Genomic DNA, 72089 nt, shown 5'->3' with positions numbered 1-72089 from the left:
CCTGTCTCTTAGCTTCGAAAAGGTGGGCCTTGCACCTTCATCCGACAATCGTAACGCCTTTGGTACCATTACCGCAAAATGACGTTAAAACTGTTTTTCTGGTTTTGAGCTTAACTTTCATTTTCGAACTTTTCCCTTGCTTGACTTGTACTAGTACTACTTGGAGCTTGCTGAATGACTATTGGATGAACTTGTTGTTGTGTATGTACCTTTGGAACTGGCTGAGGAAATAATGAAGCCATGATGGCTGGAAAAGTAAGCAAATTTAGGGGAAGTGCTGTCCGAACTTTGAAAGGACTTGTTTGCATTGAGTTTGTGATCTAAGACTTGGATTTGAGCAAGGCAATGTTATATGATGGATGATTTCTGAGCCAAGGAGGTGAGTGACCCTAAACTATTTCCAAAGTACTTGTGAAATGTTTCTTGCATTATTTATTCGATTGCATATCATGCGTGCTTGCATGTGGATTCATGACATGATTTGGCTTCAATGAGTTCTGGGAAAGTCTTGTGCTGGACACCAACGTCTCTACCTTGTTTACGGTTCATGTTCATGTTTATGTGGAGCTCAAAAAGGGGCTCCCTCTCAATGTTAATGTTTAATGATCTATTTGAGCGTTGGGTGTTCTAGTGCAATGATTTCACTAGCTCACGAGAGCAATAAACGTACATTTGATCTCTGAATCATGACATCATCGAAATGATCGAAATGCAACGTTGTGAAATATATTTGTTTAATGATTTTTTCCTGGTTACTCGCTGAGCTTCTAGCTCACCCCAAAAATATTTTATTCCCCTCCACAGGGCTCAAGGCGAAGGAAGGACTTGTTGTGCTTATTCACGTGAATGGATGGCCTATATTTTGTACAATTTGGATTTGGAATCATTTTATGTATAGTTTGGGGAATTGTTTCCGCTTCGCTTATGACATGTAATTATTGGAGAATTTGATGTAACATTTGAGATTTATATTGTAATTCATTTGAGGACTGTAGTGAACGACTGAGTCCTGGCGAGAGCTGGGCAGGCGACCCGCCGAACCCTTTGGTACGCCTTAGGGGGAGGTGGGGCCGTCACAATAATGTCAAATTAATGACTTGTGTTGGTTAAAGATGTGATTTGGTGGAAGATTTCTTGATTTTTGGTAGAGATTGGTGAATTTTATTTTTATTCATGATTTATTTTTTTGCTGTTTATATGTTTAATATTGTGTGGCCATGGATGATGGCTTGGAATGGTTTAGGATGAAGCTTTGATGTGTAAATTATAGCTATTTGCGGAAAATTTCCGCTTTGTACCAAAATTTCCAGATTAGGGTTTCAATTAACCCCTGTTCTGGCCGGTTCTGTTTGGCTAGGTTAGAGGCCGAATCAGCCTTGGGTTAAAACATAAGAGTTGTATAGAATGATGTTTTATAGTTGTATGCAAAATTTCAACCCAATCGGAGCAACGTAGCCTGTGAAAAGACTGAAATACCCCTGCTGCCCAAAATTTTAAGGCTACGCGATTCTTTTAAGTTGAGTTGATCTTGGTAAAAATGATGGGTTTTGGGAGTTGTTTGTAACCCTAGGACTAACTGTTATCCTTTTTGCTCAAAAGTCACATTTTATTCTTTCCTACTAGTAGTTAACCTGGAAAGGCGTACGACATGTAGTCGAGCCTTTTTTATGCATTTTATTTACTGGATTTGTGCCTGTGGGAACCACAATTGTTTACTTTGGTTATTCTAGGGTTTCTTGGTGATTAGAGCCCTACCTTGGTTGAAACTTTTGACGTATCCTTGTTTAACTGGTGAGTGCACCACTCCTTTGAATTATTGCTAAATTGGTTTTCTGTATTTGCAAATTGCTATTTGAATGTCTTTCCTGACTGTTTATCCTGTATGAGACGAGGGTGTACTTTATCATACTCGTTCTCTTGCCTGTACTGAACGAACTGGAATCTATCACTTCTACTTGTTATATACTTGAACTTGTTACTTGCACTAGTTATGATGTCATTTGGAAGTGTATCCAACGACCTTCCTGTTAAACCTGAGCTCAATCTCATGGGGAATTAATTGAATCGAGCCAGCAAGGGCTTGGTCGTGACAATTGACAATCCATGGGTACCTGTTCCTGGGAAATCTATGGGTATTGGAGACTCTGGATTTCCGGTATACTCGAGTATTACCATTCCTGTTCCTGTTTGGCATTCGGGCCCGGTAAGGGGTATGTTTGGTGAATGGGGTTTTGGCGTTAAAGTGGTGTTCTACTAGACTGGTTCTTTTATTTGAACGTTGACGGAGGGTCAACGAGGCTGGATCAAGCATAGCAACGGGGATTTGTCTCCTGAGAGCCACCTGTATCCTTTATATTGTGATGTTCATTCTTTTCTCGTATTTGATGTGAATATATGCCTCCGAAGTGCTTTCTCATGAATTCTACTATTTATACTGTTGGTGCCTCATTGAGCTTTTAGCTCACCCCGTTCCGTTATCCTTGTTTTCCTTACAGGGAACCATCTTTTGGAACTTCAATGTTTTGAGGAATGAGTTGAGCTAGTTAGAAATTCTTTTGTTCTTTTGGTATAGCTCCTCGACAATTTGGAAACCCTAAATGTATCTTAATACAATGTTCCTTTTGGATCTGTAAACATACTAAGATGTATATTTTAAAGTGTTTCCTCATGTTTATGTATCATATGTATTCAGGAATGTATCTACTTTCATGGCAAACAAAGTTTACTTGTACTTGGTTGGATCCTGCATGGCGGTGGCCCTTCCATTTCGTTTTGATTCTTGCAGTTTTATTCCGGTTTTGATGGAGGTATGACTGAGTCCCGGCGAGAGCTGGGTAGGCGGTCTGCCGAACCCTTTGGTTCGCCTTAGGGTGAGGTGGGGCTGTCACAACTATGCACAGCCCTATTGTATGCAAACTCAACATGAGGTAGACACTCCTCCCAAGACTTGATATTTTTCTTTATGATTGCACGTAGGAGTGTGGATAAAGTCCTATTGACTACCTCAGTTTGTCCGTCCGTTTAAGGATGACTAGAGGTAGAGAACAACAGTTTGGTTCCCAACCAACCCCATAAAGATTTCCAAAAATAGCTCAAAAACTTGACATCTCTATCGGATACTATAGTCCTAGGTATGCCATACAAACGAACAACCTCTTTAAAGAATAAGTCAGCAATGTGTAAAGCATCATCTGTCTTATGACACGCAATAAAGTGAGCCATTTTGGAGAACCTATCTACCACAACAAATATAGAGTCATGGCCACGCTTAGAACGAGGTAAACCAAGCACGAAATCCATGGAAATATCAACCCAAGGTTGGTGAGGTATGGGTAAAGAAGTATACAAACCATTTGGGTTGACCCAAGACTTAGCTTTGTGGCACACGCCACATCTTTCAACAATCCTCTCCATGTCCTTGCACATGCGAGGCCAATGGAAGTGTTCCTGCAATACAACTAATGTCTTGGTGACACCAAAGTGTCCAATTAGTCCACCAATATGTGACTCCTGAATAAGTAAGTCACGTATGGACCCTCGGGGAATGCACAACTTGGTAAGATAAAATAAGAACTCATCATGCATAAAGAATTTTTCAAAGTCAGATTTTCCCCAATTCGTATAAGCGTTCGTAAAATCCAAGTCATCCTTATACAACTCCTTCATGAGCTCAAAGCCTAGGAGTTTAGCATCTAAAGCAGTGAGCAAAATGTGTCTACGAGATAAAGCATTAGCCACTACATTAGATTTACCTGTTTTGTATTTGATGACGTATGGAAAAGACTCGATGAAGGCTACCCATCGGGCATGCCGTTTGCTCAGCTTCTGTTGTCTTTTTCGGTGCTTGAGAGACTCATGGTCAGTTTTGATGACGAATTCCCGAGCACGTAGGTAGTGTTGCCATGTCTCCAAAGCACGTACGAGGGCAAACATCTCCTTGTCATAAGTTGAATAGTTGAGGACCGCGCCATTTAGTTTCTCACTAAAGTAGGCGATCGGTCTCCCTCCTTGTATGAGTACGGCTCCTACTCCTATACCTAATGCATCATATTCCATTTCAAAAGTGAGATCAAAGTTAGGTATTGCAAGAAGTGGTGCATGTGTGAGTTTGTGTTTCAACAATTGAAAAGCCTTATCTTGGGTTTCCCCCCAAAAGAACTTCTCGTTCTTCTTTATGACCGCGGTAAGAAGTGCAGCAATGGTGCTAAAATCCTTCACAAAACGACGGTAGAAGCTTGCTAATCCATGAAAGCTGCGCACATCACTTACAAAGGTAGGTGTTGGCCACTCTTGGATGGCCTTAATCTTCTCTTCATCTACATGAATATCCTGCGCACTTACAACATATCCTAGAAACACAATACAATCAGTGCAAAATATGCACTTCTTAATGCTGGCATATAGCCTTTCCCTTCGAAGTACTTCAAAGATGCCTTTGAGGTGCTCTAGGTGTTCCTCCAAGCTTCTAATATAAATCAGATTATCATGAAAGTAAACCTGTGACGGCCCCACCTCCCCCTAAAGCGAACCAGAGGGTTCGGCGGGTCGCCTGCCCAGCTCTCGCCGGGACTCAGTCGTTCACTACAATCCTCAAATGAATTACAATATAAATCTCAAATATACATCACATGGTCCACAACATACATCCAAGTCTCCAATAATTACATGTCATAAGTGAAGCGGAAACGATTCTCAACTATACATAAAATGATTCCAAATCCAAATTATACAAGATATATGCCATCCAGTCACGTGAACAAGTACTACAAGTCCTTCCTTCGCCACGAGCCCTGTGGAGGGGAATAAAATATTTTTGAGGTGAGCTAGAACCTCAGCGAGTAACCATTAAAATCAGTAATCAAATCGGTTTCACAATAGTTTATTTCAATGATGTCATAAATCAAATGATAAGTCCAGAAACAATTACAACATTTACAATACATTAAAATGGAGTATCAATAATTCAAGGAACATTTACAATGGAAAGCGATAGTAACATTCATTAAAAGGATAAGGGCTCACATGGAGCTATTCGTTTGTTCGTTCGTTCCCCTGACATTTCCCCTTATTCCTCCAATCGTTTGAAAATACATTTGTTGTAAGTAGAATCCCTCGTTCATCCTTTTGTTCGTTCATCCCCTTTTCCGGACGTTGACCGGACTCCACCCATCCGACCATTGGCCGGACTCCACCCATCCGGACGTAGCCGGACTACAAGGTAATACTCGAGTATACCAAATTCACCCAGGGTCACCATATCGCCCGACCAAGTCCGCTTCTGGCTCAATTCGATCGGTAACAAAGGGCAGTGGCCAATTCAGCCAAACGGCTTACATTCATGCACAACTAGCATTTCAATAATTAAATCCTTGAAAATTGCACAGTTATTTAGGTCGAGTGCGATAAAGTACACACTCGCCTAGAAAGCTCGTTTTGGAAATCATTCAAAGCACTTAACACGTTATCAATCAATAATACAAGTCATGAAGTCAAGAAAATATAGCAAATAAAGAAACACTCACATGCAAGCACGCATGATATGCAAGAAAACAATTCAAAAGTAACTTTGGAAATAGTTTAAAGGTAAATAATGCAAGAAAACGGTACAAAAGTAACTTTGGAAACAACTCAAAAGTAAATAATGCCGGAAACGGTTCATAAATAACTTCAGAAATAGTTTCAGGTCACTCACCTCCATGGCTCATAAATCATCCATCATATAACATTTCCTTGCTCAAATCCAAGTCTTAGATCACAAACTCAATGCAAACAAGTCCTTCAAAAGTTCGGACAGCACTTCCCCTAAATTTGCTTACTTTCCCAGCCATCATGGCTTCATTATTTCTTCAGCCAGTCCCAAAGGTACACACACAACAACAAGTTCCTCCAATAGCCATTCAGCAAGCTCCAAGTAGTACTAGTACAAGTCAAGCTAGGGAAAAGTTCGGAAATGAAGGTTAAGCTCAAAACCAGAAAAATAGCTTTTGACATCCTTTTGCGGTAATGGCACCAAAGGCACTACGATTTTCGGGTGAAGGTCCAAGTTACACCGTTTCGAAGCTAAGAGATAGGGCTTCAATATTACAGAAGGTCACTCAACCCAGTTTCGAGTGTAACAAGGTCAAAAATGCAAGATACTACACCAGAATCACAAAAACCGATTCACAGAACGCATTCTAGCGGAAACATCATAAATCAGCCTACCTAAGTCCAAATCCAGAAATTCCAAAACCAGCTGAAAGCTAATAAACAGGGATAAATTTCATCAGAAGGCCTCAACAACCAATTCGGAAGCAATTCCAGCCAAAACAACCAATTACAGGCGCAATTCTTACATTTGGGTAAAACCAGAACAACAATAGTAATTTCGACTTTTCTCATTCTACACTACTCCAATTGACCTGAAATTTTGTAGGCACCTCTAAAATGTCATTCCTTACAACTTTCATGTTTGAAGCCAAGGCCAATTCGGCCTCTAGCTAGGAGCAAAAAATTCGGACAAAATGTTCCTTCACAAAACCTAGTTTCCTGAAATTTTTTCCAAAACAGAAATTGATTGCAATTGATCACTTTTCCCACCTCATAGAGTCCTTAAACATCATTTCCAATCATCATAGATGACCACATACTCATATTCATATGAAAACAGAAAAATCCCCAATAATTATAAAACTTCATCACTTCAACCACAAATCAAGAAATAATCCATAATATTGCATCTCATACCACCACCGATCATGAATTGAACATCATTAGAGGAAGGAGAGGGGTCCTTCACAACTCACCTTAGCAATACAAGGGATAGAGCAACTAGTCACCTTAGCTTTCCAAACAACTCCACAAAACACCTCAAGACCACTTAGCAAAGAGATTTTATGGAATGATTTGGAGTTTTATTGGTTGGATTTGAAGATTGAGCAAGAAATAGAAGGAAGAAATTGAGAGCTTTTCTTTCTTTTCCTTTGAGAGAGAGCTGGCTATGAAGCTTTAGAAATAATGATGATTTTTGGCAATTTTTTGATTTATTTGGTAAAGTAGTGAATAGTGTAGTCAAAGTCCAAGACTTAATCTTATGGTGACACTTGTCACCTTTAGGTTTAAAACTTATCTTTTTGTCTCTCCAATACAAATATCTTAACACTTTGTAAAATAATATCACTTAATACAAAATTCCAACAAGTTGTCAAAAATATAATGCATTTACCGCACTAGCGGATCCCACGCCCAAAATACGCTCTTAATTTGTCAAAAACTAACCGATACAAGAAAAATCATTTTAAAACTGTCTTTGCTCATAAACTTTATCTAGGGAATTTTTCTAATCAAGAAAATGTAGAAAAGGCGGGCGATTAAAAAAAAATAAACCCTAGAAAATAAGAAAATTTCCGGGTTCTCAAACTCATTCTTTTCAGGGCGTCACAAACTCCCCTCCTTAAAAGAATGTCGCCCTCGACATTCCATCTTGTACCAATCAAGTCGAGATATCCCGCAAGAATCACTAATATTTCAACCAAACCCACAGTCCGGCATCCTAAACTTCAAGCTTAGGATACACTACAGAGATATGAATCTTAAGCTCTGATACCAACTGTGACGGCCCCACCTCCCCCTAAGGCGAACCAGAGGGTTCGGCGGGTCGCCTGCCCAGCTCTCGCCGGGACTCAGTCGTTCACTACAATCCTCAGATGAATTACAATATAAATCTCAAATATACATCACATGGTCCACAACATACATCCAAGTCTCCAATAATTACATGTCATAAGCGAAGCGGAAACGATTCTCAACTATACATAAAATGATTCCAAATCCAAATTATACAAGATATATGCCATCCAGTCACGTGAACAAGTACTACAAGTCCTTCCTTCGCCACGAGCCCTGTGGAGGGGAATAAAATATTTTTGAGGTGAGCTAGAAGCTCAGCGAGTAACCATTAAAATCAGTAATCAAATCGGTTTCACAATAGTTCATTTCAATGATGTCATAAATCAATGATGTCATAAATCAAATGATAAGTTCAGAAACAATTACAACATTTACAATACATTAAAATGGAGTATCAATAATTCAAGGAACATTTACAATGGAAAGCGATAGTAACATTCATTAAAAGGACACGGGCTCACATGGAGCTATTCGTTTGTTCGTTCGTTCCCCTGACATTTCCCCTTATTCCTCCAATCGTTTGAAAATACATTTTTTGTAAGTAGAATCCCTCGTTCATCCTTTTGTTCGTGCATCCCCTTTTCCGGACGTTGACCGGACTCCACCAATCCGACCATTGGCTGGACTCCACCCATCCGGACGTAGCCGGACTACAAGGTAATACTCGAGTATACCAAATTCACCTAGGGTCACCATATCGCCCGACCAAGTCCGCTTCTGGCTCGAGTCGATCGGTAACAAATGGCAGTGGCCAATTCAGCCAAACGGCTTACATTCATGCGCAACTAGCATTTCAATAATTAAATCCTTGAAAATTGCACAGTTATTTAGGTCGAGTGCGATAAAGTACACACTCGCCTAGAAAGCTCGTTTTGGAAATCATTCAAAGCACTTAACACGTTATCAATCAATAATACAAGTCATGAAGTCAAGAAAATATAGCAAATAAAGAAACACTCACATGCAAGCACGAATGATATGCAAGAAAACAGTTCAAAAGTAACTTTGGAAACAGTTTAAAGGTAAATAATGCAAGAAAACGGTACAAAAGTAACTTTGGAAACAGCTCAAAAGTAAATAATGCAGGAAACGGTTCATAAATAACTTCAGAAATAGTTTGAGGTCACTCACCTCCATGGCTCAGAAATCATCCATCATATAACATTTCCTTGCTCAAATCCAAGTCTTAGATCACAAACTCAATGCAAACAAGTCCTTCAAAAGTTCGGACAGCACTTCCCCTAAATTTGCTTACTTTCCCAGCCATCGTGGCTTCATTATTTCTTCAGCCAGTCCCAAAGGTACACACACAACAACAAGTTCCTCCAATAGCCATTCAGCAAGCTCCAAGTACTACTAGTACAAGTCAAGCTAGGGAAAAGTTCGGAAATGAAGGTTAAGCTCAAAACCAGAAAAATAGCTTTTGACATCCTTTTGCGGTAATGGCACCAAAGGCACTACGATTTTCGGGTGAAGGTACAAGATACACCGTTTCGAAGCTAAGAGATAGGGCTTCAATATTGAAGAAGGTCACTCAACCCAGTTTCGAGTGTAACAAGGTCAAAAATGCAAGATACTACACCAGAATCACAAAAACCGATTCACAGAACGCATTCTAGCGGAAACATCATAAATAAGTCTACCTAAGTCCAAATCCAGAAATTCCAAAACAAGCTGAAAGCAAATAAACAGGGATAAATTTCATCAAAAGGCCTCAACAACCAATTCGGAAGCAATTCCAGCCAAAACAACCAATTACAGGCGCAATTCTTACATTTGGGTAAAACCAGAACAGCAATAGTAATTTCGACTTTTCTCATTCTACACTACTCCAATTGACCTGAAATTTTGTAGGCACCTCTAAAATGTTATTCCCTACAACTTTCATGTTTTAAGACAAGGCCAATTCGGCCTGTAGCTAGGAGCTAAAAATTCGGACAGAATGTTCCTTCACAAAACCTAGTTTTCTGAAATATTTTCCAAAACAGAAATTGATTGCAATTGACCACTTTTCCCACCTCATAGAGTCCTTAAACATCATTTCCAATCATCATAGATGACCACATACTCATATTCATATGAAAACAGAAAAATCCCCAATAATTATAAAACTTCATCACTTCAACCACAAATCAAGAAATAATCCATAATATTGCATCTCATACCACCACCGATCATGAATTGAACATCATTAGAGGAAGGAGAGGGGTCCTTCACAACTCACCTTAGCAATACAAGGGATAGAGCAACTAGTCACCTTAGCTTTCCAAACAACTCCACAAAACACCTCAAGACCACTTAGCAAAGAGATTTTATGGAATGATTTGGAGTTTTATTGGTTGGATTTGAAGATTGAGCAAGAAATAGAAGGAAGAAATTGAGAGCTTTTCTTTCTTTTCCTTTGAGAGAGAGCTGGCTATGAAGCTTTAGAAATAAGGATGATTTTTGGCAATTTTTTGATTTATTTGGTAAAGTAGTGAATAGTGTAGTCAAAGTCCAAGACTTAATCTTATGGTGACACTTGTCACCTTTAGGTTTAAAACTTATCTTTTTGTGTCTCCAATACAAATATCTTAACACTTTCTAAAATAATATCATTTAATACAAAATTCCAACAAGTTGTCAAAAATATAATGCATTTACCGCACTAGCGGGTCCCACGCCCAAAATACGCTCTTAATTTGTCAAAAACTAACCGATACTAGAAAAATCATTTTAAAACTGTCTTTGCTCATAAAATTTATCTGGGGAATTTTTCTAATCAAGAAAATGTAGAAAAGACGGGCGATTAAAAAAAAATAAACCCTAGAAAATAAGAAAATTTCTGGGTTCTCAAACTCATTCTTTTCGGGGCGTCACAAACTCCCCTCCTTAAAAGAATGTCGCCCTCGACATTCCATCTTGTACCAATCAAGTCGAGATATCCCGCAAGAATCACTAATATTTCAACCAAACCCACAGTCCGGCATCCTAAACTTCAAGCCTAGGATACACTACAGAGATCTGAAGCTTAAGCTCTGATACCAACTGTGACGGCCCCACTTCCCCCTAAGGCGAACCAGAGGGTTCGGCGGGTCGCCTGCCCAGCTCTCGCCGGGACTCAGTCGTTCACTACAATCCTCAAATGAATTACAATATAAATCTCAAATATACATCACATGGTCCACAACATACATCCAAGTCTCCAATAATTACATGTCATAAGCGAAGCGGAAACGATTCTCAACTATACATAAAATGATTCCAAATCCAAATTATACAAGATATATGCCATCCAGTCACGTGAACAAGTACTACAAGTCCTTCCTTCGCCACGAGCCCTGTGGAGGGGAATAAAATATTTTTGAGGTGAGGTAGAAGCTCAGCGAGTAACCATTAAAATCAGTAATCAAATCGGTTTCACAATAGTTCATTTCAATGATGTCATAAATCAATGATGTCATAAATCAAATGATAAGTCCAGAAACAATTACAACATTTACAATACATTAAAATGGAGTATCAATAATTCAAGAAACATTTACAATGGAAAGCGATAGTAACATTCATTAAAAGGATACGGGCTCACATGGAGCTATTCGTTTGTTCGTTCGTTCCCCTGACATTTCCCCTTATTCCTCCAATCGTTTGAAAATACATTTTTTGTAAGTAGAATCCCTCGTTCATCCTTTTGTTCGTTCATCCCCTTTTCCGGACGTTGACCGGACTCCACCCATCCGACCATGGGCCGGACTCCACCCATCCGGACGTAGCCGGACTACAAGGTAATACTCGAGTATACCAAATTCACCCAGGGTCACCATATCGCCCGACCAAGTCCGCTTCTGGCTCGAGTCGATCGGTAACAAATGGCAGTGGCCAATTCAGCCAAACGGCTTACATTCATGCGCAACTAGCATTTCAATAATTAAATCCTTGAAAATTGCACAGTTATTTAGGTCGAGTGCGATAAAATACACACTCGCCTAGAAAGCTCGTTTTGGAAATCATTCAAAGCACTTAACACGTTATCAATTAATAATACAAGTCATGAAGTCAAGAAAATATAGCAAATAAAGAAACACTCACATGCAAGCATGCATGATATGCAAGAAAACAGTTCAAAAGTAACTTTGGAAACAGTTTAAAGGTAAATAATGCAAGAAAACGGTACAAAAGTAACTTTGGAAACAGCTCAAAAGTAAATAATGCAGGAAACGGTTCATAAATAACTTCAGAAATAGTTTGAGGTCACTCACCTCCATGGCTCAGAAATCATCCATCGTATAACATTTCCTTGCTCAAATCCAAGTCTTAGATCACAAACTCAATGCAAACAAGTCCTTCAAAAGTTCGGACAGCACTTCCCCTAAATTTGCTTACTTTCCCAGCCATCATGGCTTCATTATTTCTTCAGCCAGTCCCAAAGGTACACACACAACAACAAGTTCCTCCAATAGCCATTCAGCAAGCTCCAAGTACTACTAGTACAAGTCAAGCTAGGGAAAAGTTCGGAAATGAAGGTTAAGCTCAAAACCAGAAAAATAGCTTTTGACATCCTTTTCCGGTAATGGCACCAAAGGCACTACGATTTTCGGGTGAAGGTACAAGATACACCGTTTCGAAGCTAAGAGATAGGGCTTCAATATTACAGAGGGTCACTCAACCCAGTTTCGAGTGTAACAAGGTCAAAAATGCAAGATACTACACCAGAATCACAAAAACCGATTCACAAAACGCATTCTAGCGGAAACATCATAAATCAGTCTACCTAAGTCCAAATCCAGAAATGTCATTTGGGTAAAACCAGAATGGCAATAGTAATTTCGACTTTTCTCATTCTACACTACTCCAATTGACCTGAAATTTTGTAGGCACCTCTAAAATGTCATTCCCTACAACTTTCATGTTTTAAGACAAGGCCAATTCGGCCTCTAGCTAGGAGCTAAAAATTCGGACAGAATGTTCCTTCACAAAACCTAGTTTTCTTAAATATTTTCCAAAACAGAAGTGAATAGTGATGAGAGCTGGCTATGAAGCTTTAGAAATAAGGATGATTTTTGGCAATTTTTTGATTTATTTGGTAAAGTAGTGAATAGTGTAGTCAAAGTCCAAGACTTAATCTTATGGTGACACTTGTCACCTTTAGGTTTAATACTTATCTTTTTGTCTCTCCAATACAAATATCTTAACACTTTGTAAAATAATATCACTTAATACAAAATTCCAACAAGTTGTCAAAAATATAATGCATTTACCGCACTAGCGGGTCCCACGCCCAAAATACGCTCTTAATTTGTCAAAAACGAACCGATACTAGAAAAATCATTTTAAAACTGTCTTTGCTCATAAACTTTATCTGGGAAATTTTTCTAATCAAGAAAATGTAGAAAAGGCGGGCGATTAAAAAAAAATAAACCCTAGAAAATAAGAAAATTTCCGGGTTCTGAAACTCATTCTTTTCGGAGCGTCACAAAACCACTACAAATTTTCCAAGAAAAGGTCTCAAAAACATGGTTCATTAATCGCATGAAGGTACTAGGTGCATTAGTAAGCCAAATGGCATTATTAACCACTCATATAGGCCATGTTTAGTTTTGAAAGCGGTTTTCCACTCATCTCCCTCTTTCATTCTTATTTGGTGGTAACCACTTTTTAAATCAATTTTAGTAAAGATAATGGCACCATGCAATTGATCTAACATATCATCTAACCTAGGGATAGGGTGACGATATTTTACCGGGATTGCATTGACTGCTCGACAGTCGGTGCACATTCTCCACGCTCCATCTTTCTTTGGCACGAGAATCACTGGTACAGCACATGGACTTAGACTTTCTCTAGCCCAACCTTTCCTTAGCAATTCCTCCACTTACCTTTGCAATTCCTTTGTTTCCTCAGGATCCATTATATAGGCCGGTTTGTTAGGCAATGGTGCTCTAGGAATGAGATCAATTTGGTGCTCGATTCCCCTTAGCGGTGGTAGTCCATCAGGTACATCCTCAGGAAATATGTCCTCAAATTCTTGCAAGAGAGGTAAAATAGTAGAAGGCAAGGAGTTAGTGGGTATGGATGAAGTGACCAACTCTTCTTTGCACACAAGCATAAGTAAGAGTTGGTTGGAAGACAAAGCTCGCCTTACATCTTTGGCTTTTGCTAGCAAGCTTAGCTTCTCCTTATTTTCTTCTCTCATAGCCAACCCACTTGTTGCCTTTTTCTTCTCTATGGGTTTGGCCCTACTCTCTCCTCTTTCTTCCTCACTTTTCTCTCGCTTTTTCCTCTCAAGTTCTAGCTCATACTCCTTTTGAAGCCTCATTTGATCTTCATACACTTGTTTTGGGCTGAGTGGTCCAAGCTCGGGTTCAACGCCATCAAATCTTCAACGTGTTCCTCTAGATCTGAAATAACTTCCGCGTCTCGCATCATGAAACATGACTTGTAGACTTACATTCTATTTGAGAAAATTAAAACTAGATTAGATCATTTGCTTGATTAGATAGGGAAACACCCCTCGAATATGGGATATGGACGAGTATGGCTCTCTAGCCTTAGCACGCTTATATTCCCTCTGTTAAAGAGAAAATTAAAGATACGAATTTTAGCCCCCCGCACTTGTTATGATGCATTCCTTTAGGTCATGTATATTTATATAATTATTATTTTCTTTTCTTTTCTTCAAATCTCATATTTTTGCATATTCATGACCTCTTCAAAGAGTCACTCTTGGGCATCACAATTAATGTAATTTGCACCAATTAAGTTTTGAAGAGATATTTTGACCCCCCGATATCCTCCTAGGGTTAGGTTTTGCATCCATATAGTGACATCCAAATGTGATAAATTCTTAGGTTAAAATAAGACAATTTTGACTAAATCACGCAACTAGCTTTAGTTAGGTTGAAAGGGTGCCTTGGATTTTATCCTTGCCTTCCCTTCCTTCAAATGTGACTCCCAACCCCTTTTCTCTTGATTTTCGCAAAATTGGAGTCGTTTAAAAAGGGTTTTTTCTACTTTTTCTTTAAAAATTTATTTTAGGTGACTTGGTACATCTTAACTCTATATCAAGTGGCGACTCCTATTTTTTATTAAAAACCCTTTTTAAACTTTTATTTTTGGGTCAAAATCGTCGCACTTTTTAAGTCCCATTTAGGCCCATTTTCTTTATTTTCTAAAAATCAAAAAATCATTTTTACTCAAAATAAATCAAGAATCCATTTTTATAAAAAATTTTAAATTTTATTTTAAAAATGAGGCGCTACAGGAAGTTGGAAGGAAGTTAAATAGATCAGTCAAAATCATGCATGAGCAGCTTGATAGAATGAGAACGAATCTCTCAAGAGGAGGGGTTCCACTGAATCTAGCCATGCTAATGTGTCAAACCATCAATTTCGTACCCTCAAGGAGTGCCCTACAAGCTTATGAGAGATACAAATGCAATTATGATGACTATATGGAGAACCAAAAGAGGACATGTCGAGCATTTAACAGGATTTCATCCTCAACCAAATCAGCTTGTTCTTTTGAGAGGTCTCATGATCATAACCGAGTTATGGAGCTTAAGAATTCTCGTAGTAGGTCGACATGTAGTGAGCTAAAGGAAGAAAGGTTGCTCAAAAGGGAAAAGTGCAGATTACATCAATTTCTTCCAAGACTAAGCATGCAAGTACATCAACCATAGATGACAAATTTAGTCGAGTATGGGAAACATATCAGCACGTCTTACAACAAAAAGCAAGAGAAAGAGCGAGTTGTGCTTGCTAATGAAAAGTGTGAGGTAAAACTTGAGAGTGCACTTGAAGTAAAAATCGAGGGAAATGTAAAAGAGAAAGAGAGTGAACACTCAAAAGAATTGAGTGAGGGAAAATCCTTGGGTGCTTCGACCATAGTGGAAACAAAAGAGGAAGAGTTAAAGAATTAAGTTGTTCAATTCCTACATCCATTGGAGAGTTAAAAAGCTTTCATGGAGTTGGAGTCTCAAGTGTTAAGTCCTTTTGTTCTCAACAAATGATTAATTTCTCATCGAGAGTTGATGTGCTTGTTAATCGGCCTCTTGATGTTTCAAAGGGAGTAACTCTACTCGAGTCTTGTTCTATAGTTCGTTATCATTCATCTAATGATACTCCATAACTTCCTTTTCGATTTTATGAGATTTTTAAATCTGATTCTCTTGTTTCTTTTGAAGGAATTGTGGTTGATCAAGCGTTACCAACTCTCAAAAATTGTAAAGCTGGCTGATTATGTCCCATGTCTACTCAAGAAGTGCCATTGATACCAAGGCATACTTTGGAGCTTGCTACTATTGGCTTTGAGAGTTTGCTACCAGCTGAATGTTGCAATTTTGCAAGCATAATTCTGCCTCCTAAATCTGGAGTTGAAGTGTTCATTTTGTCAACTTTAACTTGTGCTAGTTTGTGTGCTCAATATGGAGTGAATTTCACTTCATTGTTGCCTCTTATATTGGACGATGTGAACATGTGTGTCAATCAAGATCCGAATGTTGTTCTTACATTACTGATTCATGCTTCGATGGATGTGCAACAAGATTGGTTCATTGTTCCATCTCAAGATGTGCAAGTTGTGCCAAATAGACAATAACTAATGATGAATAATACAACTTTGTAATCCGGGATTTTTCCAAGCTAATTAAGCATCATTACAAAGATCCTTACCTAGTGAATGCTAATGGCAAGTTTGTGAGTAGTTTTATATCTACAAATACTAATTGTGTGATTTATTGTGTAGGGCCAAATTTGACCAGCTATGACAAAAGGTTGAATCGAGAGTCTTTGAGTACTACATGGAATTTTCACAAATTTTACACAAACTGTTTCTTGTCATGGCGAATGTCCTTGTTTAAAAACAACTGAGGCTGACCAAATGACATGTAGCTTGGCTCGTGGTCCTTCATCTATTTCCAACATTGTTGTCCTCTAAGCGCATTGTCGATTTGTGGACAAATCGCTTTCAAGAGGAAAGCAATGATACAAACATGAAAGAATTGGTTTCCTTCCAAATCCATAAAGATTTCGTTTACTTAATCTTCAAAGCTGGTCATGCTCAACAAGCTTTAAATCATGTCCAATCTGTCCAATTCACATTGGTGAAGATATGCGGACCATTGAAGGCTTTCAAGTTGAGGAGCTTCCATGGGTTACTTTGCTCTAGCTTGTTGTCTCAAACGAAGAGTAGTTTCATTAGTAATTTTCTAAGCTATTGAAATCATTTTTTAGGGTTGTTAAGCAAGGATTTATTTGTTATTTCCCCTGCTGTTTTAGTCATTAATTTTTAGCTTAATAATTCGGCTAGCATTGTCTTTGTTTTAGCCGAATTCTAGTCATTAGTTTTAGGTCAATAAGTGAGTCCAAATCACATTAGAGTTTTGAGTCATTCTAAGCTTAAAAATAGCCTATCTTTCCAACGTTTTATGGTTAATCAGAAATTTTCCAAAAATTAACATGAGTTTATCACTTTTCTCTTGTCCAAAAGAGTTTTGAGAGTTTTTTGAGAGTATTCAAATCGAACTTATCAATCAAGAAATCACCCTTGGTTGTGGTGTTCTTTTACAAATAATTTTGGTTTGCTAAGTGTGAGGACTCGCAAATTCCTTGTTTTTTTCCTCAAAAATACCCTTTTATTTGAAAATTAGTATTTATCAAAGGCCACTACCCAAATATTTCACATTAAGTGTAGATAAACCTAGAAAATAGGGTTTTACGCTTCGGTTTCAAGTTTGGAGCGAAATTAGGGTTTTTCCAATTTTCCGCCGGATGAATTTTCGGTACAGAGTAAGAATTAATTTGGGGATTAAAAGTGAATTTTAAGTGAGAAATAATATATGACTAGTGGCAATGATATAAGGTTAGTGAATGGGAAGTAAAAACCCTAGTACGTGAGTTTTTAAGAAAAACGGCGCGAACCGGCGGGTCCCGCGCACTACCGATTGAACGCACTGCTTGACCACCATTTTTCCTTACCAAACAAATTTATTGAACTTGAGCAAAATATCTTCTCTCTTGGCAACAAGCTTGACCGAATGTGAGGCTAGGAAATAACAAGAGAAAGAGAAAAGAAAGAAAGGTGGTGGTGGCGACACTTGTTGCCACCTTAAGGCTTCTTGACCCAAGACAATTATCATCCATTTAAGCACCAAAATTCAGCATTTTACCCCTTATTTCTGCTGCTACTGGCCGAGAGAGAGAAGAGGGAAAACACCAAAGGAAAACATTTCATTTCATCTTCAATCCAACAACTTAGGAAGAAATCAAACAAAATAAACCGATTAAACTTGTTCTTGAGTGACTAGTTAGTGAGTTGTGGTGAGTTTTTGAAGGAGAAAGCTTGGGCTACTCTTAGTGACCTCTAGTCAAGGTAAGAGAGCTTATCTCTCCAAGTTTTACTTTCAATCTTGTGAAATTAAGCTTAGCAACTTGATTTTGTGGTGGAATCATGGATGATTATCATGTTTTAGTAGTTTTCCCCTTTTTATTTCATGAACTAGGGTTTGGGGAAATTCTGCCCAATTTGTTGTATGATGCTTATATGTTGCAATTGAGGTGTTATAAGGTGTTGTGGTAGGGATTAGACCAAGAAATTAAGGAAAGTTGCACTAGAAACTCAAAATTCCAGAATCTGGAAAAGTTTCCCAACTTTCTGTCCGAATTTATATCTGTATGTTAGAGGTCGATTTGGCCTTAGGTCAAAGAAGAAAAGTTGTAGAGAATGGCATTTTATAGGTTCCTACAAAATTTCAGCTCAATCGGAGCAACGTAGGACGTGAAAAGTCCAAAATACCCTTACTATTTTAAGTATTTCCCAAGCAGTCCGTGTGATCCGTTAAGTCCGGTTTATCACGTTTTTCGACTAGGATCCATTCTGATTTAGCTTTTTGCCAAAACATGAAAGTTTTAGTATTCTGAATTAGCTTTCAAATGCCTCTAAGAACACCTGATTCGGACTTGTGTACTCTGACATATATCCATTACAGTGTTCTACGTTTAAACAGCCGACGAATTGGTTTCTGGTTTAGTAATTTGAGAATTTGACTAAGTTACATTAGGAACTGGACTAAGTGACCTTCATGAATGTTGTATCTCTGTGTCTTAGCTTCGAAACGACATAGGTCATATCTCAGGTTACAAAGGTCCGATTAAGGTGTTCTTGAAGGCATTTGAAAGCTAAGTCAGAATACTACAACTTTAATGTTTTGGCAAAAAGCTAACTCAGTACGGATCCTAGTGAATAAACATGATAAACTGGATAAACTGACCAAACGGACTACTGGGAAAAACCTTAAAATAGTGAGGGTATTTTGGTCTTTTCACAGGCTACATTGCTCCGATTGAGCTGAAATTTTGTGGGCAACTATAAAATACCATTCTATACAACTTTTATGTTTTATGCCAAGTCCAATTCGGCCTATAACATGGTCCAACAAAAACGGGCAGAATAGGATGAAAATTTCCAAAAATCTGAAATCTTTTGGTTTCAATGATAGTTTTCTTAATTTCTTGCTACACTTGCTACCAAAACCCCCTATATAACCTTATATACAACATATACTAACTATACAACAAGTTTAGGCAGAAATTAATCAAACTCTAACTTACATATTTCATCCAAAAATCACCACAACAACTTGCATCACTTGTAATCAAACCCAAAACATGGACTATTTAACATCTTAAACAAGAATAAAAGGATCAAAGCCATAGATCAGATTTTATACCTCAAAAAGAAGGCTTGCAAGAGTGATCCTCCACTATTTCTTGAAGTTTTTGGTTCCCTTAGCTTCCCAAGCTTCCAAACTTACAATCAATCGGTTTAGAATTCGATTTTAGCACTTGGTTGGTGTAAATTAAGAAGGAATTTGTTTTCTCTTGCTCTCCCTTTCTCTCTCTCTTGCTTGGCCAAGACCAGAAAAAAATGAAGAAGAAAGATGGCTGAAGTGAAGGATAAAAAGGCAAGAAAAAAAATTAATTAAGGAGCCATGAGGTGGTGACACTTGGTGCCACCAAAGCCATGCAAATTTTTCTCTCTCTCCCTTACATTTTTGGCCACAAATTTCGGTCAAAGGGAAATGAAGGGATATTTTGCTCAAATATCAATGAGCTCATGTGGTAAGAAAGTGGTGGTCCAGTGGTGTGTTCAATCGGTAGTGTGCGGTACACGTCGGTTCACACCGTTTTTCTTTAAAACACCCGTACTAGGTTTTTACTTCCTATTCACTAACCTTATATCATTGCTCCTAATCACATATTATTTCTCACTTAAAAGTCACTTTTAATCACCAAATTTGATCCTTGCTCCGTACCGAAAAATCATTCGGCGAAAATCGCGAAAACCCTAATTTGCTCCAATTTTGAAAATGAAGAGTGAAACCCTACTTTCTTGGTTCATTTGCACTTATTGGAGAATGATTGGGTAGTAGGGCTATAATAAAGGAATAATTTCTAAATAAAAAGGTATTTTTGAGAAAAATATAAGAAATTTGCGAGTCCTCACACTCTCTCCCCCTTAAAAGAATTTCGACCTCGAAATTCATACCTTCCGTCGCCTCGGAGGACCCCAGAACTTGTTGCTGATCTACGACATAAACTTGTGTCGATACTTTTGTTCGATTTCCTCTTTCATGAGGTTGTTTCAATTTGGTTCCTTCCACTTGTTGAGTACTACCCTCTCGTGGTTGTTTCTTCGGGCAATTGCTAAGTTGATGATTGCTACTCCCACAAATCAAACATTTTCCCCTTTTCCGCCAGCAATTATTATCAGTGTGATTTGCCTTTCCACAGTATCCACAGGCCAATCGAGGAGCTATTGTTGGATCTTCTCGAGAAATGTCCTTTGATCCGATCTGACTTCCTTTCATAGACCTTTCATCTAATACTCTTAATGTCCAAGGTGGGCGAGGTGAATGGTTCACTTTTTGCACTTTGGGGAGCATTGTCTTTTCTCTGGATTCCTCAGGTGTGCTGTTGGATGTATCTCTTTTTCGCGTTTGACAGGCTTTTACTTGGGCTTTCACATCCTCAATTCTTTGGGCCTTCTCAAGAGCCTCTGTAAACGTATTAACTTGAACTGCCGCTAATGCCTCCTGGATTTCCAAATTTAGTCCTTGTATAAATCGTCTTATTCTCCGTCGCTCCGTAACCACCAATTCGGAAGCGAATTTAGACAGTCTAGTAAATTTGGTCTCATATTCGGCCACACTTAGGGTTCCCTGACGCAACCCAATAAATTCGTCCTCTCTCCTTTCTTGGACTAAATGTGGGAGATACTTTTCGTTAAATTCCCTTACAAAGTTCGCCCATGTCCATACCGTCTGTTCTCTTTCCCACTTGGCTTTAATTACATTCCACCACGCGCGGGCTGGTCCTTCGAATTGAAATACAGCAAAATTTACTTGTCTTTGCTCCGTGTAATTCAAAGCCGCGAAGATATTAATCATTGCCTCCAACCACTGCTCAGCTATATCCGGATCAGGCCCTCCTTGAAATTTCGGAGGTAGAAACTTTTGGAATCTCTCAAGAGCCTTATCCTCTCCGTTCTCAGGATTTCGGGGTTGATTCACTGTGTAACATCCCGAATATTAGGAGGTTGTTTGTGAAGAAAATATTAAAGTATATTTCTTCGGGTTTGATTTAAAACCTTATTTCGTTTTAAACGACTAGAAACCCTAATGTTTTAATCAAAAAACCCTAGTTTACTTGTGACTAAACGGTTTCTTAAATCTTTCATATTTTACTAGAGATTCTAATGTTAATTATTGAAATTGTAAATTCCTCACGTTTTCTTAAAAAAATTTCCTTTTATTTGAAAATTATTATTTATTAAGGCCCTACTACCCAATTGTTCAACAATAAGTGCAGATGAACCTGGAAATAGGGTTTTACACTTCGGTTTCAAGATTTGAGCAAAATTAGGGTTTTCGCGATTTTTCGCCGGATGAATTTTCGGTACTGACCAAGGATCAATTTGGTGATTAAAAGTGACTTTTAAGTGAAAAATCATATGTGAGTAGTAGCAATGATATAAGGTTAGAGTATGGGAAGAAAAAAAAACAGTAGTACGTGAGTTTTTAAGAAAAACGGCACGAACCGGCGGGTCCCGCGCACTACCGGTTGAACGTACCACTTGACCACCACTTTCTTACCATACAAGCTTATTGACTTTTGAGCAAAATATCTTCTTGTTTGGCAGCTGCTTTGACCGAAAATTTGAGGCTAGAAAATAGCAAGGAAGAAAGAGAAAAATGAAAGGTGGTGGTGGCGACAAGTGTCGCCACCCTAGAGTTTCTTGGCCAAGTGATTAACTAGCCTTCTTAAACCAATTTTCTGCACTTTCCTCTTCATTTTTCCAGCAGCTGGTCGACCAAGAGGGAGAGAGAAAGTGAGAGCAAGAAACAATTCCTTCTTCTTGATTCTAACCAACCAAGTGACAAATTAAATTTCTAAACCGATTAAACTTACCTTTGAGTGATTAGTTAGTGATTGTTGGTGAAATTTTGGAAAGAGAAAGCTTGGGCTACACTTGGTGAACTCTAATCAAGGTAAGAGGATGATATCTCTCTAACTTTCTCTTTCAATCATGGTTAAAGTAAGCTTAGTAGCTTGATTGGTGGTGGATTCATGGATGCTAGCATGTGTAGAAGTTTTTCCCCAATTTATTTGATGAACTAGGGCTGTGGAATTTCTGCCCAACTTGATGTATGATGCTTGTATGTTACAATTAATGTTGTATAAGATGTTTTGGTAGTGTGAGAGGTGAGAAATTGGGGAAAGTTGCACTAGAAACTACAAATTTCAGATTTCTGGAAATTCTAGCTTACATTCTGTCCGAATTTGTATCTGTGTGTTAGAGGCCGAATTGGCTTTGGGTCAAAGAAGGAAAGTTGTAGAGAATGGTATTTTGTAGTTGCCTGTAAAATTTCAGCCCAATCGGAGCAACGTAGGTCATGAAAAGTCCGAAATACCCTTACTGTTTCAAATATTTCCCAGCAGTCCGTTTCATCAGTTAAGTCCAGTTTATCACGTTTTTTGACTAGGAGCCGTACTGATTTAGCTCTGGGCCAAAACATGAAAGTTGTAGTATTCTGACTTAGCTTTTAAATGCCTCTAAGAACACCTGATTCGGACTTTTGTACTCTGAGATATGACCATTACAGGGTAATGCGGTTATATAGCCGACGAATTGGTTTCTGGTTTAGTAATTTGAGGATTTGACTAAGCTACATTAGGAACTGGACTAAGTGACCTTCATGAACATTGCAGCCCTATATCTTAGCTTCGAAACGGCATAGGTTACGCCTCAATCCAATAAGCGTAGCCTCGGATATGTTATTTCCGCATTCGTACGTCAAATCTGTCTTGTGCTAAGTTGAATTTCTGCACTTGTCATTGTTGTGATTCTTGTTATTATGATATTGTGAGCCTATGGAACGGCTCTGGACATGAATTGTTGACATATGTGATGTTGGGTTGTGGTTGAGAAAAATAATGAAGCCTAAATGGCTGGAAAATTAGGTAAACACAAAGGGCATGCTGCCCGAATTTACGCGCGAGAACTATATAAATACACTTGCGACTTGGGTCGAATTGATATGAATAGTGCTTGAACCATCTAGGGTACTTGAGTATTTTTGTTCCGGGGTACATAAGGAAGGACTTGGCCGAACTTGTACCCTTGAGAAAGGAAATAATGATTGCTCGGAGTATGTTTTCCTTATACTTTCGACTTGCATGGCATTTTCAAGTATAAATGTTACAAAGTTTTACCATTTAAAAAGCGAGCAAGTGTTTCACGACTACCATCCGAGTGAATTTCAATTTCTTGATTTTATTGAACGAAACGTCTAAGTTTCGAATCTTAGTCATGTTTCAAAGTTCTCAAACTGAGTTTTATCGCAGATTTGGACTCCGAACCCGGAGTATAACCTGAAAGTGACCAGTAAAGGCACTATATCTTTTGGTGAGTGCTTTCAAATACCGAATTGCACTAGATACTTGAACTTGATACGTGACCAATATGAGTACATGTTATATACGTGAATTGATAGGGCAAGAGTGTACTTTATCGCACTTGCCCTTACGTGATATACTTGTTTATTGTTGCAATTGACTTGATATACTTGATTATGATGCGCGCACTTCCTGGAATTCCAGAAACCCTGTGGCGAGTTACTCTAGTCGAGCCGGCAAGGGCTTGGTCGATTGGGTAACGAACCCTGGGTCTCTTGTATTGTCGAGTGGAGTGATATCTCCTCGACTAATCGGTATACTCGAGTATTACCACCCGTGTTCTTGAGGATTTTGGGCCCAGCTGGGGGTTGAACGGTGGACGGAGAGTCGTTTAAGTGGTGTTCTACTGGATTGGTTACTTACTTGAAAGTTGACGGAGTGTCAACTACTACGGGATCAAGCTTCTGGTAATGTAATGGGAATTTGGCTCCTGAGAGTCATCCGTATCCTTATACTTTGGAGTAATTATTGTTTATTGGATTATTGTTTCTTTTGAAAAATTTTCTACATTCGTTCATTTTAAGATTGCTACTTGACGTGTTATTGCTCACCTTTATGAACTCTTCATGCTTGTTACTTTGCTATACCGAAAACTTGTACTTCTAAATAATGGTCAATTTGCTATTTGGAACCTCACTGGGCTTTTAGCTCATTCCACTCCATTTGTTTTCCTTTCAGGGGTACGAGTGACGCGTGAGACTTGTAAAAGACTAGCGTAGCCTTTTGTTTTGACTTTTGACTTTTGGTCTTGTACTCGCGCTATTCCTCGAATGGAACATGTTGTACTTGGATTGTATACGTATTGAACTAGTTGGGTGTGTTGAGACTTTGTACCTCGATTTCTATTAATGTAAATTATAAGCTTGAATTGGGAATGTTATTTATGGTTCATGGATGTGTGTACGTGATTCGATTAAGATAGTGAGTGAGTCCTGGCGAGAGCTGGGCAGGCGGTCCGCCGAACCCTTTGGTACGCCTTAGGGGGAGGCGGGGTCGTCACAGCATTTGACCCTGTTGATCTACCAGTCGTGCCAGGATATTTGTCATTTGTTGCATCGCTGTTGCCATTTGATCTCCAGCCTCAACCCTCGGTCCCTGTTCTTGCTCGGCCACTGTTTCTCTTTCTTCTCTCGGTTCTTGAGCTTGCCTAGCTCTACGGCCACGACTAGTTCTACGTCCATGACTACGTCTCCCGTCCATATATATGTTTTCCCTCTCTCTTTTCTTTTCTTTTCCCCAAAAAGGTAATTTAGTAAATAAACACAGTAAATTGACTACAGTAATAAATTCTAGCATTCCAAATACACCAATAAACATATACGCACATAACATGCTATATCAAGAAGACGGATAAGCAAATACACAAACACATATCAAGTTGGACAGATAACCATGTACACACATGTATACTAACGTCATGTAGTAACAATATACAGGTAAATCAAAAGGAAAAGGCGAAGTCGTCCCAGTATCAGCCCGTCCAGTCCCTCACATCACTTACTATCCAAACTAGATGTCCCTCACGTCGCTTACTAACGTCTTGTGCTCATTCTAGTCAGACAAAGCCTGTTCATGTTCCCAAAATGCAAGTCTCAAGTACTTAGCAGCACCTCAACTTTGGAGTACTCAGGCACAAGAATCAGAAATAAGATAATCCACATCTCGAGCTGCAGTCCCAAGAGCAAACTATCTACAATCGGAATTCCTACCTGACATACCTATCTATGATCCTCAGATACCATGAGAAAGATTTAAGGCCTATAACATTCGCAATTCATAGCTTCACTTAGTCCCTCATACTTATTCACCACTTAGTCCAGGGTCACTCCGCGCCGAGACCACGCGAAGCAGCTATAGGTTTTATCCCTCATTCGCTTAACTCTCAGGTCAAATTGAATCAAATCAAATCCCACAGTCCGGCATCCTAAACTTCAAGCCTAGGATACACTACAGAGATCTAAAGCCTAAGCTCTGATACCACCTGTGACAGTTCTCAGGGTCACATCACGGGGTACCTATCAGCTTGCCACCCGCACGCGGGCATCCCCTACGGAGAGTTTCGTTTCGTGACTCTTCACGAACGAGAGGCTCGGGGCTTTTCCAGTAAAAGGACGTAGAGTCCCAACCGTCGGCATATGGCATGATACCACCTGTGACGGCCCCACCTCCCCCTAAGGCGAACCAAAGGGTTTGGCGAGTCGCCTGCCCGGCTCTCGCCGGGACTCAGTCGTTCCATAATCAAATCCAGAATAAATCACAGGAATAAATAAGGCAGCAATCCAAACTTAAAGCGGAACTTATATACATTGCTATCTCAAAAGGAAGTACAACCATCAAATGTACAAAGGTTCTCACTTCACCATACAACCAGCCCGTGCCAAGCACTAGGGCGAGAACCATTACAAAAGAAACAAAATACCTAGACCAGGCTAGTCTATGCTCTCATCCTGCTCGCCGTCCCCTGTTAAGGAAAACAAAACTAAAGGGGTGAGCTAAAAGCTCAGTGCGGTTCCGAACAGATAATCAACAATCAATTCAATACATTAAACATGGAGTATTAATAATTCAAGAAACATTTACAATGGAAAGCAATAGTTACATTCATTAAAAGGATACAGGCTCACATGGAGCTATTCGTTCTTTCGTTCGTTCCCCTGACATTTCCCCTTATTCCTCCAATTATTTGAAAATTTCCTTTTTGAGAAATAAAACCCCCGTGCCTTTGTTCGTTCATTCATCCCTTTTCGAATATTGACCGGACTCCACCCATCCGGACGTTGACCGGACTCCACCCATCCGGACGTAGCCGGACTACAAGGTAATACTCGAGTATACCAAATTCACCCAGGGTCACCATATCGCCCGACCGAATCCGCTTCTGGCTCGAGTCGATCGGTAACGAAGGGCAGGGCCCAATTCAGCCAAAAGGCTTACATCATGCGCAACTAATGTTTCCATCATTAAATCATTGAAAATTTCACATTTCATTAAGGTCGAGCGCGATAAAGTACACGCTTACCTAGAAAACTCGTTTTAGAAATCCTTGAAAGCACTTAACACATTATCAAACAACAACAACAAGTCATGAAGTCAGGGAGAATATAACAAACAAGGAACACTCACCTAGTTATGCAAAATAACGTGCAAAATATCCTTCTGGATATTACCCTTAGTCATCAATGAAACCTAAGGTTGAACAAGAGAACATATTACAGTTTATCGAGCAAAACATTTAAGGGAAACAAAGAAACCCGACTAATTAGGAGTAAAACGTGTAAAGATGACTTTCAAGTAAGAAGAGGGTTGTTTGAACTCAAGGATGAAAAATCATGTTTTAAAATGGAAAGCCGGTCATGGTATTGGCCAAACAAAAGTATACAAGTTCAAATAGAAACCTAGCCTTCGAACTAAAATTTGGGCAGCACGCCCTTTGTTTTTACCTAATTTTCCAGCCATTTTGGCTTCATTATTTTTCCTCAGCCACAACCCAAAGTCACACGTATCATAATTCAAGTCAAAAGCCGTTCCATAGGCTCATAATATCATAAGAATAAGAATCAAAGTAATAACAAGTGCTGAAACACAATCTAGCAAAAGACAGATTCGACGTGTGGTTGCGGAAATAACACATCCGAGGCTACGCTTATCGGATTGTGGCGTAACTTATGCCGTTTCGAAGCTAAGACACAGGGATACAATGTTCATGAAGATCACTTAGTCCAGTTTCCAATGTAATCTAGTCAAATCCTCAATTTACAGAACCAAAATCTAACTCGTCGGCTATTAAACCACACTGCACCGGAATGGTCATATCTCAGGTTACAAAGGTCCGATTAAGGTGTTCTTGAAGGCATTTGAAAGCTAAGTCAGAATACTACAACTTTAATGTTTTGGCAAAAAGCTAACTCAGTACGGATCCTAGTGAATAAACATGATAAACTGGATAAACTGACCAAACGAACTACTGGGAAAAACCTTAAAATAGTGAGGGTATTTTGGTCTTTTCACAGGCTACATTGCTCCGATTGAGCTGAAATTTTGTGGGAAACTATAAAATACCATTCTATACAACTTTTATGTTTTATGCCAAGCCCAATTCGGCCTATAACATGGTCCAACAAAAACGGGCAGAATAGGATGAAAATTTCCAAAAATCTGAAATCTTTTGGTTTCAATGATAGTTTTCTTAATTTCTTGCTACACTTGCTACCAAAACCCCCTATATAACCTTATATACAACATATACTAACTATACAACAAGTTTAGGCAGAAATTAATCAAACTCTAACTTACATATTTCATCCAAAAATCACCACAACAACTTGCATCACTTGTAATCAAACCCAAAACATGGACTATTTAACATCTTAAACAAGAATAAAAGGATCAAAGCCATAGATCAGATTTTATACCTCAAAAAGAAGGCTTGCAAGAGTGATCCTCCACTATTTCTTGAAGTTTTTGGTTCCCTTAGCTTCCCAAGCTTCCAAACTTACAATCAATCGGTTTAGAATTCGATTTTAGCACTTGGTTGGTGTAAATCAAGAAGGAATTTGTTTTCTCTTGCTCTCCCTTTCTCTCTCTCTTGCTTGGCCAAGACCAGAAAAAAATGAAGAAGAAAGATGGCTGAAGTGAAGGATAAAAAGGCAAGAAAAAAAAATTAATTAAGGAGCCATGAGGTGGTGACACTTGGTGCCACCAAAGCCATGCAAATTTTTCTCTCTCTCCCTTACATTTTTGGCCACAAATTTCAGTCAAAGGGAAATGAAGGGATATTTTGCTCAAATATCAATGAGCTCATGTGGTAAGAAAGTGGTGGTCTAGTGGTGTGTTCAATCGGTAGTGTGCGGTACACGTCGGTTCACACCGTTTTTCTTTAAAACACCCGTACTAGGTTTTTACTTCCTATTCACTAACCTTATATCATTGCTCCTAATCACATATTATTTCTCACTTAAAAGTCACTTTTAATCACCAAATTTGATCCTTGTTCCGTACCGAAAAATCATCCGGCGAAAATCGCGAAAACCCTAATTTGCTCCAATTTTGAAAATGAAGAGTGAAACCCTACTTTCTAGGTTCATTTGCACTTATTGGAGAATGATTGGGTAGTAGGGCTATAATCAAGGAATAATTTCTAAATAAAAAGGCATTTTTGAGAAAAATATAAGAAATTTGCGAGTCCTCACAGCGTGTTATGTGGGTATATGTTTATTTGAATATTTGGTACCCTCAATAGTTACTTTAGTAACCTTATCGTGTTTATTTACTAAATTACCTTTTGGGGGAAAAGAAAAGAGAGGGAAAACATATATATGGACGGGAGACGTAGCCGTGGACGTAGACGTGGCCGTGGGAATGAACGAGCTCAAGAGCCAAGAGAGGAAAGAGAAACAAAAGCTACACAAGAGCAAGGAATGAGGGTTGAAGCCGAAGACCAAATGGCAACGGTAATGCAACAAATGACAGATATCTTGGCAAGACTGGTGGATCAACAAGGCCAAATGGCCGTGAATCAACCCCAGAACCCTGAAATCGGAGAAGGTAAGGCTCTTGAGAGGTTTCAGAAATTTACTCCTCCGAAATTCCTTGGAGGATCTGATCCGGATATAGCCGAACAATGGTTAGAGGCCATGATTAATATTTTCACCGTCTTGAACTACACCGAGCAAAGACAAGTAAACTTTGCGGTGTTCCAATTTGAAGGATCAGCCCGAGCGTGGTGGAACGTTATTAAAGCAAAATGGGAAAGAGAACAGACCGTATGGACATGGACAAATTTCATAAGGGAATTTAACGAGAAATACCTCCCTCCTTTAGTTCAAGAGAGGAGAGAGGAAGAGTTTATTGGACTACGCCAGGGAACGCTAAGTGTAGCCGAATATGAAACAAAATTTACGAAACTATCCAAGTTTGCTTCTGAATTGGTGGCCACAGAGCGGCGAAGAGTAAGACGGTTTATACAAGGATTAAATTTGGAACTCCAAGAAGCATTAGCGGCAGTACAAGTGAATACGTTTACGGAGGCCCTTGAGAAAGCTCAAAGAATCGAGACTGCAAAGGCACAGATAAAAGCTTCCCAGACCCAGAAAAGGAGTGCATCGAGTAGTGTAGTGGAGGAATTAAGTGAAGCGAGAGTCCCTTCCAAAGTGCAAAAAGTGAACTTTTTGTCCCACCCACCATGGACATTAGGGGCGATAGGTGAAGGATCTACAAAAGAAAGCAAAATCAGATTTGGGAAAAGTTTTCAAGAAAGCCAAAAGATGGCTTCTCACGTGGTCTGTGGGTACTGTGGAAAGGCAAATCATGTCGAAAGCGATTGTTGGAGAAAGGGGCGGAAATGTTTAATCTGCGGAAGTGGCGATCATCAAGTTAGCAACTGTCCGAGGAGACAGTCACGTGAAAGCAATGCTCTGCAACTGGATGGAGCTAAATCACAAGTGAATGAAGGAGGGAAACGAACTAGCAGACCGGCAAAGGTTTATGCTATAGACAACCGACAAGTTCCGGACTCGTCTGAGGCAACTGAAGGTAAAATTTCGAGGACGAAATTTTTTTAAGGGGGAGAGAATGTGAGGACTCGCAAATTCCTTGTATTTTTCCTCAAAAATACCCTTTTATTTGAAAATTAGTATTTATCAAAGGCCACTACCCAAATATTTCACATTAAGTGTAGATAAACCTAGAAAATAGGGTTTTACGGTTCGGTTTCAAGTTTGGAGCGAAATTAGGGTTTTCGCGATTTTCCGCCGGATGAATTTTCGGTACAGAGTAAGAATTAATTTGGGGATTAAAAGTGACTTTTAAGTGAGAAATAATATGTGACTAGTGGCAATGATATAAGGTTAGTGAATGGGAAGTAAAAACCCTAGTACGTGAGTTTTTAAGAAAAACGGCGCGAACCGGCGGGTCCCGCGCACTACCGATTGAACGCACTGCTTGACCACCATTTTTCCTTACCAAACAAATTTATTGAACTTGAGCAAAATATCTTCTCTCTTGGCAACAAGCTTAACCGAATGTGAGGCTAGGAAATAACAAGAGAAAGAGAAAAGAAAGAAAGGTGGTGGTGGCGACACTTGTCGCCACCTTAAGGCTTCTTGACCCAAGACAATTATCATCCATTTAAGCACCAAAATTCAGCATTTTACCCCTTATTTCTGCTGCTGCTGGCCGAGAGAGAGAAGAGGGAAAACACCAAAGGAAAACATTTCATTTCATCTTCAATCCAACAACTTAGGAAGAAATCAAACAAAATAAACCGATTAAACTTGTTCTTGAGTGACTAGTTAGTGAGTTGTGGTGAGTTTTTGAAGGAGAAAGCTTGGGCTACTCTTAGTGACCTCTAGTCAAGGTAAGAGAGCTTATCTCTCCAAGTTTTACTTTCAATCTTGTGAAATTAAGTTTAGCAACTTGATTTTGTGGTGGAATCATGGATGATTATCATGTTTTAGTAGTTTTCCCATTTTTATTTCATGAACTAGGGTTTGGGAAAATTCTGCCCAATTTGTTGTATGATGCTTATATGTTGCAATTGAGGTGTTATAAGGTGTTGTGGTAGGGATTAGACCAAGAAATTAAGGAAAGTTGCACTAGAAACTCAAAATTCCAGAATCTGGAAAATTTTCCCAACTTTCTGTCCGAATTTATATCTGTATGTTAGAGGTCAATTTTGTGAGGACCCGCAAATTTTCTACATTTTTTCCTCAAAAATGCCTTTTATTTGAAAATTATTATTTATTAAAGCTCTACTATCTAATTGTTCAACTATAAGTGCAGATGAACCTAGAAAATAGGGTTTTCCGCTTCGGTTTCATGACTTGAGCAAAATTAGGGTTTTTCGATTTTTCCGCCGGATGAATTTTCGGTACTGGCCGAGGATCAATTTGATGATTAAAAGTGACTTTTAAATGAGAAATAATATGTGAGTAGTAGCCATGAGATAAGGTTAGTAAATGGAAAGTAAAAACCCTAGTACGTGAGTTTTAAGAAAAACGGCGCGAACCGGCGGGTCCCGCGCACTACCGATTGAACCACCACTTGATCACCACTTTCTTGCCATACAAGTTTATCATTAATGGAGCAAAATATCTTCCCCCTCTTAGCCCTCCTATTGGCCGAAAATTAGAGGTTAGAAATGCAACAAGAGAGAGAAAAATTTGTGGTCAAGATTAGTCCAAGTGTTAGCCAAACTTGTGGCTAGAATTAATCCTTAGCTTTCCAACCTTCTTATAACACAAGCTTAGCTTAATTTCCTTCATTAATTCTGCATCTTGGCTGAAATAAGAGAGAGAGAGAGAGAGACAAAGAGAGTTCATCTCATTCTCCTTCATTTCTTCTCCAAATCTTGAAAAGTTTCTTCTATTCGCGCAAATCTACTCCGATTAAGTTGTTATCTAGCACAAAGGCTACCTACCGGTGTAATTTTCTTGAGGAACAAAGGCCTTGAACACTTGTTTCTAGTCTCCTTGGAAAGGTATACATGCTGGAACCTTGACTCTCCGATTAAATTCGCGATTAGTTGCTAAATATGTCACATATGGTTGAATTATTGAGGTATGTGGTGAAATAGAGGCTTGGGTCATGATTTTTCCATTTTATTGGAATATTTTTCAGCTTTCCTATGATTTCTCTAGTGCTTAAAATTTGGGGCTTTGATGTTTAAAGTTTAATATGGGAAGTTAGGATGGTGAAGCAAGCCAAAAACAAAGAAGTTAGCAATTGATTATAAGAATTCCAGATTTCTGGAATTTCATGTTTCACTTCTGTCCGGTTTTGTAGCCTTATCTTAGAGGCCGAATTGGCCTTAGGTCAAAGAAGGAAAGTTGTAGAGAATGGTGTTTTATAGGTGCCTATAAAATTTCAGCTCAATCGGAGCAACGTAGGATGTGAAAAGTCCAAAATACCCTCACTGTTTTAAAAATTTCCCAGCAGTCCGTTTCATCAGTTAAGTCCAGTTTATCACGTTTTTTTGACTAGTATTCATTCTGATTTAGCTTTTTCCCAAAACATGAAAGTTGTAGTATTCTGAATTATCTTTCAAATGCCTCTAAGAAAACCTGATTCGGACTTGTGTACTCTGAGATATGTCCATTACAGTGTAATGCATTTAAACAGCCGACGAATTGATTTCTAGTTTAGTAATTTGAGAATTTGACCAAGTTACATTAGAAACTGGACTAAGTGACCTTCATGAAAATTGTAGCCCTGTGTCTTAGCTTCGAAACGGCATAAGTTGCGTCTTAATCCAATAAGCGTAGCCTCGGATAAGTTATTTCCGCTTTCATACGTCAAATCTGTCTTTTGCTAAATTGAATTTCTGCACTTGTTATTTCTGTATTTCTTATTCTTATGATATTGTGAGCCTATGGAACGGCTCTTGACTTGAATTGCTTATGTGTGATATTGGGTTGTGGTTGAGGAAAAATAATGAAACCAAAATGGCTGGAAAATTAGGTAAACACAAAGGGCATGCTGCCCAAATTTTCGCCCGAAAGCTAAGGTTTATTTGAACTTGTAAAATACTATGACCGTTTTTCCATCTTAAAAACATGATCCTTCTTCAATTGGAAACTCCAAATGTTTACTTACTCTTACCAAATAAAGAGGAGTAGTTTAGGATTTTCTTGAGTATTTTGTCCTCTCTTTTTCATGAATTTTATTAAGACAATTAGTCTATAATATCTACTTGAATATAAGATAAGTTTCAACCACATAAACGATTCCGAAAATGGTATTTCCTAGTCTATCTAGCTGGATTTTGATTTGTCTTTAGTTCAAGTGTTTCCATTAGAAAATTTTATAACCCTTTTGAGTTGGTTTTATGTGTGGTCTATGAAACCCTAGTTATTTTTATCCACGAGTCCAAATGTCCACGTTCCACTTTAAAGTCTTTTTATACGTTCTACTCATCATGCGACGAGTCTCTTTGATTGCACCTAATTGGTTGTGACAAATGAGTGGTAATATTCTTTTCATTTAATCTTAGGTTTTCTCGGTGACTAAAGATAATATCCGGAAGGATATTTTGCACGTTGTTGTGCGTAAATAGGTGAGTGTTCTATATACATTTTGTTCCTATGACTATGTGGATTGTTGGATCTATGTGGTTATTTGTGACTATTTGATTACATGTTACTTGTTTTCTATGATTTTTAAAATGAACTTTTGCTAGGTGAGTGTGTACTTTATCGCACTCGACCTAAATAAATATGAAATTTTCGGTGATTAAATGTTGAAATACTAGTTGCGCATGAATGTAAGCCTTTTGGCTGAACTGGGCCCTTGCCCTTGTTACCGGTCGTCTCGAGCCAGAAGCGGACTCGGTCGAGCGATTAGGAACCTGGGTGAATTTGGTATACTCGAGTATTACCTTGTAGACCGGCCATGTCCGGGTAGGTGGAGTCCGGCCAACGTCCGGATGGGTGGAGTCCGGCCAACGTCCGGAAAGGGATGAATGAACGAACGCAGGCACGAGGGTTTTACTTCTCAAAAAGGAAATTTTCAAATAATTGGAGGAATAAGGGGAAATGTCAGGGGAACGAACGAACGAACAAAGAGCTTCTTGGGAGCCCGTATCCTTTTAATGAATGCATTATCATTGCTTTATATTGGACATGTTTTCTGGATTAATTGTTATTACATGACTACTGTTCCTTGTTTAATTACTTGTTTATATATATAGAACCTCACTGGGCTTTTTAGCTCATACCACGTCAATTGTTTTCCTTAGCAGGGGAAGGCGAGCAAGGACGAGCGTTCGGTATAGTCTAGTTGATCTAGTTCTTTGGCCTTGTAATGGTTTTCGCCCTAGTGCTTGGCACGGGCTGGTTGTATGAGGAATGAGAACCCTTGTATATTCGATGGTTGTACTTGAATGGTAAAAACTTTGAAGACTTCTGGTGTGTAGAAGTTTCTTATCTCTTACTTGAGCATCTATTGTCTATGGATGTATATACATGATTCGAGTTCCATAGTGAGTGAGTCCTGGCGAGAGCTGGGCAGGCGATCCGCCGAACCCTTTGGTACGCCTTAGGGGGAGGTGGGGTCGTCACAGGTGGTATCAGAGCTTAGGCTTCAGATCTTTGTAGTTTATCCTAGGCTGATGTTTAGGATACCAAACTGTGGGACCGGCTTGAAAGTTAAATGATTGCTTATAGCGATGTAATTTAGAGTCACTTCACGTGGTCTCTACAAAGAAGCAAGATAGGGCCAAGTGGTGTTATGGTCCTTACTATGTGATTGAGTAAAGACTTAAGTGCCCTTCTAGAAATGTAAGTTGTGAATCATGAATGTTATAAGTTGTATAACCTTTATCTTACTAATTGGAGGAAATTTGATATGTATGTTGGGTAGGAATCTCGAATGTGGTGATTTACTCTTGGGACCGGCCGGCTCGAGTTGTGAATTATCCTACTTTGGATTCTCGTGCCCGAGTACTTCAGAGTTGAGGCGATGCTAGCTACTAGGTACTTGAGACTTGTATTTTGGAACATGAACAGGCTTTGTCCGACTAAAATGAATATAAGAAATCTACGGACATCTAGTGACTAGGAAGTGACGTGAGAGACCGGACGGGGTTATCTTAGCTGAGTCTGGAAAATATTGTAACCCAAAAGATCCTTGTGGTGAGATTGAAATGATTCTTAGTACGTGATCAACTTTTGAGAACTATTTTTGATCTGATTAGTGCGAGTTGGAATTTCGAGGTCGAAATTCTTTTAAGGGGGAGAGGGTGTGAGGACCCGCAAATTTTCTACATTTTTTCCTCAAAAATGCCTTTTATTTGAAAATTATTATTTATTAAAGCTCTACTATCTAATTTTTCAACTATAAGTGCAGATGAACCTAGAAAATAGGGTTTTCCGCTTCGGTTTCATGACTTGAGCAAAATTAGGGTTTTTCGATTTTTCCGCCGGATGAATTTTCGGTACTGGCCGAGGATCAATTTGATGATTAAAAGTGACTTTTAAATGAGAAATAATATGTGAGTAGTAGCCATGAGATAAGGTTAGTAAATGGAAAGTAAAAACCCTAGTACGTGAGTTTTAAGAAAAACGGCGCGAACCGGCGGGTCCCGCGCACTACCGATTGAACCACCACTTGATCACCACTTTCTTGCCATACAAGTTTATCATTAATGGAGCAAAATATCTTCCCCCTCTTAGCCCTCCTATTGGCCGAAAATTAGAGGTTAGAAATGCAACAAGAGAGAGAAAAATTTGTGGTCAAGATTAGTCCAAGTGTTAGCCAAACTTGTGGCTAGAATTAATCCTTAGCTTTCCAACCTTCTTATGACACAAGCTTAGCTTAATTTCCTTCATTAATTCTGCATCTTGGCTGAAATAAGAGAGAGAGAGAGAGACAAAGAGAGTTCATCTCATTCTCCTTCATTTCTTCTCCAAATCTTGAAAAGTTTCTTCTATTCGCGCAAATCTACTCCGATTAAGTTGTTATCTAGCACAAAGGCTACCTACCGGTGTAATTTTCTTGAGGAACAAAGGCCTTGAACACTTGTTTCTAGTCTCCTTGGAAAGGTATACATGCTGGAACCTTGACTCTCCGATTAAATTCGCGATTAGTTGCTAAATATGTCACATATGGTTGAATTATTGAGGTATGTGGTGAAATAGAGGCTTGGGTCATGATTTTTCCATTTTATTGGAATATTTTTCAGCTTTCCTATGATTTCTCTAGTGCTTAAAATTTGGGGCTTTGATGTTTAAAGTTTAATATGGGAAGTTAGGATGGTGAAGCAAGCCAAAAACAAAGAAGTTAGCAATTGATTATAAGAATTCCAGATTTCTGGAATTTCATGTTTCACTTCTGTCCGGTTTTGTAGCCTTATCTTAGAGGCCGAATTGGCCTTAGGTCAAAGAAGGAAAGTTGTAGAGAATGGTGTTTTATAGGTGCCTATAAAATTTCAGCTCAATCGGAGCAACGTAGGATGTGAAAAGTCCAAAATACCCTCACTGTTTTAAAAATTTCCCAGCAGTCCGTTTCATCAGTTAAGTCCAGTTTATCACGTTTTTTGACTAGTATTAATTCTGATTTAGCTTTTTCCCAAAACATGAAAGTTGTAGTATTCTGAATTATCTTTCAAATGCCTCTAAGAAAACCTGATTCGGACTTGTGTACTCTGAGATATGTCCATTACAGTGTAATGCATTTAAACAGCCGACGAATTGATTTCTAGTTTAGTAATTTGCGAATTTTACCAAGTTACATTCGAAACTGGACTAAGTGATCTTCATGAAAATTGTAGCCCTGTGTCTTAGCTTCGAAACGGCATAAGTTGCGTCTTAATCCGATAAGCGTAGCCTCGGATAAGTTATTTCCGCTTTCATACGTCAAATCTGTCTTTTGCTAAATTGAATTTCTGCACTTGTTATTTCTGTATTTCTTATTCTTATGATATTGTGAGCCTATGGAACGGCTCTTGACTTGAATTGCTTATGTGTGATGTTGGGTTGTGGTTGAGGAAAAATAATGAAACCAAAATGGCTGGAAAATTAGGTAAACACAAAGGGCATGCTGCCCAAATTTTCGCCCGAAAGCTAAGGTTTATTTGAACTTGTAAAATACTATGACCGTTTTTCCATCTTAAAAACATGATCCTTCTTCAATTGGAAACTCCAAATGTTTACTTACTCTTACCAAATAAAGAGGAGTAGTTTAGGATTTTCTTGAGTATTTTGTCCTCTCTTTTTCATGAATTTTATTAAGACAATTAGTCTATAATATCTACTTGAATATAAGATAAGTTTCAACCACATAAACGATTCCGAAAATGGTATTTCCTAGTCTATCTAGCTGGATTTTGATTTGTCTTTAGTTCAAGTGTTTCCATTAGAAAATTTTATAACCCTTTTGAGTTGGTTTTATGTGTGGTCTATGAAACCCTAGTTATTTTTATCCACGAGTCCAAATGTCCACGTTCCACTTTAAAGTCTTTTTATACGTTCTACTCATCATGCGACGAGTCTCTTTGATTGCACCTAATTGGTTGTGACAAATGAGTGGTAATATTCTTTTCATTTAATCTTAGGTTTTCTCGGTGACTAAAGATAATATCCGGAAGGATATTTTGCACGTTGTTGTGCGTAAATAGGTGAGTGTTCTATATACATTTTGTTCCTATGACTATGTGGATTGTTGGATCTATGTGGTTATTTGTGACTATTTGATTACATGTTACTTGTTTTCTATGATTTTTAAAATGAACTTTTGCTAGGTGAGTGTGTACTTTATCGCACTCGACCTAAATAAATATGAAATTTTCGGTGATTAAATGTTGAAATACTAGTTGCGCATGAATGTAAGCCTTTTGGCTGAACTGGGCCCTTGCCCTTGTTACCGGTCGTCTCGAGCCAGAAGCGGACTCGGTCGAGCGATTAGGAACCTGGGTGAATTTGGTATACTCGAGTATTACCTTGTAGACCGGCCATGTCCGGGTAGGTGGAGTCCGGCCAACGTCCGGATGGGTGGAGTCCGGCCAACGTCCGGAAAGGGATGAATGAACGAACGCAGGCACGAGGGTTTTACTTCTCAAAAAGGAAATTTTCAAATAATTGGAGGAATAAGGGGAAATGTCAGGGGAACGAACGAACGAACAAAGAGCTCCTTGGGAGCCCGTATCCTTTTAATGAATGCATTATCATTGCTTTATATTGGACATGTTTTCTGGATTAATTGTTATTACATGACTACTGTTCCTTGTTTAATTACTTGTTTATATATATAGAACCTCACTGGGCTTTTTAGCTCATACCACGTCAATTGTTTTCCTTAGCAGGGGAAGGCGAGCAAGGACGAGCGTTCGGTATAGTCTAGTTGATCTAGTTCTTTGGCCTTGTAATGGTTCTCGCCCTAGTGCTTGGCACGGGCTGGTTGTATGAGGAATGAGAACCCTTGTATATTCGATGGTTGTACTTGAATGGTAAAAACTTTGAAGACTTCTGGTGTGTAGAAGTTTCTTATCTCTTACTTGAGCATCTATTGTCTATGGATGTATATACATGATTCGAGTTCCATAGTGAGTGAGTCCTGGCGAGAGCTGGGCAGGCGATCCGCCGAACCCTTTGGTACGCCTTAGGGGGAGGTGGGGTCGTCACAAATTTGGCCTTAGGTCAAAGAATAAAAGTTGTATATAATGGCATTTTATAGGTGTCTACAAAATTTCAGCTCAATCGGAACAACGTAGGACGTGAAAAGTCCAAAATACCCTTACTGTTTTAAGTATTTCCCAAGCAGTCCGTGTGATCAGTTAAGTCCAGTTTATCACGTTTTTCGACTAGTATGCATTCTGATTTAGCTTTTTGCCAAAACATGAAAGTTGTATTATTCTGAATTAGCTTTCAAATGCCTCTAAGAACACCTGATTCGGACTTGTGTACTCTGACATATGTCCATTACAGCGTTCTGCGTTTAAACAGCCGACGAATTGGTTTCTGGTTTAGTAATTTGAGAATTTGACTAAGTTACATTAGGAACTGGACTAAGTGACCTTCATGAATTTTGTAGCTCTGTGTATTAGCTTCGAAACGGCATAGGTTTTGTCTCAATCCGATAAGCGTAGCTTCGGATATGTTATTTCCGCATTCGTTCGTCAAATCTGTCTTGTGCTAAGTTGAATTTCTACACTTGTGATTGTTGTAATTCTTATTCTTATGATATTGTGAGCCTATGGAACGGCTCTTGACTTGAATTGCTTATGTGTGATGTTGGGTTGTGGTTGAGGAAAAATAATGAAGCCAAAATGGCTGGAAAATTAGGTAAACACAAAGGGCGTGCTGCCCAAATTTTCGCTCGAGGGCTAGGTTTCTATTGGAACTTGTATACTTTTGTTTGGCCAATACCATGACCGGTTTTCCATTTAAAAAAAAAACATGATTTTTCATCCTGGGGTTCAAACAACCCCCTTCTTACTTGAAAGTCATCTTTACACGTTTTACTCCTAATTAGTCGGGTTTCTTTGTTTCCCTTAAATGTTTTGCTCGATAAACTGTAATATGTTCTCTTGTTCAACCTTAGGTTTCATTGGTGACTAAGGGTAATATCCGGAAGGATATTTTGCACGTTATTTTGCATATCTAGGTGAGTGTTCCTTATTTGACTTTATGGCTTGTTGTTATCATTTGCTAATGTGTTAATTGCTTTGAATGATGTCCAAAACGAGCTTCTAGGCGAGTGTGTACTTTATCGCACTCGACCTAAATAACTGTACAATTTTCAAGGATTTATTGATTGAAATGTTACTTGCGCATGAATGTAAGCCTTTTGGGGCTGAACTGGCCATTGCCCCTTGTTACCGGTCGTCTCGAGCCAGAAGCGGACTCGGTCGGGCGATTAGGGACTTGGGTGAACGTTTGGTATACTCGAGTATTACCCTGTAGGTTGGTGGAGACTGGCCAACGGCCAGGACGGGGGTGAATGAATGAATGAATGAACGAACGAACGAACGAACGAGGGTTTATTGATAAACGAAAAATGCATTTTCAAATGATTGGAGGAATAAGGGGAAATGTCAGGAGAACGAATGAACGAATTGCTCCTTGTGAGCCGTATCCTTTTAATGAATGTTACTATTGCTTTCCATTGTAAATGTTTCTTGAATTATTGATACTCCATGTTTAATGTATTGAATTGATTGTTTGGTTGTTTGATTATCTGTTTGGAACCTCACTGAGCTTTTAGCTCACCCCTTTAGTTTTGTTTTCCTTAACAGGGGACGGCGAGCAGGATGAGAGCATAGACTGGCCTAGTCTAGGTCTTTTGTTTCTTTTGTAATGGTTCTCGCCCTAGTGCTTGGCACTGGCTAGCTGTATGGTGAAGTGAGAACCTTTGTACATTTGATGGTTGTACTTCCTTTTGAGATAGCAATGTATATAAGTTCCACTTTAAGTTTGGATTGCTACCCTATTTATTCTTGTGATTTGTTCTGGATTTGATTAAAGAACGACTGAGTCCCGGCGAGAGCTGGGCAGGCGACCCGCCGAACCCTCTGGTACACCTAAGGGGGAGGTGGGGTCGTTACACTAAGTTATTAAGTTTTGTGTTAAGAAATTTTCTTAGTTCATAGCTTCGTGACTTAGAAGGGTCAAAAATTTTTGCAATTTATGAAGAACCGGTTCCCTTCCAAAGCCATAAAGATTTCATTTACTTAATCTTCAAAGTTGGTCATGCTCAACAAGCTTTAAATCGTGTCCAATTTGTCCAATTCACATTGGTGAAGATATGCGGACCATTGAAGGCTTTCAAGTTGAAGAGCTTCCATGGGTTACTTTGCTCCAGCTTGTTGTCTCAAATGGAGAGTAGTTTCATTTGTAATTTTCTTAGCTATTGAAATCAGTTGTTTAGGGCTGTTAAGCAAGGGTTTATTTGTTATTTACCTTGCTGTTTGAGTTGTTAATTTTTGGCTTAATAATTCGGCCATCATCGTCTTTGTTTTAGCCGAATTCTAGTCATTAGTTTTAGGTCAATAAAAAGTCCAAATCACATTAGGGTTTCGAATCATTGTAAGCTTATAAATAGCCTATCTTTCCGACGTTTTATGGTTAATAAAAAATTTTCTAGATATTAACGTGATTTAATCACTTTTCTCTTGTCCAAGAGAGTCTTTCTTAAATACTTGAGAGTTTATTGAGAGTATTCAAATCGTACTTATCAATCAAGAAATCACCCTTGGTTGTGGTGTTCTTTTACAAACAACTTTGGTTCGCCAAGTTATTAAGTTTTCGGTTAAGAAATTTTCTTAGTTCATAGCTTTGTGACTTAGAAGGATCAAGAGTTTCTGCAATTCAACTTGATTCTTTGTCTAGATCTGAGGCTGTGTGGTATACGGGTTTAGGCCTTTTAGGTGGGTTCGTATCACAACGCATTTGATTGGTACACTAATCTTGAACCTAGATCCATCAATAGTTCGAAGCAACTTGAGCGGGAGTTTCTCAATGTGAGGACTTGCAAAATTCTTCATATTTTCTTTAAAATTCCCTTTTATTTTAAATAAGTTAATTTATAATTTCTTTACTACTAAATTACTCCCTCAATAGTTGTAATAAATGATAGAATCAAGAGTTTTACCTTTACTTTTATAGTTAGGGTAAACTGGGGTTTTTACGTATTTTGGTAGCGTGACTGTGAGAACCCGAAAATTTCTTTATTTCCTGCTCATTATTTTATTTTCTTGCATACCCTTTTTATACCTTTCTTTGTTATATTAATTTTTGAGAGATTTTTAATAAGGGAATCAAGTTGTTAAGACATTTTTCCGGTACAAGTTAGTCTATGTGACGTTAGTAGTGTATATTGAACGTGGGAACCGCTAGTGCGATAAAATTTTGACGACTAGGTGACGTTGTATTAGGGAATATTATTTTTACAAGGTGCTCGGGGATCATTAGAGGTTAGCTAGGTAAATTAACCATTGGTAGCCAAAAGGATGAGAATAAACCCTAGTGCGCCATTTGTCGCGAAACCAATGGATGGCGAATTTTGACCAAGACCTTCTTACTTCTACTAAATGCAACAATTTGACTAAAATTCCCTTTTATTTTGACTCAATTACTTTATGATAGTTTTACTACTCATTTACTTCCTAAATAGTTGCAATTAATCATTGAATCAAGGGTTTTCCCTTTACATTCATCGTTAGGGTAAATTAGGGTTTTGCGTCTTTTGGTAGTGCGATTAATCGGTACAAAGTGTGTACTAAATTTAGGGATTAAGAGTGAGTTTTAGATGACATTAAATGTGTGATTAGAAGTAATAATAATAAGTTAGTGAATTGTAAGTGAAAACCCTATTACGTGAGAGTTAAGGAAAAACGGTTAGAACCGACGGGTACCGTTTGTTACCGAGTGAGTGCACCACTTCAACACTATTTTATTACCTTAATCTTACTTTTATTTCAGCAAAAATTGGCCCTAAATATCCCCTCCAAACATCCAAAATTTCTGAATAAAAAAAAAGAAGAAAAGAAGAAAATTTGGAGATTTGATCTTAGAGTGACACTTGAAAGTCATCAACCAACTTTGACCCAAACTAATTCCTATCATGTTGACCTTCTTGAAGCTTCATTTCTTCCTCATTTCCACCATCATGGCCGAGCTCTTGGGGAGAGAAAAAAGTGAAGAAAACACTTCATTTCCATCTTGAATTTTATCTTAGTTTGAGTGAAAATCCAAAATCCAAACCAATTAAACTTTCATTTTAGTACTTAGGAAGCTTTGGGTGGTGAAAGTTGTGGAAGAAAGTGGTGTGGTTCTCAGCTACAAGCACTTTTTGCAAGGTACCATGGCTGTCTTTCTTATTTCTCTTCCTTAATCATGTTTAAATTTGGATAGAAACTCCTATTCATGGCTAATGATGGTTATTTAAGTAATTTTCATTGATATGGTGAATGTTTAGCTAGGGTTTACATTTTCAGCCTTGCTTATGGCTATCTACATTGTTAATGGATGTTCTAGAGCTAGTCATTGTTGGTTTTGATGATAGAATGCTTATAAGATATGAAATTCTAGAGGAAAAGTTTAAATTCCAGAAATTTTAAACCACTCTATTCTGTTCTGATCTATTTAATTAGTCCATGCTAGAGGTCGAATCTGTGACAGCCCCACCTCCCCCTAAGGCGAACCAGAGGGTTCGACGGACCGCCTGCCCAGCTCTCGCCGGGACTCAGTCGTTCACTACAGACCTCAAATAAATACAAGATAAATCTCAAATATAACTCAAATGTTCCAACATTTACATATCAAAAGCGAAGCGTCCACGCTTCCACTGCGCCACTCTGATCCATGATCCCAATTCTTATACAAGAGGAATTCCACAACAATAAAATCACAACAAGCCTTCCTTCGCCACGAGCCCTGTGGAGGGGAATAAAATAGTTTTGGGGTGAGCTAGAAGCTCAGCGAGTAACCAGTAAAATCAGTAATTAAATCGGTTTCACAATAGTTCATTTCAATGATGTCATAAATCAAATGATAAGTCCAGAAACAAATACAACATTTACAATACCTTAAAATGGAGTATCAATAATTCAAGGAACATTTACAATGGAAAGCGATAGTAACATTCATTAAAAGGATACGGGCTCACATGGAGCTATTCGTTTGTTCGTTCGTTCCCCTGACATTCCCCCTTATACCTCCAATCGTTTGAAAATACATTTTTTGTAAGTAGAATCCCTCGTTCATCCTTTTGTTCGTTCATCCCCTTTTCCGGACGTTGACCGGACTCCACCCATCCGACCATTGGCCGGACTCCACCCATCCGGACGTAGCCGGACTACAAGGTAATACTCAAGTATACCAAATGTGCACCCAGGTCACCAAATCGCCCGACCGAGTCTGCTTCTGGCTCGAGTCGATCGGTAATAAAGGCAAGGGCCTAGTTCAGCCAAAAGGCTTACATTCATGCACAACTAATATTTCAACATTTAAACACCAAAAATCTCATATTTATTTAGGTCGAGTGCGATAAAGTACACACTCACCTAGAAAACTCGTTTTAACAATCATTGAAAACACTTAACACATTATCAATCAATAATAACAAGCCAATAAATCAAGGAATACAGCAACAAGGAACACTCATATGCAAGCACGCATGATATGCAAGAAAACAGTTCAAAAGTAACTGTGGAAACAGTTCAAAAGTAAATAATGCAGGAAACGGTTCATAAATAACTTTAGAAATAGTTTGAGGTCACTCACCTCCATGGCTCAGAAACCATCCATCATATATCATTGCCTTGCTCAAATCCAAGTCTTAGATCACAAACTCAATGCAAACAAGTGTGACGACCCCACCTCCCCCTAGGGCGTACCAGAGGGTTCGGCGGGTCGCCTGCCCAGCTCTCGCCGGGACTCAGTCGCTCACTACATTCCTCAAACAGATTACAATATAAATCTCAAATATTACATCAAATTCTCCCCAAATATACATCCAAGTCTCCAATAATTACATGTCACAAAAACAGCGGAAACTAATTCCCAACTATACATCAAATGATTCCAAATCCAAATTGTACAAAATATATGCCATCCAGCCACGTGAATAAGTACTACAAGTCCTTCCTTCGTCTTGAGCCCTGTGGGGGGGGGAGAAAAAATATTTTTGGGGTGAGCTAGAAGTTCAGCGAGTAACTAGTAAAATCAGTAATCAAATCGGTTTAACAATATTTCATTTCAATGATGTCATAAATCAAATGATAAGTCCAGAAACAATTACAACATTTACAAAAACATTAAATATGGAGTATCAATAATTCAAGAAACATGTACAATGGAAAGCGATAGTAACATATTCATTAAAAGGATACCGCTCACATGGAGCTATTCATTTGTTCGTTCCCCTGACATTTCCCCTTATTCCTCCAATTATTTGAAAATTTCATTTTTATAAATAAACTCTCGTTCATCTTTTTATTCGTTCATCCCCTTTTCCGGACGTTGACCGGACTCCACCTATCCGGACGTTGGCCGGACTCCACCCATCCGGACGTAGCCGGACTACAAGGTAATACTCGAGTATACCAAATTCACCCAGGGTCACCATATCGCCCGACCGAGTCCGCTTCTGGCTCGAGTCGATCGGTAACGAAGGGTAGTGGCCAGTTCAGCCCAAAGGCTTACACCATGCGCAACTAGCATTTAATCATTAATCATTAAAAATTTCATATTTATTTAGGTCGAGTGCGATAAAGTACACACTCGCCTAGAAAACTCGTTTTAACAATCATCGAAAGCACTTAACACATTATCAATCAATAATAACAAGCCAATAAGTCCAGAAATACAACAAACAAGGAACACTCATATGCAAGCACGCATGATATGCAAGAAAACAGTTCAAAAGTAACTTTGGAAATTGTTTAAAGGTAAATAATGCAAGAAAACGGTACAAAAGTAACTTTGGAAACAGCTCAAAAGTAAATAATGCAGGAAACGGTTCATAAATAACTTCAGAAATAGTTTGAGGTCACTCACCTCCATGGCTCAGAATCATCCATCATATAACATTGCCTTGCTCAAATCCAAGTCTTATATCACAAACTCAATGCAAACAAGTCCCTTCAAAGTTCGGACAGCACTTCCCCTGAATTTGCTAACTTTTCCAGCCATCATGGCTTCATTATTTCCTCAGCCAGTCCCAAAGGTACACACACAACAACAAGTTCATCCAATAGCCATTCAACAAGCTCCAAGTAGTACTAGTACAAGTCAAGCTAGGGAAAAGTTTGGAAATGAAAGTTAAGCTCAAAACCAGAAAAACAGTTTTGACGTCATTTTACGGTAATGGTACCAAAGGCGCTACGATTGTCGGATGAAGGTCCAAGACCCACCGTTTCGAAGCTAAGAGATAGGGCTATAATATTTCAGAAGGTCACTTAACCCAGTTTCGAGTGTAACCAGGTCAAAAATGCAAGAAACTACACCAGAATCACAAAAACAGCTTCACAGAACGTATTCTAGCGGAAACATCATAAATCAGTCTACCTAAGTCCAAATCCGGAAATTCAAAAACCAGCTGAAAGCTAAGAAACAGGGATACAATTCATCAGAAGACTTAAACAACCAATTCGGAAGCATTCCTGACCAAAACAACCAATTACAGGCGCAATCCTTATATTCGGGTAAAACCAGAACAGCAATAGTAATTTCGACTTTTCTCACTCTACGCTACTCCGATTGACCTGAAATTTTGTAGGCACCTCTAAAATATCATTCCCTACAACTTTCATGTTTTAATCCAAGGCCAAATCATGTATTTTCAGGATCCAAAATGGAAAAACTACACGAAAACAGAATTCTGGGCGCGAAACAGGTTTCATGGACAGTCAAGGGTATTTCGGTCATTTCACATGCTACAGTGGTCAGATCAAGCTGAACTTTTGCAGGCTACTATTTTATACCATTGGTTACAACTTTTATGTTTTGACCAAAATCTAATTCGGTAAGGATCATGGTGAAGCGTCAGGGTCAGATTGGGTGAAAAGACAACCCTGTTCACTGAACTCCTACCTAGACCAGTCTGGGTATTTCCGAATTATCTCAGCATATACAACTCCAATTCAAGTGATTCTAAAGCCATTTGAAAGCTAAGATACAAGGCTATAATTCCTGAGAAGACATCAACAACTAAATCGGTAGTATTCCCAGTCAAACTACCCAATTACCAAAGCTGATTACTATTCTCGGATAGAAACAGGATAGCAGGGGTATTTCGGTCTTTTCACAGGCTACCGAGCTCAGATTGAGCTGAAAATTTACAGGTAACTATAAAACATCATTCTCTACAACTTTCATGTTTTGTTCTAAGGCCAATTCGGCCTATAACCTGGTCAAATAGAAACGGGCAGAATAGGGGTTAGTGAAAGCATAATCTGGAATTCATGCATTCAAGTGCTAATCTTCCACAAAACAACATCTAAAACAACTAAAAACCACTAATAAGCAATTAATTGAAGTAAAGAGGATGTTCTTGGCAAAATACCTTAAAACCACAAGAAAGGTAGGAGCTTAGGCTTTGTCCTCGAAAAATCCTTCCATTCAAGTTCCTAATCTTCCTTAACTAGCACTTTGTATGGAGTAATTTGAGTTTCCAATGGTTGGAACTTAAGATTTGGCTTGGATTTGAAGTTGAAGATGAAACTTTTCCTCTCTTTCTTTCTCTCAAGTGTTCAGCCAAGAAGGAAGAAGAAATGGGATATTTTTGGTCAAATTTTGGTATTTAGTAAAGGTAAGAAAGTTAAGTCAAAGTCCAACTCCAATCGGGTCGCGAAACCTAGCACCTTTTAATTGTAACACTTATCCTTTTGTCTCTCCATCATTCACCATCTAAGCAACCTCTAATTATCTCTTAACATTCGGTAAATTAAACCCAATATCCAAAACTTAACCTAACTGGCCGAATTTCCGAACTTTTCGCACTAGCGGGTCCCACGTCCGATATACGCTCTTTATTTCTCAAAAACTACCCGATACTAGAAAAATCATCTTAAAACTATATTTACTCATAAACTTTATCTGGGGAATTTTTCTAATAAAGAAAATGTAGAAAAGATGGGCGATTAAATAAAATAAACCCTAGAAAATTAGAAAATTTTCAGGTTCTCGCACTCATACTTTCTCGGGGCGTCACAACAAGTCCTTTCAAAGTTCGGACAGCACTTCCACTAAAGTTGCTAACTTTTCCAGCCATCATGGCTTCATTATTTCTTCAGCCAGTCCCAAAGGTACACACACAACAACAAGTTCATCCAATAGCCATTCAGCAAGCTCCAAGTAGTACAAAGACAAGTAAAGCTAGGAAAAAGTCCGGAAATGAAAGTTAAGCTCAAAACCAGAAAAATAGGTTTTGACGTCATTTTGCGGTAATGGTACCAAAGGCACTACGATTGTCAGATAAAGGTGCAAGACCCACCGTTTCGAAACTAAGAGATAGGACTACAATATTGCAGAAGGTCACTCAACCCAGTTTCGAGTGTAACCAGGTCAAAAATGCAAGAAACTACACCAAAAAAGTAAAACAGATTCACCAAAACGCATTCTAGAGGAAACATCATAAATCATGCTATCCAAGTCCAAATCCAGAAGGCCTCAACAACCAATTCGGAAACAATTCCAGCCAAAACAACCAATTACAGGCGCAATTCTTACATTCGGGTAAAACCAGAACAGCAATAGTAATTTCGATTTTTCTCATTCTACACCGCTCCGATTGACCTAAATTTTGTAGGCACCTTTAAAATGTTATTCCCTAAAACTTTCATGTTTTAAGCTAAGGCCAATTCGGCCTCTATCTAGGACCTAAAAATTCGGGCAGAATGAAGAACATCAAACCCTAACTTTCCAAGATTTCTTCCAAAACAGAAATTGTTTGCAATTAACCACTTTTTCCACCTCATAGAGTCCTTAAACATCATTTCCAATCATCATATATAGCCACACAATCATGTTCATATTAAAACAGAAAAATTCCCAATAATTATAAAACTTCACCAATTCAACCAAAAATCACAATATAATCCATAAAGTTGCACATTATACCACCATTAATCATCAATTAAGAATCATTAGAGGGAGGAGAGGGGTCCTTCACAACTCACCTTGTTAACCAAAGAGATGGAGCAACCTTGCACTTAAATCTTCCAAATCACTCCAATAAACACCTCACAAACACTCACTTAATGTTTTCTATGGAGCAAAAACAAGATTCAATGGTTGATTTGGTAACTTGGAGTAAGATTGAAGCTAGAAAGTGGAGTAGAAAATGAAGTTTTTTCTCTCTTATTTTGCTCCTCTTAACAGCCGGCCATGACAAGAAAAATGGGAGAAAAATTGGGTCCAAATTGGTTTTAGTAAAGTTAGAAAAGTCTTGGTCAAATTCAACATCCAATGGGTTTGTGACACTTGGCACCTCTAAGCTTTAATCTTATCTTTTTGTCTCTCCAATGCAAATATCTTAACACCTTGTAAAATAATATCACTTAATACAAAATTCCAACAAGTTGTCAAAAATATAATGCATTTACCGCACTAGCGGGTCCCACGTCCAAAATACGCTTTTAATTTCTCAAAAACTAACCGATACTAGAAAAATCATTTTAAAACTATCTTTGCTCATAAACTTTATCTGGGAAATTTTTCTAATAAAGAAACTGTAGAAAAGGCGGGCGATTAAATAAAATAAACCTTAGAAAATTAGAAAATTTCCGGGTTCTCACTCATATTCTTTCGGGGCGTCACAGAATCAGGCATAGGTCAAAGCATTAAAGTTGTAGGAAATAGTGTTAACTAGCTGCCTATAAAATTTCAGTTCAATCGGAGTACTGTACCATATGAAATGACAAAAATATCCTTGACTGCTAAATGTACTATTTTGCAGACAGTTTTCTATTTTCCTCCGAAATGTCACATTTTGATATTGAAGATGCACATATTGGCTGTTGATGTCTTCATAATAAATGTAGGTCTGTATTTGAGCTTCTAAACGGTATAAAGGGTATCCCAATCCAATAAGCTTAGCTTCGGTTGTGACCGAAACGCCAAGAGACGTCAAACCTGTTACTTTGTTATTTGTCTTGAACATTAGTTCCGGTCACATCGATAGCATTGTTTTGTAAGTGAAGGCTATTGAGCCTAGTGAAAGGCTATTGTGGTAAGATTATTTGTGAGGCCCCAGTCCATTCTGAAGTTTGATATTAGGTTATATTCATTATTCGTGCGGTAATATTAGGTTTTGGGACTAATTCGAAAATCCTAAGTTGGGGTTAGTAATGAAACCTTAGTTTTTGTATTAATTATAAGTTCGAGTGGTGATTAAAGTGAGTTTAAAAGTTAGGAAAACCCTTAATACTACCCAATCATTCGACAATAAGTGCATATGAACCTAGCAAGTAGGGTTTCGCTTTTCATTTGCAAGTTGGAGTAAGTTAGGATTTTCACGTGTATCCGTAGTGTGATTATCCGGTGAGCGAGGATCAAATTTGGTGTTTAAGGGTGACTTTTAGGTGAGAAATAATATGTGATTAGGAGCAATGATAAAAATTTAGTGAATAGGAAGTAAAAACCCTAGTACGTGTGATTTAAGGAAAAACGGCGCGAACCGACGGGTACCGCGCACTACTGATTGACCGCACCACTTGACCACCACTTTCTTACCACATGAGCTCATTAATACTTGAGAAAAATATCTCCTTATTTCCAGCTAGCTTTGACCGAAATTTAGGGCTAAAAATGCAAGAAAGAAAAAGAAAATTTTGGTTGGTATTAGTGGTGACAAGTGTCACTCAACCATGGCTCCTTGACCAAGACAAATTCCAACCTTCTTATCATCTATTTGGCTTCAATTTCACTCCATATTTCTGCTGCTTGGCCGAGAGAGAGAGGGAAAAAAACACCAAGGGAAAATTTCTCCATTTCTTCTTGAATCTAGCCATCAAAGTGAGGACTTAAAATTCTAAACCGATTAAAGTGTGAGTTGTGAGATTGGGAAGCTATGGCAACCAAGAATTCCAAGAGGAGGTGAAGTATTACTCTTGCAAGCTTCATTTGTTGAGGTATAAGGCTGAACCATGGCTTTGGTCCTTTTATTTTGGTTTAAGTTGTTGTATAATTCATGATGTGGTTGGATTAGTAGTGATATAAGTTGTTATGATGATTTAAATGTGATATATGTGAGTTAGGGTTTGAGGTATTTGCTGCCTATACTTGCTATATGGATGAGATATGTTGTATCTAAGCTTATATAAGTGGTTGTAGTGATGATTGGAGCAAGAAATCAAGAAAGTTTCATTGAATCCCAAAAATTCCAGATTTCTAGAAAATTTTCACCCTGTTCTGTCCGGTTCCAGTTGGTATGGTTAGAGGCCGAACTAGGCTTGGAACAAAACATTAAAGTTGTAGAGAATGATGTTGTATAGTGGCCTACAAAATTTCAGCTCAATCGGAGCAACGTAGCCTGTGAAAAGACTAAAATACCCTCACTGCCCTAGGTTGCCTTCTAGTGTTCCGTTTAGGCAGATCAGTCTTTTGGCCGTATCTATTCACTAGTATAGTTAGGTTTACTTGTAATAGTTCGACAATTAAGATGTATGTTTTTGTTTTGGTGGTTTGTATAAGGACCCTCCTTAGGGTCTACTTCCTGTTGGTTGTTATCACACTGTAGTATAGTGGTTTGACCAGATACATTTGAAGATGTAAATAGAACTTGTGGCGGTTGTATATATTATAAATAGTACTCTTTTGGTTTATTATATTTTTATTAGCTTTGTGTTTCGAGTCCTGGAGCGAGCTAGCCAGGCGTCCCGCCGATACCCTAGGGTTCGCCCTTGGGAGAAGTGGGGACGTCACAGGGTTGAATTGAGAAAATAAATGAAGCCATAAATGGCTGGAAAATAGGTAAATACAAAGGGTGTGCTGCCCAAATTTTTACTCGAGAGCAAGGTGGATGTACTCGCGACTTGAGCGAAAGGTTTTAGGGTTGTTTATGTTTATAAGACCAATGTGAGAACCCGTAAATTCCCTTAATGTTTTTCCTAGGGTTTTTCCCCTTAATTGCATGTTTTCTGCATTTTCTGGCTTAGGAATATTTTCTTGGTGGATTTTATGAGTAATTATAGTTTTTAGATGATTTTTCTAGCATTGGGTAGTTTTTGAAAAATTAAGAATATATATTGGACGTGGGACCCACTAGTGCGAAAAGTTCGGAAAAATTCGGCCAATTAGGTTAAATTCCGGATACTGTGTGAATTTATCGGGTGTTAAGAGATAAGTAGAGGATGTGAAGTGATTGATGTGAGAGGAAAAAGAAAAGATAGGATTGCATTAATGGAGGTGACAAGTGTCACCATTATATTGGTTATGACTTATGACTTACTATTCATGGTTTTTGACTTTTGACCCATTTGGTTAAATATCTTAAAAATTAACCAAAATTCACTCATTTCTTACTCCTCCATGGCCGGCTCTCCCTTGAGCAAAGAAGAAAGAAATTCTTCACCATTTTAGCTTCCATTTGGCTCAATCTTCCAAAAACAATTGCCTAAACTAGTTTCTACTCCATAAAATCCCTCCATTTGGTGCTAGTGAGTGTTTTGGTGAAGGTTTTTGGAGAAGCTAAGGTGTTCTACAACTTCCTCTCTCTTTTTTACTTGGTAAGTGGTGATTGACTATCCTCCTATACTTAATGATGTTTAATTTGTGCCTAGTGGTGGCTAAAGTGTTGAAATTTGTGATTTAATTCTTGGTTTGAGATGAATTGGTGAAGTTTTTATTTTTTTGAGGAATTTTCCGGTTTAATGTGATCATGGTGTTGTGGTTGTTTATGATGGTTGATAATGAGGGGTTATGACTCTAGTGGATGTAAATGATTGATAATTGCAACCAATTTTGGGTTTGGATTCAAATGAGAAAAGTTAGGGTTTCATAACCCCCTTTTCTGTCCGGTTTTGTATCTCATGTCTAGAGGCCGAATTGGCCTTGCCTCAAAACATGAAAGTTGTAGGTATTGATGTGTTTGAGGTGCCTGTAAAATTTCAGGTTATTTGGAGTAGTGTAGAGTGAGATACGTCGATTTTACTGTAGCTGTTCTGGGTTGATCAGAATGTGCAAACTGTGTTTGTAATCGTCTGTTTTGACTGGAATTGCTTTGGATTTGGATGTTGGTGTCTTCTGATGAAATGTAACTTGAGGTCTTAGCTACCGCATGCCTTTGGAATCAACGCATTTGGACCTGTATAGACTGAGTTGGACTAATTACAGCATAGTGTGATTTGTGAACCTGCAATTACGGTTCTGGTTTGGTATTCTGCATTTTTGACCTAGTTGTGCTAGGATTTGGACTGAGTGGCCTTCTACATTGTTGTAGCCCTGTCTTTTAGCTTAGAGATGGTGGGTTTTACACCCTCATCCGATAAGCGTAGCGCATTTTGTGCCATTACCGCAAAAGGAGGACGAAAACTGTTTTTTTTGTTAAGGTCAAGTTAGTGCATTGCTGAAATTTCTGGTTATCTATGCTACTTGTCTATGCATATGAAACCCTATTGGGGTTGCGATTGGCATTGCTTTATGACTCGTTATCGAGTCTCATTGTATTTGTTTGCTTGTTCTAGGAGGTAACGGTGGTGCACGACGTTCGTTTAACGACGGTGCATGAAACATCACTTTCTTGACTGGTGAGTATACTACTCACTTAATTGTTACAATGTGGCTTTGTATATGTGAATTTGATGCCTTGAAGGCTTACTTGGCTATTGGAATTGAGACAGGTGAGGGTGTACTTGACCGCCCTCACCCCTTGTGATAACATTCATGACTGTTTACCGTTTACTGAAATTACTGCAATTGATATATGAGACATTGAATTCCTTCCATGAAAAACTGATTTGGTGTCGTTTGGACGAATATCCAACGGCCTTACTGTATTACTGAGCTCAACCTCGTTGGTAGTCACTTGAATCGAGCCAGCGAGGGCTTGGTCGTGAAAATTGACTAGCCACGGGGACTGAAATGGGAATCTTGTGGTAATGAGACCCTTGGTTCCGGTGTACTCGAGTATCACCTAAAGTTACTGCTTGGATTGCGGGCCCGGTTGGGGTATGTTTGGTGGAAGGGATGGGAGTGAAGTGGGTTCTACGGTTGGTAGTCATAAACGTTGACGGAGAGTCAATGAGATTGGATCAAGAATGTAAGCGTGGAAATGGGCTCTTGAGAGTCGTCCGTATCCTTTTACTGACTTGTTTTACTTCTTAATTGTGTACTTGAAATGAAAGATTATGCTTATGTGATCTTTGTTGCTTATGTGGTAGTAACTCACTGGGCTTAAGCTCATTCCATTCCATTTGTTTTCCTTACAGGAAAATGATCACTTTTGGAAAGGTTGTACTAGCAAGTTGAGCTCATGTAAATGTATCTTTTGAATGAAACCCTAATGTGTATTGGGTTCACTTTCTTTTGATTGGCAAACCGAACATGTATATTCGTAGTGAATGATTTTTGATATGCCGCTTTGGCTTGAAAATGTTACATTTCAATGTATGTATGTTTGGTTGATATTTGGTTGAATTTAGGATCAACTCGTATTTCAAACGGCAAAAGAAAAATTTTGGCTACTCTCGGTCTAGTATCTGGATTCTGACGTGGCCGGTACTGTTCATCATCGGCTTCGATTTTCATTTTTTTTATTTGTGATTTTGACTTGTTTACGCGCGTGGGTATGTTCCAGAACATATTAGATCGACGTGAACTAATCTGTAGTCCTGGCGAGAGCTGGGCAGGCAGTCTGCTAACCCCTTTGGTTCGCCTTAGGGGAAAGTGGGGCTGTTACAAGTGGTATCAGAGCCACTTCGCGTGGTCTCTGCGCGGAGTGAGACTGGGCCAAGTGGTTTTGTGGTCCTAATTTCATGAATATGTCTAAGTGCTCGTTTGAGCGTAAGTTCTGAACCGGGCATGTGATAAGTGTACGAATCATTATCATGGGACTCGAGGAAGCTAGGTATGTATGTCGGATAGGAATCTTTAATAAGGATGGTTTATTCTTGGGACCGGCCGGCTCGAGATGTGAATTATCTTAGACGAGATTCTTGCGCCCGGATATGAAAGATATGATGGCTTAGGTTAGAAAGGATTTGGTGAACTAGAAAGGCGATTCTATGGGACTTCGTGTGGTTTGTTCGGGTGTGGTTAAGCGTGATCGACCTTGATTAAGATATAAATATTTGGACGAAGCCCTAGAAGGGGAAAAGCTTTTCGTGAGTTCTTTTGCACTTGTGACCTATGTGTCTATAGTACTTTTGGAGGACCCTTTTGTTTCATAGAATGACTTCGTATGTACTTGACTGACCGTTCCGTATAATTGCTTAACCTGGTTATGTGATCTATGTATACGTGTTATGTGTTTAAATGCTCTTCGCGGTAATTGTTTGAGTTACTTATTCTTGTTTCATTGTTCCTGTCTGGTGCTACGGAAAGGAGGGTTAGGTGCCCTTTAACAGTATATTTATTTGGTGACCTAGATTGACTTAGATTGATGGAAGGCACTCGGAGTGGTCGAGGCCGTGGACGCAGAACTAGACAACCCACACCGGTTAGGGGTACGGGGGAAACCTCTACTGGACCCAATCTGGAACCGAAAGTAAACCCTAATGTGCAAATAGCTGCTGCTATGCAGCAAATGACAAACTTACTAGCACAAGTAGTGCAACAACAGGGCCAAAACCCAAACCTTAACCCTGGAAACCCCGGAAACCCTGGCCATCATATCGAGAGCGAAGATAGAGCTCTCGAACGTTTTCAAAAGTTCGCTCCGCCAAAGTTTGTTGGGGTACCCTACCCGGACGTTGCCGAGAGGTGGCTTGAAAAGATGGTTGACATATTTGTAGCCCTACACTACTCTGACGAACGGCAGGTGACTTTTGCCGTGTTTCAGCTTGAGGGGGCAGCCCGTTCCTGGTGGAACGTAATTCGGCAGAAGTGGGAACGAGAACAGACACCTAGGACTTGGGTGAACTTCATCAGAGAGTTCAATCCGAAGTTTTTCCCTCCTCTAGTTCAGGAGAGGAAGGAAGACGAGTTCATTCGACTCCGCCAAGGAGCTCAAACTGTGGCGGAATATGAGAGCCAATTCACCCGCCTATCCAAATTTGCGCCCGAACTCATCATGACCGAGCAACGAAGAATACGGCGATTTGTCCAGGGCCTAAACGTAGAAATCCAGAAGGACCTCGCGGCAGCCCAAATTAACGCCTTCAGCGAAGCAGTGGAGAAGGCACAACGAGTAGAGAATGCTAGGCTCCAGGTGAAAAACTTTCAGGCGAAAAAGAGAGGATTTCCTGGAAGTAGTTCGGGGCAGGGGGATGAAAGTAACCCTCCCAAGTTTGGGCGGGGAACGGGAGGAGTAAGGATGCCGGGAGTGTCACAAGAGAGCCCGTCAAGAGGAAGCTCGGCTTCTACAGCACGCGGACCCTGCGGGTATTGCGAAAAATTAAACCACTCGGAGGACAATTGCTGGAAGAAAGGAGGAAAATGCTTGCTCTGTGGGAGTGCCGAACATCAAATTGCTAACTGTCCAGTTCGCCTGCTTGAGCAGAGAGGGACTCTGCCACCAACCACGACCCACCCTGACCAGTCGAAGGGAGACAAGGATGGATCGAAAGTGTCCTCTCGGGTGTACTCCTTAGAACAACATCAAGTCTTTGACCCATTAGAGGACGTGGAAGGTAATAATTTACTGAACCTGGCCAGTGAAGGGGGTACAGATTTGTTAGCCAAGTATAATGCTCAATTTAATCCCGGAGTAGTCAATGATAAGGAATTTCGAGGACGAAATTCTTTTAAGGGGGAGAGAGTGTGAGAACCCGTAAATTCTCTTAATGTTTTTCCTAGGGTTTTTCCCCTTAATTGCATGTTTTCTGCATTTTCTGGCTTAGGAATATTTTCTTGGTGGATTTTATGAGTAATTATAGTTTTTAGATGATTTTTCTAGCATTGGGTAGTTTTTGAAAAATTAAGAATATATATTGGACGTGGGACCCACTAGTGCGAAAAGTTCGGAAAAATTCGGCCAATTAGGTTAAATTCCGGATACTGTGTGAAATTTATCGGGTGTTAAGAGATAAGTAGAGGATGTGAAGTGATTGATGTGAGAGGAAAAAGAAAAGATAGGATTGCATTAATGGAGGTGACAAGTGTCACCATTATATTGGTTATGACTTATGACTTACCATTCATGTTTTTTGACTTTTGACCCATTTGGTTAAATATCTTAAAAATTAACCAAAATTCACTCATTTCTTACTCCTCCATGGCCGGCTCTCCCTTGAGCAAAGAAGAAAGAAATTCTTCACCATTTTAGCTTCCATTTGGCTCAATCTTCCAAAAACAATTGCCTAAACTAGTTTCTACTCCATAAAATCCCTCCATTTGGTGCTAGTGAGTGTTTTGGTGAAGGTTTTTGGAGAAGCTAAGGTGTTCTACAACTTCCTCTCTCTTTTTTACTTGGTAAGTGGTGATTGACTATCCTCCTATACTTAATGATGTTTAATTTGTGCCTAGTGGTGGCTAAAGTGTTGAAATTTGTGATTTAATTCTTGGTTTGAGATGAATTGGTGAAGTTTTTATTTTTTTGAGGAATTTTCTGGTTTAATGTGATCATGGTGTTGTGGTTGTTTATGATGGTTGATAATGAGGGGTTATGACTCTAGTGGATGTAAATGATTGATAATTGCAACCAATTTTGGGTTTGGATTCAAATGAGAAAAGTTAGGGTTTCATAACCCCCTTTTCTGTCCGGTTTTGTATCTCATGTCTAGAGGCCGAATTGGCCTTGGTTCAAAACATAAAAGTTGTAGGTATTGATGTGTTTGAGGTGCATGTAAAATTTCAGGTCATTTGGAGTAGTGTAGAGTGAGATACGTCGATTTTACTGTAGCTGTTCTGGGTTGATCAGAATGTGCAAACTGTGTTTGTAATCGTCTGTTTTGACTGGAATTGCTTCGGATTTGGATGTTAGTGTCTTCTGATGAAATGTAACTTGAGGTCTTAGCTACCGCATGCCTTTGGAATCAACGTATTTGGACCTGTATAGACTGAGTTGGACTAATTACAGCATAGTGTGATTTGTGAACCTGCAATTACGGTTCTGGTTTGGTATTCTGCATTTTTGACCTAGTTGTGCTAGGATTTGGACTGAGTGGCCTTCTACATTGTTGTAGCCCTATTTTTTAGCTTAGAGATGGTAGGTTTTACACCCTCATCCGATAAGCGTAGCGCATTTTGTGCCATTACCGCAAAAGGAGGACGAAAACTGTTTTTTTGTTAAGGTCAAGTTAGTGCATTGCTGAAATTTCTGGTTATCTATGCTACTTGTCTATGCATATGAAACCCTATTGGGGTTACGATTGGCATTGCTTTATGACTCGTTATCGAGTCTCATTGTATTTGTTTGCTTGTTCTAGGAGGTAACGGTGGTGCACGACGTTCGTTTAAGGACGGTGCATGAAACATCACTTTCTTGAGTGGTGAGTATACTACTCACTTAATTGTTACAATGTGGCTTTGTATATGTGAATTTGATGCCTTGAAGGCTTACTTGGCTATTGGAATTGAGACAGGTGAGGGTGTACTTGACCGCCCTCACCCCTTGTGATAACATTCATGACTGTTTACCGTTTACTGAAATTACTGCAATTGATATATGAGACATTGAATTCCTTCCATGAAAAACTGATTTGGTGTCGTTTGGATGAATATCCAACGGCCTTACTGTATTACTGAGCTCAACCTCGTTGGTAGTCACTTGAATCGAGCCAGCGAGGGCTTGGTCGTGAAAATTGACTAGCCACGGGGACTGAAATGGGAATCTTGTGGTAATGAGACCCTTGGTTCCGGTGTACTCGAGTATCACCTAAAGTTACTGCTTGGAGTGCGGGCCCGGTTGGGGTATGTTTGGTGGAAGGGATGGGAGTGAAGTGGGTTCTACGGTTGGTAGTCATAAACGTTGACGGAGAGTCAATGAGATTGGATCAAGAATGTAAGCGTGGAAATGGGCTCTTGAGAGCCGTCCGTATCCTTTTACTGACTTGTTTTACTTCTTAATTGTGTACTTGAAATGAAAATTATGCTTATGTGATCTTTGTTGCTTATGTGGTAGTAACTCACTGGGCTTAAGCTCATTCCGTTCCATTTGTTTTCCTTACAGGAAAATGATCACTTTTGGAAAGGTTGTACTAGCAAGTTGAGCTCATGTAAATGTATCTTTTGAATAGCTTTTTGAATGAAACCCTAATGTGTATTGGGTTCACTTTCTTTTGATTGGCAAACCGAACATGTATATTCGTAGTGAATGATTTTTGATATGCCGCTTTGGCTTGAAAATGTTACATTTCAATATATGTATGTTTGGTTGATATTTGGTTGAATTTCGGATCAACTCGTATTTCAAACGGCAAAAGAAAAATTTTGGCTACTCTCGGCCTAGTATCTGGATTCTGACGTGGCCGGTACTGTTCATCATCGGCTTCGATTTTCATTTTTTTTATTTGTGATTTTGACTTGTTTACGCGCGTGGGTATGTTCCGGAACGTATTAGATCGACGTGAACTAATCCGTAGTCCTGGCGAGAGCTGGGCAGGCAGTCCGCTAACCCCTTTGGTTCGCCTTAGGGGAAAGTGGGGGTGTTACAACCAACTACTACCTTTTTACTCCAATGCCACATTGTTATTTCTTTGCCCTAATAGTTAACTTGACTGGGCACACGACTTGTAGTCGAGCCTCAATTGTGCATTCCATTTCCTGGGTTTGTGGATGGGGGAACCATAATTGTTTCACATTGGTTGTTGTTAGGACGTGATGGTGATCAAAGCCATCCTTTAGGAGAAAACTTTTGAAGTTATCTTTGCTTGAACTGGTGAGTGTACCACTCCCCCGATTTGTTGCTAATTGGTTGATTTGTACTTGAAATCTGGGACTTGAATGACCAAGAACTCTGTTTATTCTGAATGAGACGAGGGTGTACTTTATTACACTCATTCTCTTGTTGATGTGATCGTTTACTGTGTGAATTTGAATATGTTATTTGTGTTTGTTCTGACGTCATTTGGAGGCTTGTATCCAACGACCCTTCTGTGACCTCTGAGTTCAAATCCTGTGGGTAGTTACGTGAGCCGAGCCGGCAAGGGCCTAGTCGATTAGATAACGAGCCACGGTAGTCTGTTTCTGGGAAATCTTTGGGTATTGGAGACTCTGGATTTTCGGTATACTTGAGTATTACCACCTCTGTTCTGTGTGTGGTGTTCGGACCCCGGCAAGGGGTATGTTCGGTGGACGGAATTTGATATCAAGTGGGGTCTACGATCATGATTATGTCTTCGAACATTGACGGAGTGTCAATGAGTTAGGATCAAGTATTGCGAATGGGAATTTTGGCTCCTGAGAGCCACCTGTATCCTTTCTATTTGAGGTGTTTGTTCATTTCCTTATATGTTGTGTATATGTGCCTTAAAAGTGAAATGCCATGATTCTTGACTACTTGTACTTGTGATACCTTATTGAGCATAAGCTCATCCCGTTCCTGTTATCTTTGTTTTCCTTACAGGGTTCAATATTTTAAGAGCTATGATTTTTGAAGAAAGAGTTGAGCTAGTGTAGACATTCTTTTGATCATGCTCCTCTGTAACCGAAACCCTAATTGTATTTGTATACGTATGGTTACTATGGCTTGTATTTCAAGTTAACTGGTTGAAGACTCTGATGTATATATGTATATAAGTGTTTCAAGCGTATTTGTTTGAGATTGTACGTTTCTATAGTTATGCGAACTTGCTTGTATCATTGGAGAAATCGAGCGAGTACGAAACTTGAACAAGGAAGGAAAAAATTTGGTCAGATCTTGACGTGGCCGCAGCCTTTGCACTTTCCGATGATTCGTTTTCCCAAAGTTCTTTGAACCGTTTGGTAAGGTTTATGAATGATTTGATCCGTAGTCCTGGCGAGAGCTGAGCAGGCGGTCCACTGACCCTTTGGTTCACCTTAGGGGAAGGTGGGACCGTTATAGTGATTAATTGGTGAGTTGTGTGTACTAAATTTGGTGGTTAAGAATGAGTTTTAGATAAGAGGAAGTGTGTGGTTAGAAGTGCTATTAATAAGTTAGTGAATCATAAGTTAAAACACAAGTACGCGAGAGTTAAGGAAAATAGGCTTGAACCGACGTGCACCATTTGCTACCGATCAAATACACCACTTGACCACTAGTTTCTTGCCCTAATCCTCTTGTTTTTATTTGAGCTAATCAGCCCTAAATATATCCCTTAAAGCAGCCAAAATTTTTTACTAAAGAAAGGGGAGAAAAGAAAAAAAAAGAAACCATCTTGTGGTGCCAAGTGTTGGCAAACTAAAGATGGTTGACCAAGCCAATTCCTTTCCTTCTTATCTTCCATTTTGGCTCATCTTCCTCCTTTTTTCTTCATGTTGGCCGAGAGCAAGAAGAGGGAAAAGAGAGAAGAAAGCTTGCAACTCCAACCTTGATTCTTCCTTGTTTGAGTTAAAATCACACAAACCAAATCGATTAAACTTACATCTTGGTGCTTAGGAAGCTAGGAGTGGTAAAAATCTTGGGAGGAAGTGGTTGGTTCTTCACTTTGAAGGAGCCTTTTGGAAGGTATAAATTCATCCACCTCTTGTCTTTACTTTAATCTTGCTACATATGCTATAGAAGCTTTGAATCTTGGCATATGATGGATGATTTTCCAGTTTTTTGTGGTGTAGTGAAATATTCAGCTAGGGTTTATATTTTTCAGCTTTGATTATTGATGTTTAACTAGCAAATGTTGTTATTGAGCTTGGAAAAGGAATTTGTGAAGTGATTAGTGGCATGATTGTTACTTTTTAGAGCTAAAAGTTGAATTTCCAGATTTGGCAAGTAAATTTCAGCATTGGTTGTGATTGAGCAGTTGCTAGAAATGAGTTATATTTGGATGTTATTTAGCCTAGTGGAAGGGCTATCTTGATATACTTTCTTGTGTGTTTTGATTTGAGGAAAAGAAATGAAGCCATAAATGGCTGGAAAATTAATAAATACAAAGGGCATGTTGCCCAAATTTTCGCTCGAATATAAGCGAGTGAACTTGAAACTTGAGCAGCAATTTGAGGTCGAAGTGAACTTGGATTGTCTATGGTATTCAAGTTTCCATTAGTAGAGGTATATAAGTTAAAATTTTGCCAAAACTCGTACCCTTTAAAACGTGAAAGTAGTGACCCTTATAACTACGATTTTTTCAATCTTTCATACCAAATGCGAATTCAAAAGTTTTAATCGCTTCTTTATCAAAACTAAAAGAGCGAGCATGAATTTTCTAGAGTTTTATAAGTAACATGAATACTACTTAAACGAGTTTCATTTACTTGATTTTCTTTAAGCAAAACTCCTAAGTTTCAAACCCTAGTTAATTTGAAATTCTTAAATGATATTTTATTGCATATTTGGACTCCAACCAAGGAGTTGCACCTGAGCGTGATCTTGAAAAGCACTAAGTCTTTGGTGAGTGCTTCCAAGTGCATGATTGAACTTGATACTTGATTTAAATGCTTTACCAACGTGGTCGGATAATATTTGATTGGTTTTGTCGAGCAAGGGTGTACTTTATCGCACTTGCCCTAATGTGATATATTGTTGTTCATTGATTGCAATTGATTTGATATACATGTATATGACTTGAATACTGTATGGAATTCCAGAAACCCTATGGCTAGTTAATCTGTGAGAACCCGTAAAACCCTAATATTTTTCCTAGGGTTTATTTCCCCTTAATTGCATGTTTTCTGTATTTTCTGGCTTAGAAATATTTTCTTAGTGGATTTTATGAATAGTTATAGTTTTAAGATGATTTTTCTAGTATTGGTGAATTTTTAGAAAATTAAGAATATATATTGGATGTGGGACCCACTAGTACGAAAAGTTCAGAAAAATTCGGCCAATAAGGTTAAGTTTCGGATACTGTGTAAAATTTATCGGGTGTTAAGAGATAAGTAGAATGTGTGAAGTGATTGATGTGAGAGGGAAAAAGAAAGATAAGAATGCATTAATGAGTGTGACAAGTGTCACCTACTCATTGGTTGGACTTTAAGAAACACTATTCACATTCTTGACTTTTTTGACCAAAGAATTATATATCAAAAAAATTGCACAAAATTCACCATTTTCTCTCCTTGGTGGCCGGCTCTATAAGCTCAAGAAGGAAGGAAATTTCTTCAACTTTCAAGCTTCCATATGCTTCAATCTTCTACAAACAAAAGCTTAGATTAGATTTCAATCCATAAAAACCTTTCTTCTAGTGCTAATAAGTGTATTAGTAAAGTTTGTTTGAAGGTCTAAGGTGGCCAACCTCTCTACATCTCTTGTTACTTGGTAAGTGATGCTTGAACACCCTACTACACCTAATGATGGTTATATTATGCTTAGAGGTGGCTTGAGTGTTGGAATATATGATTTATTTCTTGATTTGAAGAGTTTTGGTGAAGTTTTCCATTTTATGATGAATTTTCTGGTTTAATATGAATGGGATGTTGTGGCCTTGTATGATGAATGGTAATGGTTTAAAATGACTCTAGTAGGACTGAATTGTTGATAAATGCAATCAATTTTGGATTTGGATGGAAAAATGGAAAGTTAGGGTTCATAAACCCCCAATTCTGTCCTGTTTTAGATCATAGGGTTAGAGGCCGAATTGGACTTTGCTCAAAACATGAAAGTTGTAGGTATTGATGTGTTTAAGGTGCCCGTAAAATTTCAGGGCATTTAGATTAGTGTAGAGTGAGTTATGACGAAATTACTGTAGCTGTTCTGCTTTGGTCAGAATACGAAAACTGCGTTGGTATTGGGCTGTTTTGACTGGAATTGGTTTGGATTTTGAAGTTGGTGTCTTCTGATGAATTGAAGCTGGATGTCTTAGCTAACATATGCCTTTTGAATTTCGGCATTTGGACTTGTATGGATTGAGATATACCGATTACAGTTTTCTGCGTTTTGCAAACCTGTTTTGGTAATTCTGGTTTAGTATTTGGCACATTTGACCTAGTTGTGTTAGGAACTGGATTGAGTGACCTTCTACATTGTTGTAGCTCTGTTTCTTGGCTTCGAAATGGTGGGTCTTACACCCCCAACCGATAATTGTAGTGAGAGTTGTGCCATTACCGCATTATGACGTCAAAACCGGTTTTCTTATCAAGGCCTAAGTTAAAGCCCTTTCTTAATTTCTGGTTTGCTAACATGCTTATTTATGCGTGTGAAACCCTATTAGTGTTATAATTGGCATTGCTATATGGCTCGGTATCGAGTCTCATTGAATGTGTTACATGTGTTAGGACGTGACGGTAGCTCACGACGTCTTGGTGACCACGGTGTATGAAACACCACTTTCTTGCTTGGTGAGTATACTACTCACTTACTTGGTATAATGTGGCTTTGTGCTATGTGTATGTGATGCCTTGAAGGCTTAATTGGTTGTTGGAAGTGATTGAGGTGAGGGTGTACTTGACCGCCCTCACCCCTTGTAATTTCCTTCATAGCTATTTACCGTTTTACTGAAATACTGCACTTGTTATCTGAGATACTGAATTCCATGCATGGAAACTGAATTGGTGTTGTTTGGACGATTGTCCGACTGTCTTACTGTATCACTGAGCTCAACCCCGTTCGGCAGTCAATTGAATCGAGCCGGCGAGGGCTTGGTCGTGAAGATTGAATTGCCACGGGGACTGTACTGGGGAACCTTGTGGTAACGAGACCCTTGGTTCCGGTAAACTCGAGTATTACCAAAAACTACTGAATTGGAGTGCGGGCCCGGTTGGGGTATGTTGGGTGGAAGGAATGGAAGTATAGTGAGGTCTACGGTTTGGTACTCTTAACATTGACGGAGGGTCAATGAGATTGGATCAAGATGGCAAGCGTGGAATTGGGCTCTTGAGAGCCGACCGTATCCTTTTACCGTTTTGTTTCACTGCTTATTTGTGCACTTTAAATGAAAGTTCATCCTTATGTGACTTTGGTTGCTTATGTAGTAGTATACCACTGGGCTTTAGCTCATTCCGTGTTATTTGTTTTCCTTACAGGGATATATATTACTTTTGAGAATGGATTGGATAGTCAATTGCCAAGTTGAGCTTGTAAAATGTCTTTTGTATAGCTTTTGAGATGAAGCCCTAATGTGTAACGGGTTCATTTCCTTTTGATAGGCAAACCGAATATGAAGCCCTATGGTTGTAAATGTTGATTTCCAATGTATGTATATGTTTGGCTGTGGTTTGGATAAATTTCGGCTTCGATTTTCGTTTTTTTTTATTTTACAATTTTGACTTGTTTGCGCGAAATGGTATGTTCCGGAACGTAATAGATTGACGTAAACTGTACCGTTAGTCCTGGCGAGAGTTGGGCAGGCAGTCCGCTAACCCCTTTGGTTCGCCTTAGGGGAAGGTAGGACTGTCACAGGTGGTATCAGAGCCTAGGTTTGAACTAGCCTGGGTGTAATAGAAGTGCTCGATTTGAGGATTCTATTGTTTATGCCTATTAAGTGTAATCATATTATAGGATGGATGCGAGTGGTGACCCGAGTGACCGTCCGGCAGGAGATCGTCCTCGTAGTACGCTGCCGCCAATTAAGTATCAACTTAGGCAGAAGGGGGCCGTGGTTGGTTGGAGCCCGGCCAGCCGCGTTCGACAGTGCGAGTGCCGTAGCAACTACGCCTATCCAAACGCTCTAGTGTTGGCGGTGGCAAAGGAACGTGAGGAGTTTGCTAAGGATAATACTAAGTTGGAAGCTGCGGTTGCTACATTGGAAGCTGAGGTGACTCAGGCTAGGGCAACCAATGAGAAGCAAGCCGCACGTATCATGGAGCTAGAGTATGACGTGCATGAGGCCGAGGATCGAGTCGATGACCTATGTGATCAACTGAGAGATGCACGTGAGCGCGAGACTAAGAGAGCTCGCAAGGTCAGGGGTCGCGCTGAGGCGATCCTTAACTTATGTGATGACGGACTCGAGGAGTCTAGTGATGAGGCCTCTTATGCTGGGACCGAGGCTGGGGAGGAGTCTACCCCATCGCCTGGATCCCAGACCCCAGCGACTGACTAGGCCATGACTATTAGGCCTCTTTTGGATAGTTGGTGGTTTTTGTATGTACATAGGGAAAGAGATAGAGCCTTAGCTAACCGTTTTGGATGTAGAGTTAGCTTCGTGTAAATTTCTTTTGATAGGCCTATCCTCAGGTGGATCGTTTGTGTACGTACGTGCCTTGGCCGTACTTGACTGACTCATTGTATATATGTGCTTGACTTGTATATATGTGTGTTTGGGATTATGTTTGCAATGTATAAATGTGTGTTAATGTGAAAGTTTTGCGTGTTACTTATATGTTTTGTTACTGCTTTGGTTTAGTATTCTTGCCTAGACCAAGTATACCTTATGCAAGGAACACGGAGTGGTCGGGGACGTGGGCGCGGTATTAGGCAACCCACATCGGTTAGGGAAACGGGGGAAGCTTCTACTGGACCAAATCCTGATCCCCAGATAGACCCCAACGTTCAAATAGCTGCTGCTATGCAGCAAATGACCAACCTACTCGCACAAGTAGTGCAACAACAGGGCCAAAACCCAAACCCTAACCCTGGGAACCCTGGTAACCGTATTGAGAGCGAAGATAGAGCTCTCGAACGTTTTCAAAAGTTTTCCCCGTCAAAGTTTATTGGGGGACCCGACCCTGACGTTGCCGAGAAATGGCTTGAGAAAATGGTTGATATATTCGCGGCCCTACACTACCCTGACGAACGGCAGGTCACTTTTGCCGTGTTTCAACTGGAGGGGGCTGCCCGTTCCTGGTGGAACGTAATTAGACAGAAATGGGAGCGGGAGCAGACACCGAGAACTTGGGTGAACTTCATCCGAGAATTTAACGCAAAGTTTTTCCCTCCCCTAGTCCAGGAGAGGAAGGAGGATGAGTTTATCCGGCTCCGGCAAGGGGCTCAGACTGTGGCGGAGTACGAGAGTCAGTTTACCCGCCTGTCCAAGTTTGCGCCTGAATTGATCATGACTGAGCAACGACGAATCAGGCGCTTCATTCAGGGTTTGAACGTTGAGATCCAAAAAGACCTCGCGGCGGCTCAAATCACCACGTTTAGCGAGGCAATGGAAAAAGCCTAACGGGTTGAGAGTGCACGGTTGCAGGTCCGAAACTTCCAGGCTAAAAAGCGTGGTTTTCCTGGGAGTACGTCTGGACAAGGTGAGAAGAGCACTCCTTCTAAGTTTGGACGAGGCACGGGAGGTGGTCGACAATCTGGATCAGGCAGAGGGACTCCGTTCAGGGGCGGCCAAGCTGGGCGAGGACAAAGGGGAAACACCCAGAGTGGCTCGGCTTCGGCACCTCGTGGTCCCTGTGGGCACTGTGGGAAGACAAACCACACCGAGGACAATTGCTGGAGGAAACTGGGAAAATGCCTGCGGTGTGGAAGTGCGGACCATCAATTGGCTACATGCCCGGTCCTGAAACAAGACGGAAAGGGGAGCCAAATACCGTCGAGGACCAATACTGGATCAACCAAGGGAGACGGATCCAAACCTAAGGTGCCAGCTAGGGTATATTCCTTAGAGCCTCATCAGGTCCCAGAGTCTTCCGAGGTGGTGGAAGGTACGATCCCTATTTTCCACCGCTTTGCCAAAGTTTTAATTGATCCTGGTGCCACTCATTCATTTGTTAACCCTGATTTCATGTGTGGCATCGATATAAAACCTACTAGCTTACCATATGACTTAGAAGTTAGTACACCTACGGGGAATCAACGGTTGGTGACTAGTATGGTTTATAAGGATTGCGATGTATGGGTAGGAGAGGGGAGATTTTTAGGAGACCTGATTAGCTTGTCTATTAAGGGGTACGATGTGATTCTGGGTATGGACTGGTTAGCCAAATATAACGCCCAACTGGATTGTAAATCGAAAATAGTAGAATTTCGCATTCCTGGCGAGGCAACCCTAAGGTTGGATATAAGGGGTAGGTTAGCCTCATCTGCTCTAATTTCGGGCATTCGAGCTAGGAAACTGATAAGTCGAGGGGCGCAAGGATTTTTGGCCTTTTTAATTAATACCCCTACAGATAAGTTAAAGGTAGAAGACGTGGCCGTAGTGAGGGAATTTCCGGATGTTTTTCCTGATGAGTTAGTAGCTTTACCGCCAGAAAGGGAGATAGAATTCCGAATAGATCTATTACCTGGAACTGCACCTATCTCTAAAACCCCTTACCGAATGGCGCCTGCAGAACTTAAGGAGCTTAAATTGCAGTTACAAGATCTTTTGGAGCGGGGATTCATTCACGAGAGTGAGTCTCCTTGGGGAGCTCCTGTTCTATTTGTGAAGAAAAAGGATGGAACTTTGAGGATGTGTATTGACTATAGGGGGTTGAACAACGTGACCATCAAGAATAAGTATCCACTGCCTCACATCGACGAGCTGTTCGACCAACTGCAAGGAGCGGTGGTCTTCTCGATGTTAGACCTCCGACAGGGATACTACCAGTTGTTAATAAGGAAGGAGGACATTCCAAAAACTGCCTTCAACTCGAGATACGAGCACTACGAGTTCGCCGTTATGCCCTTTGGACTGACCAATGTCCCCGCCGCCTTCATGGACCTAATGCATAGGGTTTTCAAACCCTATCTAAACCGATTTGTCGTTGTGTTCATTGATGACATTTTGGTTTACTCTAAGACATGCGAGGAGCATGAGGAGCATTTGAGAGTGGTATTGCAGACATTGAGGGAACATCAGCAGTACGCCAAATTTAGCAAATGCGAGTTCTGGTTGGAGAAAGTAGCGTTTCTAGGGCACGTGATTTCCCACGAAGGTATTTCGGTGGACCCGGCGAAGGTTGAGGCCGTGACAAATTGGAAGAGGCCAGAAACCCCCACGGAAATTCGTAGCTTTCTAGGGCTAGCTGGGTACTACCGAAGGTTTATTAAGGATTTTTCCAAACTGGCAGGACCTTTAACTGACTTGACAAAGAAGCATGGCCAGTTTATCTGGAACGGCCGATGCGAAACAAGTTTTCGGGAATTAAAGAAAAGATTGACCATGGCTCCGGTACTGGTCTTGCCAAATGGAGTGGACGGGTTTGCAGTATATGCGGACGCATCGCGAGAGGGATTGGGGTGTGTTTTGATGCAGAACCGGAATGTGATTGCTTTTGCCTCTAGGAAGTTGAAGCTTCACGAGCAGAACTATCCGACTCACGACCTGGAACTGGCCGCAGTTGTGTTTGCTCTGAAAAAGTGGAGGCACTACCTATATGGGGTGACCTTCGAAGTGTATTCGGATCACAAGAGTCTTAGATACCTTTTCTCCCAGAGGGAACTGAACATGAGGCAACGAAGGTGGATGGAATTTCTGGAAGATTACGACTGTACGATCAACTACCATCCGGGAAAGGCAAATGTTGTAGCAGATGCTTTGAGTCGTAAGGTGCAAGTGGCAGGGCTAATGATTAAGGAGTGGGATTTGCTAGAATCCGTGTGCGAGTGGAAACCCTGTCTAGGGAGCCATAAGGTGATATTTTGTGACGACCACACTTCTCCCAAGGGCGAACCCAAGGGTATCGGCGGGCCGCCTGCCTAACTCGCGCCAGGACTCAAACCTTAAAGCGATAAAAACCAGAAAATCCAAAAGAGTACCTTACATACTATATACAAATCCCAAAAAGGTTATAATTACATTCTCCAAAAGTACCTGCTCAAACTATTACACCCTTATAATTACAACCAAAACTAAAAGGTAGACCCTAAGGAGGGTCCTTATACAAACCACCACAATAAAAACAAACATCCTAATTGTCCAACTATGACAAACCAATACTAGTGTAAGTGCCCATAAGTCCCCGCGTCGGCCCCTGCTAAGGAAAACAAAAGGAACGGGGTAAGCTATATGCTTAGTAAGTAAACAGGGGCAAAAGCGTAAATGTCACGTAACCACAGTTACTCAATAAGAGTAAAGCAAAAGCAGAAAAGTAACATCACATAATAAGGATACAGGTGGCTCCAAAGCCAAGTCGTTGCCATGCGTGACCTCCTGTCGACACTCCGTCGACCATACATAAGGTCCGTAGAACTCCACTTGTACACCCACCGAACACCTTATCACCCTCACTGGCCAGTCACCTCACAAACTTGCCCAGGCGAACGAAATCACAAACTTGAGCTTGAGTCACAAGCTCGGGTCACAAAATTGGTTCACATACTCAGCGAACCGGGTTCACAAACTTGGTGACCTCAAACCAAGTTGGACTGACTTCGACCAAGCCCTAACCGGCTCGAATAGTCCATCTAGGTATTGAGTTCAACCTCAAACTCACAAAAATTCACAAAATTATTCAAAAGTCACCCTGAGCCACCAGCTCAAGGGTTTTAGTTCCAAAATTGCTCATATACATAAGCCATGTACAAATATGTGTGCAAATTAGGGTTTAGAGCGAGTGCGATAAAGTACACCCTCGTCTAAGTACCCTCTTCATACATATCGAAACACATAAGCAACTAACATACAAAAGCGGCCTGAATACTTACCCAGAAACTGAAATAGCAAAAGTACGAAGTCGGATCGAAATGAACAGCTAGTAGTGGGCCCCACCAGTTCCGCCCAGCTCACCACCGTCTGAAATAGAAGATTGTGTCACATAATATCGCAAACGACTACTATCGTGCCTAAAACAAGCAAAACGGCAAAAACGGCACGCGCGCACGTAAATATGACGAACGGAAACGGAGACGGCCGTTAGCGGAAACGGCAGATTTGACACTCGTTTCTAGTTTACTCATAAGTCAAGCTACGAATATCGGATTAAGGTGTATGAGATGCCATATCGAAGCTTAAAGGATGAACAACAACTGTTATGAAGACATCCAGAACTGAAACTGGAGGCTTTAGTCCCAAATGAACCAAACACAATCACTTACGAAATCTGGTCAATGCACAAATGGTCAGTTTTGAGTGCAAACTGTTTTCTATGCTACACATGGTTAAAAGAGCTGAAAATTGGCAGTTAGATAGTTCATTCCAAATGGAACAACTTTCATGAAGGTCGGTAATCCAAATTCAGAACGGAAATTGGTCATCAGGACCAAAACAGATTTCTGGTCATTTTCACGGGCAGGCCTTGTTTGCTCGGCTATATCTCAGGTTTTATAAATCCGATTCATGAAATTCCAAGGGCGTTAGAAAACTCTGATATAGGGCTATAAGTTTGGTGTTTTGGTCGGGAGCCCAAACAGCTTGTAACTCAGTCAAATGTGAAGCCAAAGTTCCAGCCATAAACTTTCCAAAAACGTACCAGAATCAGAAACCGTATTTGACCTCAATATGCGGTAATGGCACCAAATTCACTACGGTTATCGGATGGGGGTGTAAGACCCACCGTTTCGAAGCTAAGAAACAGGAGTACAACAATGTAGAAGGCCACTCAGGCCAAATCCTAGCACAACTAGGTCAAATATGAAAAATACAAATCCAGAATTACCAAAACAGGTTTGCAAATCACATAAAACTGTAATGACTATAACTTAGTCTATACAAGTCCAAATGCCGAAATTCCAAAGGCATATGTTAGATAAGACATCCAGCTACATTTCATCAGAAGACACAAACTTCAAAATCCAAACCAATTCCAGCCAAAATAGCCAAATACCAACGCAGTTTTCGCATTCTGACCAAAGCAGAACAGCTACAGTAATTTCGTCATATCTCACTCTACACTAATCCAAATGACCTGAAATTTTACAGACACCTCAAAACATCAATACCTAAAACTTTCATGTTTTGAGCAAAGTCCAATTCGGCCTCTAACCCTATGATCCAAAACCGGACAGAATTAGGGGATTATGAACCCTAACTTTTCTCAATTCACTCCAAATCCAAAATTGGTTGCATTTAGCAACAATTCACACCCACTAGAGTCATTTTAAACCATTACCATTCATCATACAAGGCCACAACATCCCATTCATATTAAACCAGAAAATTCATCATAAAATGGAAAACTTCACCAAATCACTCCAAACCAAGATAAAAACCAGAAATTTCAGCACTTTAATCACTAATAAGCATAACTTAAGCTTCATTAAGTGCAAGAGTATGTTAAATCATCACTTATCTAGTATACAAGAGAAGAGGAGTTGTAGACCACCTTAGCTCTTCCAAACAAATCCACAAAACAACTCACAACCACCACTTGAAGATGTTTTATGGAGCAAAATCAAGGTTGGATGGTTGGTTTGATGATTTGGAACAAGATTGAAGTGTTTCTTCTTTGTACTTGGAGCAAGAGAGAGAGAAAGAGAGAGAGGAGAGAGCCGGCCACAAGGTGCAAGAAAATGGTGATTTTTGGCTAATTTTTTTAG

This window comes from Coffea arabica, chromosome 6c (assembly GCF_036785885.1).
Source record: "Coffea arabica cultivar ET-39 chromosome 6c, Coffea Arabica ET-39 HiFi, whole genome shotgun sequence".
NCBI classification, from domain to species: domain Eukaryota; kingdom Viridiplantae; phylum Streptophyta; class Magnoliopsida; order Gentianales; family Rubiaceae; genus Coffea; species Coffea arabica.
The sequence above is the reverse complement of the archived record's forward strand: the minus strand, read 5'-3'. Positions refer to the sequence as shown.